The 55,169-nt window shown below is 50.1% G+C and overlaps 6 protein-coding genes across 8 annotated transcripts; 3 read left to right on the top strand and 3 right to left on the bottom strand.

Annotated features, from left to right (window-relative positions):
- The first annotated feature begins 1,841 nt into the window (after positions 1-1,841).
- MYL11 (myosin light chain 11) lies at positions 1,842-4,361 on the top strand. The gene is made up of 7 exons (XM_045786268.2): positions 1,842-1,984; positions 2,617-2,712; positions 2,962-3,037; positions 3,235-3,339; positions 3,446-3,524; positions 4,027-4,075; positions 4,165-4,361. The coding sequence occupies exons 1-7, from the start codon at positions 1,982-1,984 to the stop codon at positions 4,267-4,269; spliced, it is 513 nt and encodes a 170-aa protein (XP_045642224.1). The 5' UTR covers positions 1,842-1,981; the 3' UTR covers positions 4,270-4,361.
- A 283-nt stretch (positions 4,362-4,644) lies between these two features.
- Positions 4,645-8,961, bottom strand: SEPTIN1 (septin 1). The gene is made up of 11 exons (XM_045786255.2): positions 8,887-8,961; positions 8,619-8,709; positions 8,426-8,512; positions 8,075-8,198; positions 7,628-7,762; positions 7,415-7,532; positions 6,216-6,317; positions 5,997-6,096; positions 5,595-5,760; positions 5,267-5,357; positions 4,645-5,161 (listed from the first exon to the last, which is right to left on the bottom strand). The coding sequence occupies exons 1-11, from the start codon at positions 8,887-8,889 to the stop codon at positions 5,075-5,077; spliced, it is 1,104 nt and encodes a 367-aa protein (XP_045642211.2). The 5' UTR covers positions 8,890-8,961; the 3' UTR covers positions 4,645-5,074.
- A 9,392-nt stretch (positions 8,962-18,353) lies between these two features.
- On the top strand, positions 18,354-22,558 carry ZNF48 (zinc finger protein 48). The gene is made up of 3 exons (XM_045785989.2): positions 18,354-18,563; positions 18,731-18,824; positions 19,963-22,558. The coding sequence occupies exons 2-3, from the start codon at positions 18,746-18,748 to the stop codon at positions 21,762-21,764; spliced, it is 1,881 nt and encodes a 626-aa protein (XP_045641945.2). The 5' UTR covers positions 18,354-18,563; positions 18,731-18,745; the 3' UTR covers positions 21,765-22,558.
- Positions 22,559-26,610: 4,052 nt separating this feature from the next.
- Positions 26,611-35,512, top strand: ZNF771 (zinc finger protein 771). 3 transcript variants are annotated; one of them, XM_045785995.2, is made up of 3 exons: positions 26,611-26,887; positions 27,529-27,691; positions 34,435-35,512. In XM_045785995.2, exons 2-3 carry the CDS (start codon positions 27,551-27,553, stop codon positions 35,245-35,247), a joined length of 954 nt encoding a protein of 317 aa, XP_045641951.1. In that variant the 5' UTR covers positions 26,611-26,887; positions 27,529-27,550; the 3' UTR covers positions 35,248-35,512. The 3 variants fall into 3 exon arrangements, with proteins under 3 accessions (XP_045641951.1, XP_045641949.1, XP_045641950.1); XM_045785993.2 differs by having other exon boundaries at positions 26,624-26,887; positions 27,542-27,691; XM_045785994.2 differs by lacking the exon at positions 26,611-26,887 and adding an exon at positions 27,007-27,187 and having other exon boundaries at positions 27,542-27,691.
- Positions 35,513-37,444: 1,932 nt separating this feature from the next.
- On the bottom strand, positions 37,445-41,066 carry DCTPP1 (dCTP pyrophosphatase 1). Its single transcript, XM_045785997.2, has 3 exons — positions 40,906-41,066; positions 40,065-40,175; positions 37,445-37,944 (listed from the first exon to the last, which is right to left on the bottom strand). Exons 1-3 carry the CDS (start codon positions 41,004-41,006, stop codon positions 37,644-37,646), a joined length of 513 nt encoding a protein of 170 aa, XP_045641953.1. The 5' UTR covers positions 41,007-41,066; the 3' UTR covers positions 37,445-37,643.
- Positions 41,067-48,771: 7,705 nt separating this feature from the next.
- SEPHS2 (selenophosphate synthetase 2) lies at positions 48,772-54,618 on the bottom strand. Its single transcript, XM_045785991.2, has 2 exons — positions 54,403-54,618; positions 48,772-51,135 (listed from the first exon to the last, which is right to left on the bottom strand). Exon 2 carries the CDS (start codon positions 50,872-50,874, stop codon positions 49,531-49,533), a length of 1,344 nt encoding a protein of 447 aa, XP_045641947.1. The 5' UTR covers positions 50,875-51,135; positions 54,403-54,618; the 3' UTR covers positions 48,772-49,530.
- Between the last annotated feature and the right edge of the window lie 551 nt (positions 54,619-55,169).

The raw sequence follows: 55,169 nt of genomic DNA, 5'->3' as shown, positions 1-55,169 counted from the left end.
AGGCTGGAGGAGGGCAAAAGGAGGAGGCACCTTCCTCAGGACACCGGGTCCTAGAGGGAGCAAGAGAAGGAGGAGATGGGTGTCCTTGCCAACCTTGGCCTCCTGGGGCTTCCTCAGCCACTATTTCCCCAGGAGAGGGTACCTCAAAATCACACAGTCAGCCAAGCTGGTTCTTGCCCAGAATGGAAAAAGGGGCCACTGGCACCATCTCATCCACCTGGGAGGAGGTGACCCACTAGCGTCCCCCTTGGTGCTTTGATACCAAGATTGCAAGACCCTCCAATCTCTGGTCTCCGGCCTGCACCCTCTGCTCCAGCCCCATCACCATTCTGGCAACCCGATTTTTCACTTCTCCAGGACTTTGTCCATCTGTGCTCTCTGAACAGCATGCCTGCCCCTCCACTTTCACCAGACTCACTTCTCCTGGCCTTCATAAAGTCATCTCCATACCCCCACACGGGGCTGCTATGCCCTCTACTTTTGCGCTCTTTTTTTTTTTTTAAAGATTTTATTTATTTATTTTGACAGAGAGAGACAGCCAGCGAGAGAGGGAACACAAGCAGGGGGTGTGGGAGAGGAAGAAGCAGGCTCCCAGCGGAGGAGCCCGTTGTGGGACTCGATCCTGGAACGCCAGGATCAGGCCCTGAGCCGAAGGCAGCCGCCTAACGACTGCGCTACCCAGGCGCCCCTCTACTTTTGCGCTCTTGATCAGCTGTTATGTCATTTCCTGCCTTTATCTTGTCTCCACAGCTAAGCTGTAAGTCCACCAAGGCAAGGCATAAATATTAATTGTAGTGATTATATTTCACTAAACTGTTTCCAAATAGTGTTCATATCCACAAGTTTTGTGGGATGGGGAAAACAAGTCCCAGGGAGTTGAAGCACACAGCCCAAGATCTGCTCCAGGCTGTCTAGCCTCTTTCTACCTGGTCATTCCATCCTTGGCATCTTTTCTTGAAACCTCCTCCCTGCCCCCACCAAAGGGGATGGAGAAGACCTTCTTGATTCTTCGGCTTCCCTAGACAGCTGTCTGTCTCCCTTTCAACTCTGCCACCACCCCACACACATACATACACTTGACTGTGAACTTCACAATAGGAGTGGGGGACTGTGCTTGCCAAGGGACACCCATGAAGCATAGCCCAGTGCCTGGCATACTTAAGTGCTCAGTCATTTTACTGGCTTTAAATCTGGAGGGGCGCCTGGCTGGCTTAGTTGGTAGAGCCTGCAGTTCTTGATTTCTGGGTTGTAAGTTTGAGCCCCACGTTGGGTGTAGAGATTACTTAAAAATAAAAAAATCTTTTTTAAAAAATACAAATAAATAGAAACATAAAAATGTTAATTTCAAAATAAGGGATGTGTTTTAGGGGCGCCTGGGTGGCACAGCGGTTGACCGTTTGCCTTCGGCTCAGGGCGTGATCCCGGCGTTGTGGGATCGAGCCCCACATCAGGCTCCTCCGCTATGAGCCTGCTTCTTCCTCTCCCACTCCCCCTGTTTGTGTTCCCTCTCTCGCTGCCTGTCTCTGTCTCTGTCAAATAGATAAATAATAAAAAAAAATAATAAGGGATGTGTTTTAAATAAATAACTAAATCTGGACCCACCCCACTTAGGGGTACAGGGGCCTGGTTAATTTTTTTCCCAGTACTATGCCTCTGTCTGGGTCCTCTCTGAACTCTGGCACATTCGAACCCCCTTTCGGGAAAGAGAACATCCCTTCCTGCCCAGGTCCTAGTGAGACATGCATCCCAAGACCCACTCCCTCCTCCCTCCCTGGGCTCCAGCTGCTGCTGGCCCTCCAAGAAAGGAGAGGCCCTGAGCCGGGCTATTTTGGTATCTGGGGTGGGCCCCCACAGGGCTAAGGTTACCCTGGTATGTTGAGGGCTCCCTGGGGCAGGACTATATAACCCCAGAGGGACCGCCACAGGCTGACTCTGCTCCTTTCCAGCCAGAGCCACTGCTTGCCCCCAGGAGACTGAAGACATGGTGAGTGGGAATCCCCCAGCCCCTACCCAGATCCCTCAGACCTCAAAGCAGACTCACTTTTTAAAAGAAAGTAGCTGATTCCCAGTCCAGTAAGAGTAAACAGATGAATCCTCCTTTTCATGGCATTGCTAATGAGGAGCGTACAGAACGATGGCCTAAATGACCCAACCAAGGATCATCTGCCCAGACTCTCCACTCGCAGGAGACCCATCCCTCTCAAAGCATGCTCCATACCTTCCTGCACTCCCTCTTCCTAAAACCCTCTGGGACCAGTCAGGCAAGGATTCCAACTCCCATTTTATAAACAAGAAAGCAGAGGTTCAGACAGGGTGAATGAGTAGATCAGGGTCCCACTGCAAGTCTGGGACTCAGAAGAGGCAAGCTCTGGGCACTGAGAAAGGGACTTGTTGAGGAGTCCCACTTGTTGGGAAGGATGGAGGATAGAAATTTGAGGATGCAACCAAAGCAAGGCCCCCCAGCAAAGAGGTTATAAGGAGGGAAAAGCCTAGAACCAGAAGAGTTGCTTTAGAAAAATGACTCAAAAGACCCTGAATCTAATCAATTGCCTCCAGAGTGGAGGAGGGATTGGCCCATGGACCCCTTTGCCCATCCCTCCTCCTCCCTCCCCCCAGGCACCCAAGAAGGCCAAGAGAAGGGCAGTGGCAGAGGGCGGAAGCTCCAATGTCTTCTCCATGTTTGACCAGACTCAGATCCAGGAGTTCAAGGAGGTGAGTAAGGGGAGAAGGGAGACTGAAGACTGACCAAAGACACCCCCCTGCCGCCCTTCCCCCCAACACCCCCTCCCTGGAATGTGCACCTGTTTGGGGGGAGGGGAAGGGCTTAGAACTCCTTGCTCCCCTCCCCATTTGGCATGCAAGAGAACAGCTGGCTGGGGGCCAGAATCTGATCTGCTGGGGTAGGGATGATGAAGCCTGGCCATGGGGGACCCAACCCCTCCCTGCCCCTGCCTTCCACAGGCCTTCACCGTCATTGACCAGAACCGTGATGGCATTATCGACAAGGAAGATCTGCGGGACACCTTCGCAGCCATGGGTGAGCCCCTTATCCCACCCATAAAGATTCAAGGCTGCAGAGTACTGGGAATTCAGAAGCCTTGGGTTTCAGCCCTGTTGGCTCCACCCTGGGCCTCAGTCCGCCCCGACAACAAATGGGTGGGAGGATCTGAATTTATGGGAAGGATCCACCCTTGGCCACAGGACCCCACTCCAGCTTCCCCCACCCTACTCTAGGGCGTCTCAATGTGAAGAATGAGGAGCTAGATGCCATGATGAAGGAAGCCAGCGGTCCCATCAACTTCACCGTCTTCCTGACCATGTTTGGAGAGAAGCTCAAAGGTGAATGAAGTGTCCTGGGTCTAAGCCCCCAGCTGCCCTTCCCCAGACCTTTCAGGGACAGACCCTTCAGGGATCCTTCAGCTTCATGGGCCTTCTGATCTTCCAGGTGCCGACCCTGAGGACGTGATCACTGGAGCCTTCAAGGTCCTGGACCCTGAGGGGAAGGGCACCATCAAGAAGCAGTTGTAAGTGACCCTCTCCAGCTGCTCACATGCAGAAAGCCTCCTTAAATTCTTCTTTTTTTAAGTTTTGTGTTTTTTTTTTAAGATTTTATTTTGGGGGCGGACAGAGGGAAAGGGAGAAGCAGCCTCCCCACTGAACAGGGAGCCCGATGCGGGGCTCAATCCCAGGACCCCGGGATCATGACTTGGGCTGAAGGCGGCTGATTAACCGACTTAACCCTGGTCCCCAAGCCTCCTTAAATTCTTACCAAGGCTTAGGTATAAGGGAGGGGATAAGGGAAAAATTGGGACTGTGGAAATGGGCGATAGGATTACATTTTCACAGCACATATGGGAGGGGAAGAGCAAAAGCGGGGAGGCCAGACTGTTTGGGCGACCAGTGAGGGATCTAGAGTGACTTCGGTTTTCAAGTTGATACTAGGAATGGCAACCAGGATGAGGTGGGAGGGAGTGGAAAGGAACCACGAAGCCCAATCTCAACTCCCCATATGTCACCTCTCTCCAGCCTGGAGGAGCTGCTTACCACGCAGTGTGACCGCTTCTCCCAGGAAGAGGTGAGCGGGGGGAAGGTCTGGGAGAAGCAGAGGGAGGGGGCAGGGGAGCATAGTGAACCTGTAGGAGACGCCCCTGAATCTTTCCCCAGATCAGGAACATGTGGGCAGCCTTCCCCCCTGACGTGGGAGGCAACGTAGACTACAAGAACATCTGCTACGTCATCACGCATGGCGACGCCAAGGACCAGGAGTAAGGGACCCTCTTAGGCCTCTGCTGGCCAACGCCTTGCTGCCAGTCCGACCCCCACCCCGACTCTAATAAAATTAAACTGGTCTTTGTTTCTTAGCGGTGGCACCTTCAGTGCGTTTGTGGGAGGGGTACTTAGGTGGGACGCGGGGCCGAAGCGCTGGCTGGCAGGAAGCCAGCGCCCAACAAATGAGTGAGTAATTAATAACCGAAGGTCTGGGTGGGGCGGTTCCGTTCCACCCGCTACACCCCCCACTTATTCCCGCTGGGAAAGGAAGACTCGCGTGCCCTCAGGAAAACTGTTTATTATTATTATTATTATTATTATTATTATTATTATTATTATTATTATTTAAGATTTACCCATTTATTTATTTGAGAGAGCGCGCGAGCAAGGAGAGGGACAGAGGGAGGGGGAGAGAGAAAATCTCTAGCGGACTCCCCGCTGAGCAGGCAGCCCAAGGCCGCTAGATCCCAAACCCTGAGATCGTGACCTGCGCCGAAATCAAGAGTCCCACACTGTAACCGACTGAGCCACCTAGGAGCTCTGGAACTGTTTTTATTGAAGTCACAACTTGGGTGAAGAGCGGCGGGGTGGGGGCAAGGGGCGGGGTGGGGGCAGGGGGCGGGGCTGGAGGCTGGGGCGGGGTCGGGGTGGGGCGGGGCCGAAGGCGGGGCTACAGACTGGGGACTGGGAGAACCTGTGAGCCCCTGAGCCCCTTGCGGGGCGGGCCTCTCAGGCTGGGGCTCCAGGATTGGACAGGAGACCGACTGAAGGCGGAGCCGAAGTAAAGCAGGGCGAGGCGGGGTCCTCAGAGAGCTTCCAACTGCTCTCCTTGAGTCTGGCTCTGCTGCATCTGGGCCTGCATCTTCTCCAGCATCTCTTGCATGCGGCGCAGCTGTAAGGGACAAGATTGTAGGCGTGGGATCGGGGAGGCCAGAGAGGGACTTCGAAGAGGACTTGGGGCTTTGTGGGGAGGACGAGGAGCGAGGCAGTGGCTCACCTCTTCATCTTTCTCGCGGATCAACTTCTCGGTCTCGGCCAGAGGCAGCATGGGCAGCGGGATCTCTGTGGCGCTCTGGCGGGAGAGCTTACTAGGAGGCGGGGGAAGAGGGACAGGAATCAAGGGCGGGACCCTCGGTTGTGGGTCGCAGAAGCGGAGCAGGGCGTGGGGCGAGGCTGGGGTCTAGCAGGCAGGGCCATGTCCTTTCAATGCCATAAGCAAAGTGGATGGGGAAAGATTCTGGGAGAGTGGTCTGGATAGTGAAGGCCGGGTCGGGACAGTGAGGGTCCGGCCTTGGGAGCCCCTGGGACTCAGGTCGGGCTCTCACCTACGGCTGGCTCGATCACGAGCCCCAGGACGGGCCAGGCTCTGTAGGCAGCGGGCCCGGTAGCCCTCGTAGAGCAGATCGTGGGTCACCTCCTTCAGGTCCTGCAGGTGTGTCTGCACCAGCATCCGTCGCAGGTTCAGGAAGTCGCAGTGATGTGGGTTCTCCACTGAGGGGCGTACCGGCGAGCGTCAGGGAGCTTTGGGTCCAGCCCTACCGGCCAGCTCGGGTCTGCCTGGAGTCCTGCCCCCGCTTTAGGTGAGGGTCTGCAGTCCAAGGACCCCTCTTTTGGCCCTTAGGACCCCCGGGACCAGAGATCTCCCTGATTTCATATATTGGGTGCGGTTGACTCAGAGGCGTTCTGGGCTCCCTGTTGGCCTCAGAACGCGTGCCCAACTTACTCACCCTCCACGGTACCCCAGGAGTAGCGGCGTCCCCTCACGGGACGGGTCCCGCCATCCCTCACGACCTCGCAGGAACCAACGACTGCGAAAGGGATGCTTTCCTGGAGGACAGGAGTCAGGGATCACCATTGGACCCCCCTTGGCAGAAACCTCCTCCTCAGCCTCCCCCTCCACATCCGCCTCCCCTGCTTCTTTGCCCCTTCCTCCTTCGCCTCTGCACCTTCATCTCCGCATCCTGCCTCTTGAAGTCTTCATCTTCATCAGAGTCACAGTCGGGGAACTGGTAGATGTTGATTTCCTCCTCTTTCAACTGCTCGCGGATCTGGGAACAGACATGCACAGAGGGAGAGAAACACAGAGGCTGTGAGTAGCAGACATCGCGTGGCTGGACACAGTGAGATGCAGGTTCCAGGTGGCCAGAGACAAAAAGGAAGAGGTGAAAGACAGAGATGGTAACATACAGGAGGCCCCAAACCAAAATCTCAGAGGGGCGCCTGGCTGGCTCAATCAGTAGAGCATGTGACTCTTGATCTGGGGGTTGTGAGTTTGAGCCCCACATTGGGTGTAAGATTACTTAAAACCCTGGGGCACCTGGGTGGCTCAGTGGATTTAGCATTCAACTTGATTTCAGCTCACATCTTGATTTCAGGATCATGAGTTCAAGCCCCTTGTTGGACTCCGAGCTGGGTGTGGAGCCTACTTAAAAAATAAATAGAAATTTGGGGCACTTGGGTGGCTCAGTTGGTAAGCGTCTGCCTTTGGCTCAGGTCATGATCCCAGGGTCCTGGGATCGAGTCCCACATCCAGCTCCCTGCTCAGCGGGGAGCCTGCTTCTCCCTCCCACTCCCCCGCTTGTGTTCCCTCTCTTGCTGTCTCTCTCTCTGTCAAATAAATAAATGAAATCTTTAAAAAAATAAATAGAAATTAAAAATAAATAAATAAAAATAAAATCTTTTAAAAAATATCTCTGACAATGAGAGAGATATAGATGGTAAAAAAGAGACAAAGACACCCTAACAGGGACGGCCAAGGCCTGGAAAGATAGTAAGATGAGGCAGAAACCAAAGGCCCAGGAGAGGAAAACCTAAGCAGAAACAGTAGGAGAAGCCTCTGAGGTTACCAGACGGGTCATTATCCTGGGGCTGCAGGGATATCAAGAGTCATCATGTCTTTGCCGCCACCCTCAGACAGGCCTTAGCCAAGCATCCAGTCCAGGGATTTTATTCCGAGCCTCCGGGGACATGGCTCCTTCGGCCAGCTTACTGCCCACCTTCCTCGGAAACTTTCTCCCACAGTGTAGCTTGACACATTATGCTTCCGAAAGGTGATCCCAGGATCAAAGAAGTCAAAGCTGAGTTCAGGTTTGATACCGACTTCTGGCTTCATGTAGGACCAAAGATCAGAGGTCACCAGACATACCTTCTGCTTGAGGGCCTGGGTTTCCTTAGGCATCAGGGCGTCTGCTTTGCCAATGACTGGGATGATGTTGACTTTTTCGTGCACTGCCCGGAGGAAGGCCACATCTAGGGGCCGGAGCCTGCACGGAGTGCTAGGTCAGGGCTCAGCCTGAGGCCACAGAAACCCTCCCCACCCCTCCTCAAAGACCCCCACCCCCCAGGGAGTCCCCCAGACCCTCGGCCGAAGGGGGAGATGAAGTAGAGGCAGCAGTGGACACGGGAATCCTGAATGTTCTTCCGGTTCAGGCCACTCTCATCCCTGAGATACTGCTCAAATTGCTCCTCAATGAAACGCACCACGGGCAGCCAGCTGGGGCGTGGGGCAAGAGAGTAGGGTCAGAGATGAGGGGCCACAGGGCGGGGGAGGGGCCAAGGCTAGCCAGGACTGTGGGCATGGGAACTAGTTTCTGGGGCTCCCACCAAAGTCATCAAAGGCGATTGGCAGGGTGTTGGTCAGGTGTTGGAAAGCACGGGGCACGCTGGGCCACATGGCCACCAGAAATGGGTCCCACCTTCTGGGCAGGGCAGGGGCAGAGAAGACCAGCCCTGGAGCTGACCCCTCAGTCTTCACAGAGTAGCCACATCGGGAAGCTTAGTCCCCGCTCCTTCCCCTGCTCCTCACCAGTCCGAGCAATCCACGGAGTCCCCAAAGCCAGGTGTGTCCACCAGGGTCAGCTTCACCTTAATGCCCCCCTCCTCGATCTCCACTCCCCGGCGCTCAATGGTCAGCGTTTGTGTCAAGCGAGCTGTGGGGACGGGGAGAGGTCAGGGAGCTGAGTAGGGGTCTGAGCCAGGACTATTTGCTTCTCAGAATCACAGTTGCCCCCACCCATTTTTCAGGGGAGTCTCAGAGGAAAACAGTGAGCTGCCCAGAAAGTCCCCCAGAAAGTCAGGAGAGACCCAGATGAAAAGAAAAGAGTGCAGTGTGGGGATGGGAGAGACAGAGTCCCTGGAGAGGACAGGAGGGTCTCACCACTGGCCTCTGGCAGTTGCCGGTCCTCATAGAGATTGGTGAGGAACAGGCTGTTGATGAGGGTAGATTTTCCCAGGCCTGACTCCCCTGTAGACAGGACAGACCCACCCCACTTGGTCAGGTGAGGAGACAGCCAGGGTCTCTGGAGGAAGCCTCCCCCTCCAACCAGTCCCCTGTCCAAAACCCATCAGACCTGCGACCATGAGTGTGAAGTCAAAGCCCTTCTTGACGGACTTGCGGTGCAGCTGGTTGGGGAGGGCGGCGAAACCCACATACTCCTTGTCCTGTTGGTGGGGGGCAGACAGTATGAGGCCGCTGGGAGCAGGAGGCAGGGCCCCCAAGATAACCTGACCGTGTGGGCGAGGGGAAGTCAGCCTACTGTGGGTTGACCTGGGCCTGGCTACTCTGGGGGTTGGGGGCTGAGGACAGAGACGCCTGTGTTCTGGGGCAGAAGAACTCACCATGGCCCTGCTAGCTGTCGCTGCACCTGCTGTCTCTACCCACTTCCTCTGGTGGGACAGGAAGTTGAGTGTGGCAAATAAGGGGGCGGGCAATGTAGGAAGCTGAGATGCTCGAACTGGTGGGGAAAGCCAAGACCAAGAATACCTGGAGTTCTCACTTCCTGGATCCCTTTGGCTATCCCCCCCATGGGAAGCTTCAACACCTCAGTTCTCTGCACACCTTTTTTTTTTTTTTTAAGATTTTATTTATTTATGTGACAGAGAGACAGCCAGCGAGAGAGGGAACACAGCAGGGGAGTGGGAGAGGAAGAAGGAGGCTCCCAGCGGAGGAGCCTGATGTGGGACTTGATCCCGGAACGCTAGGATCACGCCCTGAGCCGAAGGCAGACGCTTAACAACTGCGTGACCCAGGCGCCCCTCTGCACACCTTTATTCCAAGCCCCCACTGTAGCCCCATCACCCTGGTGGGAGATGGGGTGTAGGCAGAGAGAAAGGAAGCAGATTGGTGTCTCTTGCAAGTGAGATGAAGGCTTTGACTGGGATGGTTTAAAAAAAAAAAAGTTCCCAGGGTCTAAGTGGACCACAAGTCATAATAGGATTAGGGGTGGAAAGGGCCATCAATTTTCCTTACCAGCTCATGCAACTGATTCTTTTTCTTTTTGTCATGCAATTAATTCTTTTTTTTTTTTTTTAGGATTTTATTTGTTCATTTGGGAGAGAGAGTGAGCACATTCGCTCAGCACATGAGTAGGGGAGGAGGGGGAAAATGGAGGGGTAGAGGGAGAGAGAGAAGCAGACTCCCAGCTGATCAGGGAGCCCACCTTGGGGCTCGATCCCAGGACCCAAAGATCATGACCTGAGCTGTAGGTAGATGCTTAAACAACTGAGCCACCCAGACGTCCCTACATGCAATTGATTCTTAAAAGGACTTCAAGTCTTTGGACACCACTGTCAGTGAGAACTTCCTTTAGAATCCTGACCAGAGGGCACCTGGGTGGCTCAGTCGTTAAGCATCTGCCTTCAGCTCAGGGCGTGATCCTGGAGTTCTGGGATCGAGTCCCACATCGGGCTCCCTGTCCCGCTGGGAGCCTACTTCTTCCTCTCCCACTTCCCCTGCTTGTGTTCCCTCTCTCGCTGGCTGTCTCTCTCTCTGTCAAATAAATAAATAAAATCTTTAAAAAAAAAAAAAAAAAAGAAAGAATCCTGACCAAGGCAGTCCCCTGCTCTAGCCCCTTCAGCGGCTTCCCAGTAACTTCAGAATTAAGTCTGAGTTCTGGCCTGGCAGCCAGAGCCTTCCACATCTGGCCTCATCACCCATCCCTCACTCATCCTTGGAGAGTGCCCACATCCTTCACTCTGCCCACATTGAGCTTTTCCTTCTGTTCTTCCAGATCCTTCAAGGGTTTGATTCAAAGATCTCTTCTTTCTCCTCTAGGAAATCTTGCCCAACGACCCCAGGCACCGTCATTTTCCCTCCTCCAAACTCTCTAACACCTTCCACAGATCTCTCCCCAATGTTTGCATTTGTCTATCTGTCCATCTTTTCTACTGGCTGATCTGAGGTCATGGACCACGTCCTCTTCATTTCTATATCCTCAGCGTCTTGCCCAGGGCCTGCCACAAAGCAGGGGCCAATCAATAATATGCTAGAGGAATGTGAGCATGACGTGATGAGTGAATGAAGTTGGTCAGGGCCCAAGGCTAGCAGAACACGTGAAAGGAGCCTTGCTTTAAAGCAGAAAGCTGGGGCGCCTGGGTGGCACAGCGGTTGGGCGTCTGCCTTCGGCTCAGGGCGTGATCCTGGCGTTCTGGGATCGAGCCCCACATCAGGCTCCTCTGCTGGGAGCCTGCTTCTTCCTCTCCCACTCCCCCTGCTGTGTTCCCTCTCTCGCTGGCTGTCTCTCTCTCTGTCCAATAAATAAATAAAATCTTAAAAAAAAAAAAGCAGAAAGCTCTGCAAACCTCAGTTCTCCCACTTACTACGGGACCTTGGGCGAGTCATTTGACCTCTCTAAACTCCACTTTCCTCATGGTAAAATGAAATACACACATTTCCACTTGATTATCAGGACTCCGAGTCGTTTCAGATGAAATGACCTTTGCAGTCAAGCAGCCGTATACACAAACCCTGGCTTTAGCCTGTATGAACTGAATCACTCCAACCTCGTTTTCTTTCTCCACTCCTTGTGATTCTATTTATTATTGCCCTGTTAGCCCCTGTTGTGGACTCAACTGTATTCCCCCCGCCTCCCCGCCAAAATTCATGCACTGGAGCTCTAACCATCCATGTGACTGTATTTGGAAATAGGGCCTTTAAGAAGGTAACTGAGGTGAAAGGAAGTCATAAGGGTGGAACTCTGATCCAATAGTCTGGTGTGAAGGGACACCTGTGATCTCTGCACAGGCCCAGAGGAAAGGCCATGTGATCCCATGAGGACACAGCGAGAAGGTGGCTGTCTGCGACCCAAGGAGTCTGGAAACCAACCCTGCTGGCACCGTGAGCTTGGACTTCCAGTCTCCAGAACTATGAGAAAATCAATGTCTGTTGTTCAAGACTCCCAGCCTGTGGAAGTTTTTTTTTTAAAGATTTTATTTATTTATTTGACAGAGAGAGAGACAGCCAGCGAGAGAGGGAACACAAGCAAGGGGAGTGGGAGAGGAAGAAGCAGGCTCATAGCGGAAGAGCCTGATGTGGGGCTCGATCCCATCACGCCTGGATCACGCCCGGATCACGCCCTGAGCTGAAGGCAGACGCTTAACCGCTGTGCCACCCAGGCGCCCCCAGCCTGTGGAATTTTGTTACTGCAGCCGGAGCAGACTAGTACAGCCTCGTAGCTCACTCCCATCCCCCACCCCTCAGGCGACCACCGTAATGTGCTTTGTATGTAATATTTTGGTTTGTACACATTTTGGAAAATGTGTAGCATACAGGGCATGTTTAAACAAATGGTTATATATATTTGAGCATGTATTTGTTAACTTTTTCATCCAGCTTCTGTTTCTTAAAAACTTTTTTGGGAACGCCCTGGGGGCTCAGTCGGTTAAGCGGTTAAGCATCCGTCTTCAGCTCAGGTCCTGACCCCCGGGTCCTGGGATGGCGTCCTGCATCCGGCTCCTGGCTCAGCAGAGTCTGCTTCTCCCTCTGTCTGCCGCTCCCCCTGCTTGTGCACTCTCTCTCTCTCACACAAATAAATAAATAAAATCTTTAAAAAATTAAAATTTAAATTTAAAAAACTTATAAAAAGCTTAAAAAAAAATAATCTGTACCCCCAACGTGGGGCTCGAACCCATGACTGTGAAATCAAGTGCGGCACGCTCCTCTGACTGAGCCTGCTGGGCGCCCCGTTCAGCACTCGTTTTAAGATCCCTCTATGTGGCCCCGTGTATATCTTGTCATTACTCAAACTCATTTCTATAACTGTCCCCTTCACGTAACCTTGGACCTGAAGTCCAGGACCTCTCTGGGCTTTACTTTCTTTATCTATCAAATGGCATTGGAATCTCCTGCCACCTGAGACTCCGAAGTTGGGCAAGAGTCAGAGGATTATAGAGACATCGTGATTAAGAGATGTGTGATCTGGGGGGGGCATCTTTTACTTCTGTGACTTCATTTCTTTATCTGTTAAATGTTAAATTAATTCTATCTCTCAGGGTCACAATGGGGATAACATGGTCTAATACACATAAAGCGCTTCGTTCAGTATCTAGCGTATGAGATGAGCTCCCACAGAACGCTAGTTGTTGCTCGAGTCCCTTGAGCGGAGAGCCGTGACAGTGCCACCATCGCAAACCTAGTGACGGCTCCTTGCTGAGGACCCAGACGGTGAATCAGTCAGGATTTTGGCGCTCTGGGGACACAGAGACAGCCACCAGTTAAGTGTGCCAGAGAGCACTGGTGCTAAAAATGTCGTGCAGCAAGGAGATAAACAGAGGACTTCAAGACGCCGAGGGAAGGGATAATTATACCCCTCCTCACTCCACCGCAGCCCTTCCTCCTACATTTCTTATCAAGCTGAGCAGGCCTAAGGTCTTAATTAAAACTCTGAGCTCCTCCTCCCTTGCGCTGCCCAAGTACGTTTGACCCATGACCAACAGGGGTTTAAATTGTGCAGGGAGGGGGGGTGTTGGGGTGGGGGGACACTTATATGGAGATTTTTTTCAATAAATACAGTACTATAAAGGTATTTTCTCTTATGATTTTCTTTCTTTAATTACTTATTTATTATTTTAAAAATTTTGTTTATTCTTTAAAAGATTTCATTTATTATTTATTTGAGAGGGAGAGAGAAGAGCACGAGCGGGGGAGGGGCAGAGGGAAAGAGAAGCAGACTCCCCATTGAGCAGGGAGCCAGATGTGGGGCTCAATTCCAGGACCCCAGGATCATGATTTGAGCCACCCAGATGCACCTTTTTTTTTGTTTTTTTTTTTTTAAGATTTTATTTATTCATTTGAGAGAGAGAGAGAGAGAAAATGAGCAGGGGGAGGGGCAGAGGGAACCGGGCAAGCCGACTCTGGGCTGATGGGGGAGCAGAACCCAGGATTGGATCCCAGGATCCCAAGATCATGACCTGAGCCAAAGCCAGATGCTTAACCAGCTAAGCCACCCAGGCAACCCTCTCTCATCATTTTCTTTTTCTTTTTTTTTTTTTTAAGATTTTATTTATTTATTTGACAGAGAGCCAGTGAGAGAGGGAACACAAGCAGGGGGAGTGGGAGAAGAAGAAGCAGGCTCCCAGCACTCCCGGTGGAGCAGGGAGCCTGATGCGGGGCTCGATCCCAGGACCCTGGGATCACGCCCTGAGCCGAAGGCAGACGCTTAACAACTGCGCCACCCAGGCACCCCTCTCTCATGATTTTCTTAACAACATTTTCTTTTCTCCAGATTACTTTGTTCTAAGAACACAGTATGTAATACATGTAAGATACAAAATATGGGTTAATCAACTGTGTATGTTGTTGTTGAGGCTTCTAGTCTAGTAGTCAAGTTTCTGGGCAGTCAAAAGTTATACGTGAATTTCCGACTGCAGTGACGGTTGGCACCCCTAACCCCTGCATTGTTCAAGAGTCAACTGTGTATCCAACTGGTTTCCAAGACCTTCCTATCAGAAAAATTGGTCCCCTTCTCTCTATACCCCCTACCCCCTTGCACCTGTCCTGGCTTCAGACTGATGAGGTCTTCCCTGAGTTATTCAACAGCCTTTAGGAAAAGAACATGTATAATCATTTAGCTGCTACAAAATCAACATATTCCCACAGAAAAAACAGAAAATGCAAATGGATTAGAGATATATGCATCTAATATCACTACCACGATATAACCCCATTTTGATTTTTATCCTTCTAGATTTTCTCCCATCCCTACTAATATGAATACACATATTTACAAAACTAGGATCATACTATAACTTTGGAATCCTATTTTTGTCACTTCATGTGTTCTATACATCTTTCTACAATAAATACACATCTGTATTATAATTTTTAACACATGTTCATTTATTTTTATGAGAATGATCTTTAACAATTTGATGAGTGCTTTTTCTTTTCTTAAAGTTGTATTTTAGGGGCGCCTGGGTGGCTCAGTCATTGGGCGTCTGCCCTCGGCTCAGGTCATGATCCCAGAGTCCTGGGATCGAGCCCCGCATCAGGCTCCCTCCTTCTCTGGGATCCTGCTTCTCTCTCTCCCACTTCCCCTGCTTGTGTTCCCTCTCTCGCTGGCTGTCTCTCTCTGTCAAATAAATAAATAAAATCTTTAAAAAAAAATAAAGTTGTATTTTAATTCCAGTTTACAGTGTTATATTGTGTACAGTATGATCCAACAATTCTATACAGCACCTGATGCTGAATACAGGTGCACTCCTTAATCCCCATCACCTATTTAGTCACCCCCCCCAACCATCAGTTTGTTCTATAATCAAGAATCTGTCTCTTGGCTTAGTCTCTTTTTTCCCCCTTTGCTTGATTTTGTTTCTTAAACTCCATGAGTGAAATCATATGGTATTTGTCCTTCACTGGTTGACTTATTCCCTTAGCATTCTACTCTGGCTCCATCCATGCGGTTGCTAACGGCAAGATTTCATTTTTTATGGCTGAATAATATCCCATTGTATATACACACTACATCTTCTTTATCCATTCATTTATCAGTGGACATGGGCTGCTTCCATAATTTGGCTATTACTGTAGATAATGCTATGAACATCGGGGTGCATGTATTCCTTTGAATGAATGTTTTTGTATTCTTTGGGTAATTACCCAGTAGTGCGATTGCTGGATTGTAGGGTGGTTCTATTTTTAACCTTTTGAGGAAACTCAATACTGTTTTCCACAGTGACAGCCCCAGTCTGCGTTCCCACCAACAGTGCATGAGGGTTCCTTCTTCTCTACATCCTTGTCAACACCTGTTTCTTGTACAGTTGACTTTGGCCATTCTGACAGGTGTGAGGTGAAATCTCATTATAGTTTTGATTTGCATTTCCCTGATGATTGGTGATGTTGAGCATCTTTTCACGTATCTGTTGGCCGTCTGTACTGTGATTTTTATAGATGTTTAGTAGTCAGATTGATTTCCATTTTTCTCAGTGATGACCAATGCTGAGCTGGGATGGACATGCTTATGGCGCTATCATTGTGTATTTGTCCAACCATTTCCTTAGGCTCTTCTATAAGGGGAATTACTGAGTCAAAGGAAGTCACATCTTAAGGCATTTTGCATATTAACGAGTTGCCCTACAGAAAAGGCTCTTGGCTTGTAGAGATGACATGAATTTCTGGTGACACAATATTTCATTTACATGCTTATTACTCCAACAAATTATGTCTAATCATTCATGCAATAAGATTTGGGGCCTGTTCAGAGAAAGGGAGATCCTACCTTGAGATTCCTATGGGGCAGTGTATAGTAGTTCTTTTTCATCTTGCCATCAAACCTGCATAGCTACCTATGGCCCCAGCAGGCATCCCTGGAGGGGCTTCTCTATCTTTAGGCCTGAATTCAGTTGCAGACCTAATAAGCCAGGCTTTCTCTTCCCAAAGTCAAAGTTAGCTCCGTGAATGAGTAGGGGGTGCAGGCTGGCCACCTTTCAGGGGAAGGTTCCTCCAAGAAGGGCTAGCTCTCTGCCATTTGGCACCCTCTTACCTCTCTGTTTTCCAGCACAAGTGCCTGGCACATGTGGGTCCCCAGGAAACGTTTGTGGAACAAATGAATAAACGTACCATTCTATCTTCAGCTTCCACTGCTTTCCTATTATGTAAACTCATGACACAACAAAACACAACTATTTTGAGGCGCCTGGGTGGCTCAGATGGTTGGGTGTCTGCCTTCAGCTCAGGTCATGATCTCCAGGTCCTGGGATCAAGCCCCGCTCAGCAGGGAGTCTGCTTCTCCCTCTCCCTCAGCCTCTCCCCCAGCTCATGCTCTCTTTCTGTATCTCTCTGTCTCAAATGAATAAATAAAATCTTAAAACACACACACACAACCATTCTGTTTTCCTCTTGCAGGTTAGGTCTTAACCATCTTTGGATCTCAAACTTCTAGGACATAGTAGGTTTTCAGTTAGCGTGTAGGCAGCTGTTCATTTCATTCTTTCTGCCTGGAATTCTTCATTCAGCCCCCACTTCAGCCCGCTCTGGGTTTTGCAGAAACCTTAGCTGCTCTGAAAGGATTAGCTCAAAAATGCCACTTTCCTTCTTGGTTGCTCCAGCCAAAAGAGTAAAGTGCTTTTGGCTAAGCACTTTACCCATATAACACATATGAATTCTCAACCATTCAAATTAGCTATTATCATCCCCATTTTACAGTTTAGGAAACAGAAGTCATTTCCCCAGGGTCAAACAATAGTACATGACAAGGTCAGGAATCAGACTGCAGCAATGGCCTTGAAGACAGTCCACAGCCACTAAACTCAACGGATCTCTCTCCGCACTACACTCCTATCGTATCTTGTTCATCAGGTTGGTATAGAATCCGTCTCATCACCCGCACATCTTCATATTCTACTGGACCAAGAGCTCCCTGGGTTCCTTTGTATTTTCAGGGCCCAGACAGTGTCTAGATATTGGTTGGTGATTCCTACGTATGTGCTGATTGATTTGTGGTCCTGGTTTCTGTCCTTGTCTAACATCCCTGCATACCAGGCACCCAGAACCATGCAGACTCCTTCCCACACCTTAGAATTCTTCTTGCTCTCCCACACTATCTTGTAGTGGTACGTGGAACTCTCTCATGCCCTCCCAATTCTCTCTTTTTCATGATTTGTGTGCTTGCCCCTGTACACTGGTAGCATTCAAGGACAAATCTTACATGTGTTTCATCTCTATCCCAAACTCTTGGCTCAGTATTAAGGTGCTAACTAAGTGTGAATTAATATACAAACCTCAGTCACCCCTCCCTATCATCAGATCATCAAGGCACACTTCCAGGCACTCCCTTCTTCCCCAAAGGCAATCTTGCTCAGAGAACAGATACCTGGGGTCATGCCCCCGGTCCACTGGAACACAGACCCAGCCATGGTGGTACCGAGCTGGGAATCAGGGTTTAACGTTTAAGGTTCTCCCTGGGTCTGGCCTTTGTAGGTCTGTCGACCTGTCCGCTAGTCTCCTCATGGGCTCTTTCTTTGTGTCTCTATCTCTTTGTCTCTGCCTGTTTCACTGTCCTTTGTTCCTCTGCTTCGGGGCCTGCTTCTCTCCAGATTCCCTTCCTTTTCTTACAGCTCCTCCGTGTGCTTCAATGACTTTCTAACTATCTCTTATGTTTCTACATCTCTTGTCTCTGGCAGCCAATCTCTTGCTCCTGCATTTTTGGGCCGCCGCAGTCTCTCGGTCTCTCTCTCTCTGCCTTTGTGTCCTCTCTGAGTCGGGGCTCTTAGGTTACGACTTTGTGAGTCTCTGGCTCAGGGTCTCCGCTCCGCGCCTCGGGCCTGATTTCAACTGGCCGCCTCTCCCCATCATTTCTCTGGAGTCTGCCTCTGTCCTCTAGCTGCTGCCCCGGCCTCGGTCTCCCCCAGCCCAGCCCCCCTCCCCACCCCACCCCCGACCCTAGGCCTCTCGGACCGGCCCCGCTTTGTTTCCTGTGTCTCGGCGCCCCGCCCCCGCCCCGTCTGGGGTCTCCGCCGCCCTCCGCCGCCCTTTGTTTGCCTGGGTCTCTCCCCCACCCCTTTCCCTGGGTCAGTCCTCGGATCTCTCTTTGTGTCTCCGGGCCGGGGTGGCTGGCGCAGTCGGCCAGCCCCGGAGGTCGGCGCGGGTGGCCCGACACAGCGACAATTAAGAAGAGTCTTCGGCCCTCATCACCCTACTCCAGCCCAGGAGGTACACGGTTAATACCACCGAGTTCGGGCAACTGTCCTCGGCTTAGAGTAGCCCTGTCCGCGGCACGCGGCCTCCCGCCGGCCACCGAGCTCCGGAGGACGCCGGTGGCCCCACAGGCTTGCAGCTCCTCCCAGGTCCTAGAGCGGCTCGGTGAGGACCAGCGCTTCCGCTTCCCGTCCCCGCCCCCGGCGGCCGCCCCCGGGACGCCTGGGTCCGAGCCCCCTCCCCATTTGGCGCGGAGCCCGCATCCCGGGGCCGCCGGCGGCTCGGGTAGCGGAGCCCCGCCGAGGAGCTCGCGAGGGCGCCGGGGTGACATAGCCGGAGGCGGCCAGGAGGAGAAGGGGGCGCTGCGGGCCGGAAGGAGCAGCAGGTGCAGGGGCGAGCGGCGGCGCGGGCGGGGGTCACCGGGAGCCGCGCCCCGCACCTCGGACCCGGCCGCTGCCCGGTGCCCGCGCTGGCCGGCAGAGGGCAGCGGCAGGGCGCCGCGGGCCGCACATGGCTGTGTGACCGTGGGATTGTGTCTGTCCCCTTGCTCAGGGCGGCGTGCGGGCGATGGAGCGCGCGGTGGAGCCCTGGGGCCCGGATCTCCAGGGCGCAGAGGAGAGGGAGCAGCTGAGAGGCGCCCGCACAGGTGAGGGCCGGGGCGGTGCGCCGCCAGGGGCAGGTAAAGGCCGGGTGGGGACTCTGGTGCTGGGCTCTGTCTGGCCGAGACCCAGAAAAATCGGACGTGAACTGTGCTTCCAGGGGAAGGGGGGAGGGGAGCAAAAACCGAGGTTAAGGAGCGAACGTTTCTGAGCACCTACTGTGCGTCAGGCCGTGAGGCGCGTCATCTCAAGGACTCTCCCGGCTCCTCGACAGTCATCACCGGCCTCACTGCCTCTGCCCTACTTCAGGCCTCGTTTTATCTCATCCTGACAATTGCAACAGCCTCCCCTCATCCCTTTTCTCTTCAGTGATGCACTCAGCAGCCACACTGATCCAAGTCCAGGTTTAATCCTGTTTCTCTTCTCAAAAACCTTCCCTAGCTCCCTTCTGCCTACTACTCAAAAGCCTAGTGTTCCATCTAGGCCTTACATGCTTGATCTAGTTCCAGCATCCCTCTCCAGCGTTACCTTCCATTCCTCTCCATGGTTTACTCTTCTCTTTTGCTGTGAAAGCTTGGCCCTATCTCCTTATTTCTTTTCTGTCTTGCGACAGCAGTTATTCTAAGCCCACAGTTACAATTATTTGTGCTTGATCTTCTCTCTCCTACGCATTTTAAGGGACAGGTGTGCGTCTGGGTCCTCTCAGGTACACGCAAGATGACTGAAGTAATAAATTACAGAATGGGCTAATATAAGAAGATATAATAGACATAGCAAATACTAGGTTTTCCAAATAGAGACAGTATAATGTGGTTAACACAGGCTTGGGAATCAGACAGATCTGAGTTAGAAACGTGGCTTTGCTACTTTCTAACCTTTATAACCTTGAGCAAGTGACTTAAATTCTTTGAGTCCTTATGTGTATAAAATGGGAGTAGTAATAGCAGTTATCTCATAGCATTGTTTGCAAGGATTCAGTGATGCCTAGTTCAGTGACTGACACATATTAAGGGCCTGTTATAAGGAAGTTACCCTTGTCAGCAATAATAAGTGTGTCAGAAGTTCAGAGAGAGGGAGAGCATCCTTGTGACCACAGACTGTCAAGGAAGCCTTCCCGGGGAAGTTGCTATCAAAGACAGGGCTGAGCCAAAGGGCAGCGTCTGCTACTCCCTTTTCTTTCCCCAGGTATAGGGAGTGAGAATGTGGAGATTTCTCAGCCGGATGAGTTTGAACATACCCCACAGGAGGATGACTTGGGGTTCAAGGAAGAGGAACATTTGGCCCCAGGTCATGAAGTAGGAAATGCCTCTCTCAAACCTGGAGGCATCCAGACCTGGGATGACTTATGGGTCCAGAGAGAGGGCCCAGGAAAACCTCAGGCTCGGGACAGAGGTCCCCGGCTCCTGGGAGAGCCACGCTGGGGCCAGGCTAGCGATCGGGCTGCCGTGTGTGGTGAGTGCGGCAAGAGTTTTCGGCAGATGTCAGATCTGGTGAAACACCAGCGGACCCATACGGGGGAGAAACCCTACAAGTGTGGGGTCTGCGGCAAGGGCTTTGGGGATAGCTCTGCCCGTATTAAACACCAGCGAACTCATAGTGGTGAAAAGCCCTACAGAGCCCGCCCACCAGCCCAAGGCCCCCCAAAGATTCCTCGGTCCAGGATCCCGGCTGGCGAGCGCCCCACTATCTGCGGCGAATGCGGCAAGAGCTTCCGGCAGAGTTCTGACCTGGTGAAACACCAGCGGACACACACGGGTGAGAAGCCCTACAAGTGTGGCATCTGTGGCAAGGGCTTCGGGGACAGTTCTGCTCGCATAAAGCACCAGCGGACACACCGAGGGGAGCAGCCTCCCCGGCCCGTGGTGCCCAGACGGCAGCCTTCTCGAGCAGCTGTGGCAGCCACGCAGGGCCCCAAGGCCCAGGACAAGCCATATATCTGCACCGATTGTGGCAAAAGATTCGTGCTCAGCTGCAGCCTTCTGAGCCACCAGCGCAGTCACTTGGGGCCCAAACCTTTTGGCTGTGATGTGTGTGGAAAGGAGTTTGCCCGGGGCTCAGACCTGGTGAAGCACCTGCGGGTGCACACGGGAGAGAAGCCCTACCTATGCCCTGAGTGTGGCAAGGGCTTCGCCGACAGCTCTGCCCGGGTCAAACACCTCCGCACCCACAGCGGGGAGAGGCCTCACGCCTGCCCAGAATGTGACCGCACCTTCAGCCTCAGCTCCACCCTTCTCCGCCACCGCCTCACTCACATGGAGCCCCAGGACTTCAGCTTCCCAGGCTACCCCTTGGCCCCGCTGATCCCCAGCCCACCCCCCAGCTCAAGCCCACCCCCACCTCCTCTTGGCACGAGCCCCCCACTGACACCTCGAAGCCCTTCACACTCAGGTGATGGGCCTTTTGGCCTGCCTGGCTTGGAGCCAGAGCCCGGGGGCCCACAGGCTGGGGAGCCACCCCCACCCCTGGCAGGTGACAAGCCCCACAAGTGCCCTGAGTGTGGCAAGGGCTTCCGCCGAAGCTCGGACCTGGTGAAACACCATCGCGTGCACACAGGGGAAAAACCCTACCTCTGCCCTGAATGCGGCAAGGGTTTCGCTGACAGCTCTGCCCGAGTCAAGCATCTCCGCACCCACCGGGGTGAACGGGCTCGGCCACCACCACCGTCCACTCTTCTGAGGCCACATAACCCCCCTGGCCCAGCGCCCACAGCCCCTCGACCCCGAGTCCGAGCGCAGCCCTCTGGACCCAGCCAGCCCCATGTGTGTGGCTTCTGTGGGAAGGAATTCCCCCGGAGCTCAGATCTGGTCAAACACAGGCGAACACACACTGGGGAGAAGCCATATAAGTGTGCAGAGTGTGGCAAAGGTTTTGGTGACAGTTCTGCCCGCATCAAGCACCAGCGTGGGCACTTAGTCCTGAGGCCCTTTGGGACAGGGGATGGTCGGGCAAGGCCCCTTAAGGAGGAGCCACCAAAAGGACTGGAATGATGGGGTCCAGGGAAAATGGAAGCCCAGGAGACCAAAGGGAGGGTATCTGCTGCTTAAGCAGAGAATAAAGGGCCGGGGAGGTGGTGGGAGGGAGAAGGAGGGGAAGAAATGGGAGAAAGGAGTGAATAGATAGAAATAGAAATTGGAGATAATGACCTTGAAGCTCAGGAAACTCCTGGCTGGGCTCAGTCAGGACCTTTACAGTGTGGTCTATACCCCCAGCTTCTAGAACACTGCCTCGTATTCTGAATAGTGTAGGCACTCAATACTTAATGAATAAACTGGCCTTAGCCTGAGGGCCCTTAAACAACTCTAAATTCTGCTGCCTCTTAATCTGTTAAGAATTGATCCCACCCAACCTTGCCCCTAGGAGACCAGCACCCTGGCCAGCACCAAACAGGGTTTATTTGACCTTATGAGCCGCGACAGTGAGACTTCAGTTTTGGGTGGTATAGAGGCAGGGGCATCTTGAACCTTCTGGTGGGAAGAGTACTGCTGTGTGGATTGCTGGACATGGTCTTAGCCAGGAAGGGTGCTGTTGGACAGCCCAGACCTATCTGCCCTGTTGAACCCCAACCCACCCTGACACCTGGACGCTGACAGACTAGACCAGAGACAGCAGAAGGAGCAGTCATACACTCGATGCCAAGCCCAGGTCCTGGTGGACGTCAGCAGAGAAACTGGCTGGGAGAAGGGCAGGACTGGAGTGAGGAGAGGCCAGGGAAGCTCCAAGGCAGGACAGCCACATCTCCGTGTATCTCCTCGCCAATAAACTTTCTTGTCTGAAACTTGGACTCTGCTTGTGTATGTGTGCAGGGTGATGGGGGCGGGGGGAGTGTCAAAGCCTCACCACAGGTGAAGCCATGTGTACACTTGGGAAGGTCCCTTGCCCTTTTCGAGCCCGTCAAATAAAGAAGTTGGAATAGTCAGCCGCTTTCCAGCTGTGACATCTGGTTGGAAAAACGGCCACCGGGTCTGTCGGCTGATGGCCCAGACCTGAGTTCTGGCTGCCCACAGGCGCCACCTACGCCACAAAGTCGAGCGCGACCCCTAAAGGGAAAAACGGGGCGCCACGGGCCGGGGAGGGCGTGGGCGTAGGACGGTGAGCGCCGTTGCTATGGCGACAGGTTGGCGGGGGGCGGGGGAAGGTGGCCGTCTGTCTAGTACAGGCGCAGAGGTCCCCGACACTGAGGCTCTGCCTACTGGGAAACCCCACCTCCCTGAGACCCTTTTTTTATTTGTTGAGAGGTCATTTGACTGCATAGTCCAAAGGGAGGGCAAAGGGGATGCCTTTTTATCCCCCGGAAAAAGCAACCATATTTTCCCAGCGACCCATGCGTCATTAGGAGCAAGACTCCAATTCCTAGCTTTTTCCGAGGAGGGCGCCAGTAGGGAGGAAGGGAGAGAGGAACTGACCTGATTGGCCAGGGATAAAAAAGACGAGGGCAGTTCACCCATCTAAGAAATGAAGTACAAGACCACTTTGCAACTTCGCGGGTTGGGCGTCTCTGCTAGTCTCGGTGGGGGAATGGTCCCTGGATGGAGACTCTCGCGAGATCTTAACCATCGGCCGGGCTTCCCTAGAAACCAACGAAAGCTGGCTGCGGCGCCCTTCCTCCGGATCTTCCCACCTCTGCCAAGTTCTTATATGTACTCGAAATGTTGCGTTTGGGCCTGGGGTTTTTGGCCGCTTCGGTCCTTAGGTGCACCCACACCCGTAGGCCTGAACGGAGGCCTTTGGGGGCTTTTGGAAGATCGCCCCTGCTGGTTTCCGTGTTTCCCCTCCCTACCAGTCGGCCTCCAAGCCGGCCTGCAATGATCTTTGTAAAATTCCATCTGCTTGTGTCGCTCCCCATTAAAAACCCTGCCGTAGCTCCATATGTCGCCTCTGTAAAAAGTAACTCCTTGACATTTAGGTTGGCATTCAAGGTCTTCCGTTTGTGTGGTTTCAGCCCTATGCTTCTTAAATATTGCTTCGTTTACTTGGAATGCTCATGACCACCCCCCCCCCCACTTGTTAACCTCTCCAAGTCAGAACACTTCAAGCATTACTTTCTCCCAGAAGCCTGCCCTGAACCTCCAGCCTGAGTTAGAATCTACTTCTTCTGAGCACTTGAAATATGGAGAGCTTCTTGATGATGACAAGTCACTCAACAGCATTACCTACCGTGTGCTGGGTATGGGGGACAGGAGGATGAAGAAAACCAGGTCTCCGCCCTCAGTTTCTATGCAGAAGACAGAGGTTGGACAAATAATTACAAGTGTAGGAAGCACTGTGCAGGAAGCATGCCTACAGAAGAGAATCCTACCTGATTCAAAGGCCTCTCCAAAGAAGTGAAAACTACGTTGAGACCTAAGGACTGACTTGGAGTAAGCTGAGAAAGGAGGTGTGAGGGCTGGTATAGGAGCTGGAGTCTTCTGGGCAGAGAGTAGACTGTGTTCCCAAGTCCTTGGGCATTGAAGAACTGAAGTAAAGTTCTAGTGAGTCTGAAGGCAAACAGTGAAATGCAGAGTAATGAGGTGTACGATGAAGACTTTTCCAAATTCAACTTTCTACCTCCCAGTCCCAGCAGGAGCCTGGCACACAATAGGCCTCACTAAATACTTTGGTGAGCAGTGCCCTTGGAACATGATGTGCTCTTCGCAAGAGTTTACAGGCCCACAAGCTGCTACCTCCTTGTCAATATTGCAAACTCCCACTCATCTTTGAAGGTCCTTCACATTTATCTCCTCAGCGAGGCCTGCACCCAATAACTGCTTCCTTCCCAGGGGGTTACTATTATTCACTCATCTTACTATCCTGCCAGAACACTTATACACCTACTGCTTTCCCTTTCATATATATATATATATATATATATATATATATATATATATATATATATATTTATTTATTTATTTATTTATATTTATATTTATTCATATATATTTATATATATTTATTTTTTATCACAATCTTTTTCGCTAGACTACGAGATTCTCAAGAACAGAAACTAGATCTGAGTTCAGCTATATACGAGTACATGTTTGTAGAGCAAATGGACAGAAGTCCTTTCCCTCCTCTTGCAAGCATCTGTTCCAGAGCCCTTCCACAGCAGGAGCCCTTTCCAGTGGCGACTTTTCACTGTTGCCAGGTGAGTCTCCTCACAGATTGCAGGTCTTGCCTTTTGCTAGAAGTGGGGTTCCAGCCATAACCTGGCCCCTCCTTACCTCGCCTCCATCTCTCATATTACACTTCCCCTTGCTAACTCACTTGGCTCCAGCCAAACAAACCTTTCTGTTCCTCAAATGTGCCAAAGTTATTCTCACCTTAGGCCTTTGCAGTTCTGTCTAGAACACTTTTCCTCCAGATTTTTAAATGGCTAATCCTTTCTCATCATTCAAGATTCATCCCAAGTATTATTTCCTGAGATGCCCTCCCTATCCACGTGAAAGAATCCCCCAGACGGCACCTGGGTGACTCGGTTAAGCGTCCGACTCTTGATTTCAGCTCAGATCGTGATCTCAGGGTCATGAAATCGAGCCCAGCATCGATGAGGCTCCATGCTCAGCAGGGAGGCTGCTTGGGATTCTCTCTCTCCCTATCCCTCTGCTCTTCCTCCCCCCCACCGCTTAAATAAATAAATAAATAAGAGAAAGCCCCAACCATAGCCACTCTATTGCATCATCTTGCCCTATTAATTTCATTATCTGCAGTTATCTTGTTGACTTGTTTACATTTTTTACACCCTTAAAAGTGCCATAGCAGCCAAGATTTTTGTCTGTTTTGTTCACTATGGCATCTCTGGTGCCTAGAATGGCGCCAGGCACGTATCAGGGCCCACACAACCAAAGCGGAGATCTTGAGTGTGAGTATCCAGGCATTTGCCCCCTTTTCCTTGCTCTGAGGAAGAGCAAAAGTTTGACCTGATGTAATCCTAACATCCAAATTTTGTCCTGGCCTCTGAAGGCTAAGACTCAGGTTTGAGTACTGGCTCTGCCACAAATTTCCTCGTGTAATTTCATTTCTGAAAGATAGTTTGGTGTAATAGAAAGAGCATGAGCTTTGGAATCTTCTACTTACCAGCTTTGTGACTTTGAGCAAATCACTTAAATTCTCTAAGCGTTGGTTCATTTGTCAGAGAGAGACAATATTATTGATCCCCACAGGGCTGTTATAAAGAGACATAAGGACTGCAAGCACTTACTGAATGTTATTTCTCTTTCCTTTCTTTTTCTTTTTTTTTTTTTAAAGATTTTATTTATTTATTTGACAGAGATAGAGACAGCCAGTGAGAGAAGGAACTCAAGCAGGGGAAGTGGGAGAGGAAGAAGCAGGCTCCCAGCGGGGGAGCCCGATGTGGGGCTCGATCCCAGAACACTGGGATCACAACCTGAGCCGAAGGCAGATGCTTAACAACTGCGCTACCCAGGTGCCCCTCTTTCCTTTCTGAATCTGAGGTGCCTCTTTCATAAAATGGGAGAATTGAGTATCTTTTTCAAGACAAGTGGGAAATACCGATCTTTAGGCAAAATAGCCCAATTTTTAAATTTGGCAATTTTAAACGTGTAAAAGACCTCTATTTTTTAAAACTAATTTTTAAAAGTAAAAGTACCCTGAGGGCCAAACAAGATAGTTCCGTGGACTGGATTTGAGCCACTGGATTTGGGCTACTAATTTTCCACTTAGGCTATTGGTTGTCCGGGGTGCCATGACAACCCTTACTGTATAACTTAGGCAAATCAGTTTTTATCTCCCTCAAGTTCCATTAGCTCATCTGTAAAATGGACCCACCCTGGTGTGTAAAACGCTTAGCACAATGCTGGCGCGTAGTAGGCACACCACACAGTAAGTGGTAGCGGTAGCTGGGGTGGCTGTTGATTTGAAAACTACGTATTCAAAAGGGGCAAGACATCCCAGAGACAAGGACACTGCGAAGGCGACGCTGGGAAAGGAGAAAAAATGGGAGAGGAAAAAAGAGGGAAGGGAAGAGGTGAGCAGGCAACAGGGTCCGCCCTCCAGGCGGGGCGCCAGCGAGAGGCCCAGGCCGGGGCGGGAGCGCACGTGGCCTATTTTGGGCGGAGCAGACGCGCCTGGCCGCAGCGGAGACCTCCGAGGCGGCCACAGGAGACGAGGCTTGAAGGTAGGTTACAGCTGGTCTGCGAGGACCTTGGACGCCGGAATGGGGTAGCCCGGGGGTCTCTGGGAGTTGGGGTACAGCGGAGGGCGCCAGATGTGGGCTCGCCACCCTCCCGGGGCAGTTCTGGCCGGACGCCTGGGTCCTCTGGGCCCCTCCCCCTAGGGGGCGGGGTTAGGTGATCTGACCAATGAGCGGCAGTTCGCGAGGCCCCGCCCCGCCCCGCCCCCGGAGCCGCGGCCTCGCAGAGTGCCCAACCGCCCGGCGCCCTGGCCAGGGGCTGTGCGAGCGCCGAATCTGCGGCGGGTGAGTGCGCACCCCCCAGGGTCTCCGCCCCGATCCCGCCCCCAGCCCGTGCCCTAGTGCTCTGGACCGCTGGCCCGGGAGCCGGGGAGTGACTCAGCGTGGGGAGGGTGGCGACTTGCTGGGGCTGGAGATTCGAACTGTTCAGGGCCTTGAATGCCGAGATGAGTGGGGAGAACGAGTGTCTTCGGAGCTGGTCCTGGGGCCTGGGGCCGGCCTGGGGTGGAGGGAAGAGGGCACCGCAGGGCGGGAGAAGCCAAGGCTACATCGCCTTGCTGGGGTCAGGGCCATGGGGTGGGGGGCGAGGGGTGGAAGGGGGTGCGAATCCTGAGCTTTTGACCCAGCGCCTTGCCCTAGGACACCAAGATGCCTGGGGAACAGCAGACAGAGGAGGAGGAAGAGGAAGAGATGCAAGAGGAGATGGTACTGCTGGTGAAGGGTGAGGAAGATGAGGGTGAGGAGAAGTATGAGGTGGTGAAACTCAAGATCCCCATGGACAACAAGGAGGTACGTGTCCCACACCAGGGGGCTTGGTTACCTTAAATATGGTTAGGTCCAGCCTTCCTCAGACAAACCAGCCATCCAGCCCCTACTTTCCTCTCAGTCTTAGACATAGCATCTCAGGCTTGGTGGCCCATCCTTCTGCCTTACTGCCCATGCTGCCATCATACAGATGTCACACCTACTGTGCTGGCTAGCCTCGGTTCCCCATGGAGCTTAATGTCTAGCGGGATTGGACTGACAAGTAACCATGCAGCTACAGCCCCGGGTGATGGGTGCAGGCACCAGAGGCATGGAAGCCCAGAGCTGGGAACTGCACACTTCGGGTTGGGCAGAGGGGTGGTTAGGTAGGCAACAGCAACAGTAACAGCTGACTCTTAGTAGCATTTGCTATGCACCAGGCACTTTCTAAGTACTGCAGATCTGTAATGTAGGTAGTTTTTGTTCCATTTTACAGGTGAGGAAACTGAGGCCCAGGAAACTGGACAGTTTGGTGACTAGCCCAAGGTCTCAAAGTTAGGAAAGGGATGGCTTAGCTGAGACCACTGGGGATCTGAGGTTTAGAAGGAATGGCCCGATTCATTGCTCAGGGAAGTGGGTGGGGCACTGGGAGAAGTGAAGGCAGGTGGTACAGTCGTGTTGTAGCATGGATGAGAGTAAGGTGGTTGGCAGGCTGGGTGGGACCTCTCCTCTGGGTTTTACCCTAAGGGTTTTGAGGGTTTAAAGAGAGGAGTTTTAAGGAGATCTGAATATGAGTTAAATTTCCCTATGAGAGATCCTAAGTGCCACTAGGAATGTTTCCACTTCCCAGAACCCTATAGAACTCTCACCCCCAGTCAAAGGAGCCCTGAGTCCGTCTGGAGGACTCCTGTTGGGCCGCGTTTCTGGGCTCAGGCTCCCTCTGATTTCTTCCTGCAAGGAGCCAGTTCTCTGGGAAAGACAGTTCTGCTGCCCCCTAGTGGGTGTGGTGGGCCCTAGGGGGAGGGGGCCGGCTGCTTTGGCAACCGATTCCAGTCAAAATAACTGTTTAGTTCCGTTTTCCTCCGGCCTCCTTGGCCTGTCATCCTAGCTCAGCCTGCCTCTCCTGGCTCTGTGGATCTTCTGATCTCCACCTTTGTCCTATAAGCTAAGAACCCAGACTCTGGGGGCATGTGGCTGGCTCAGTCAGTAGAGCATGAGACTCATGATCTTGGGGTTGTGGGTTTGAGCCCCATGGTGAGTGTAGAGATTACTTAAAAAAATAAAATCTTAAAAAAAAAAAAAGAACCCAGACTCCAGAGCTTAGATGGACTTCCAACCCTATCACCTTCCAGCTGTGTGACCTTGGGTAAGTTTCTTAACTTCTTTGTGGCTCAGTTTCCTCTTTGTAAAAGGGAAATCATAACAGCATCTACTTCTTGAGGTTGTGAGGACTAAGTGAGTTAGTGCTGGAGAAGAGATAGAACTGTGTCTGGTGCCTAATAAACACTATGTAAATATTTGCTCCTGATAGTTGTTCTTCTCCCTACAGTTCAGGACCTTGGACTAGGTCATCCTTCTGGAGATTTTTCAACTCCTTTTTATCAGTGAACTTTCTGGGCTGAATCACGGGGCTGGGAGTGAATAGGGAAAACAACCTTGGGGCCTAGACAGAGGACCGAGGGCAGACAACTCAAGGCGATGGTGAAGGCTTCATGGAGGTGGGGGTTGACTTGGTGCTTGAAGACGCAAGTGGTGATCTGGCAAATGGAGGAGGAGAAAGGGCCTTCCAGGTGGTGGAACAGCAAACGTAGAGGCTCAGAGGACATGAGGCCAGGGGGCCAGAGAGTAAAATGGCGTTGGAAGCCAGCATAGGAATTTAGACAGAGCGTCAGATCGGAGGAGGGACATGACTGAATTTTCTATTTAGAAGAATCATTGGCTGCTACGGGGAGACCAGGCCAGAAGGGCTGATAGCCTGATCTAAGGTTGTGACAGCAGTGGAGAAAAGATGGAGAGAAGGGGATATTTGGGAACCCTGATTGGACTGGGTGGAGGTAAGGATGAGAAAGTGGAGAGTAGGCATGTCTAATCATCAAAGGTATGTAGGGCTAGACTCTACATGGTATCACGTAGCGGTGAAAAGCATCGGTTCAAATCCTAATTCTACCATTCACCAGCCTGGCCTTGGCTTTGTCATCTGTAAAGAGGGGTAATGAAAGTTAAGGTCCTCGAATGCCAGCCTGAGAAGTGTCATCTGGGTTACTGGGTCTGGGGGAGGAGGTTGGAATTGAGGATCGCACACAGACACCCTACGAACATTTAGCACTGTGCCCACAGCATAGCTCATTAACTTCCCGTGTGGTCTCCCTGAGCCTCAGCTCCTAAAAATGGTGATCTCAAAATCTCTTTCCAATGCTGACATTCTGTGACTTCTTGCTATCACCCACTCCTGTGGCCAGTTGTTGTCCAGAATAGGCTTTAATTATGCCGCACTCAGGGGCTGGAGTATCCTCTCACTGCCTATCAAAATCTGGTCTCTCTTTAATGAGTAGAAAAGATTTTCTAGAAGGGTCTATGCACATCCAGTCCTGTCTCTCTTTGCTTAAACCCTTGAATGGTTTCCTGTTTCCTTCAGGATAAAGTCTCAGCTCCTAAGCCTGGCATTCAAAGCTCCCCACCATCTGACCTCACATCCTGGCTTATCTCTAATCACTGAGTACCCATCCCATGCCCTGACTTCAAACACACCCGACCCTTTCTCATCTCTAAGACTTTGCCCGTGTGGTCTTTCAGCCTGTACAGTCCTCTTCACCTTTTCCACCTGCTTTCTCCAGGAGAGGCTCCTGTCTCTTGTAGATCAGGTTTCTTGACTTTTAACTTTTCAAACAAACTTTTAACAAATCACCTGGTGATCTTCTTAAAATGAAGATTTGCTTCTGCAGGTCTGGGGTCAGCCTTGAGATTCTGCATTTCTAACGAGTTCCTAGCGATGCTGATATTGCTCGTCTGTGGACCACAATTCCTGTAGCTAGGAGCAAGAGAATAGGGTCATTATTTTATCCTTTGTACCAAAAAGGGGAGATTCTGACTGCTAAAAGAGCCTCGGGGAGGAAGACAAACTGTGTAGGCGATCTCCACCTTGTCAACGAGAGAGAATTGCGTCACGGCTAAGAGAATAGGTATTTCGGACAAGGACAGACTCTCAGTTCCAACCCTGGCTCTGCCATTGATGAGCTGTAGGGTCCCTTATTTCCTTGCTCAAAAATGGAGCAGATAGTACCTAACCCAAAGGGTGATGAGACTTTAACACGAGAACATGGGTGGAAAGCACTTAGCACAGTTCCTGGCACATAGTGAGTCTTCAATGAATGGTAGCTGTTGTTCTTAAGGAAAGTAATGGCCAGGGGGAAACAGACATGTTTGCCCTGATTTAAAAAAAAAAAAAAAAAAAAACTAAGCAGGAAGACAAAATCACAAACTTCAAATATTTGGATTTTTCCTATTAACGCTATTACATTGATTGTAAACTCCTAGTACCTCTTGTTATGGTGCAAATACCGTTCTAATGTTTAAGTCTGCTAGCTGTAGAATTTAAGACATAGAAGGGCCTTTGATGATCACCTAGCCTGGTATTTGCCAAGCTTCAGTGACGTGTATATCGCCCACCTGTTGTGCTCTTTTATTTACTGCTTTTCTTCAGATAGGTTCACATCGCTTTGTTTAATTAAACCCGCCTTCATCTACACAGTGATATTGATGGGATTGTGGATTTCATGTGATCTGTTGTTTTTCTAATGTCCGTGAAAATAAATACATGATGATTATAATAAGAGACTTTCCCCGTAACACCTAGAGTCCTCTTGCATCTTGCGTGTGCATGCTTCAGGTTGGGAAATTTTGATCTCACCTAGCCTACCTCGCCTTCCTTGGGACACGGAGGCAAAGGGAAGAGAGTGACTTGCCTGGGGTCTTAACGAGCTAGACTCTGCCTGTCTTACCAAGATTCTTCCTGGTGGGTTCCTGGCTGGCTTAGTTGGTAGAGCGTGCGACTCTTGATCTCATGTGTTTGAGGGTCACGTGTTTGAGCCCCACGTTCAGTGCAGAGGTTACTAAAAAAAAAATTTTTTTTTTAATTCTTCCTGGGGCATCCAAGGCCCCTTGTCTTGAAGCTGGAGATACTAAGGCTACTCGTATGAAGAATTCCTTTCTCATAAGTCAGTGAACCCAATATAAGGAAGCCCCAGGCACATCAAGCCCTTTTACAGAAGGGTGCCAAGGAAAAATGGGCCAGAAAAATGTAAATGTAATGAGAAAAATCCTCTCCACAATGGCTGACATGTTGAAATAAAGCCAATAGGTGTCAAAACCAAGGCAAGATCGAAAAGTATGACCTTGAATTCAGACTGTGCCAAACTTGCTGTGGGGAGTTTCTTGATTTAAAGTATCAAGTTGTATTTTAAGCTTGAATCCCTCTTGGAGAGCACCAGGGACTTGGAGTCCAGCCTCTGTCACATCTTGGCTGTTCTAGTGAGGGGAAGCAGTGTAGCCTTCTGGGTAGGGAGTGAGTGCTCTCGTGTCTGTCCCAACTCCGCCCGGCTTTGTGAATCTAATCCCAATGAGCCTCTGTTTTCTCAGCTATCAAAAGATAACACCCGATTCAAGGGGGGTGACAGGAAGCTTTAATACGATAATGTACATAAAATAGCATTGTCAAAGCCTTACACTGTAATGTTATCACTGTTATCATTATATATACTGTTTAAACCAGAGTTCCCATGGCTGGCCACTAATTTCCCAAACTGTCTTGTTTTCCAGTTTCTGAGTTGGTTACCTAAAAGCTGCCTTTTTTACAAAGAATCTTGAAGGACTTGAAGTTGCCCTCCTGGCAACTTCAGAAAGAAAAGAGCCTTCTGTTCCTTGTCACTCCCCTCTCTTAACAGTTTCTTTTTAAAATGAGAATAGTAGTAACTACTTTGTGGAGATTGAATATGGGGAGAAGCTAACACTTTCTTGTCCTGAATATGTGCAAGGTATTTCATTTGGTCTTCAATTAATTTGCCTGTCTGGTTCATGGTAGGTTCTCAGTATATCCGTTTTACTGGGATGAGCGTTCTCTTTTCTAAGAAGTGGGCAACGTGCCCCCAACATTCCTCTTCACTCTGCTGTTAGCACAAAATGTTTTCTCTTCCCTCCCTCTTACAAAGCATTTCTTTTCTTTCTTTCTTTTTTTTTTTATTTTATCTCTAGAGGCTCAGACCTCATGAAACCGGCTCTTTTTCAGAATTTTCCATTTCAGGCCTTGCTTTCTTCACAACTTAAAAAATGATAGGTACTTGGGGCGCCTGGGTGGCGCAGTTGTTAAGCGTCTGCCTTCGGCTCAGGGCGTGATCCCAGCGTTCTGGGATCGAGCCCCACATCAGGCTTCTCCGCTAGGAGCCTGCTTCTTCCTCTCCCACTCCCCCTGCTGTGTTCCCTCTCTCGCTGGCTGTCTCTCTCTGTCAAATAAATAAATAAAATCTTTTAAAAAAAATGATAGGTACTTGCTCTGAAAAGTTTATTAAAGAGCCTGGACTCGGTGCCGGCCTGGCTTCTAAGACACCATGCCCTCCTGGATCTCCTGCCTCACTGACTGCTCCCGCTCAGTCTTCTTGCTGGCTGCCCATCTTGCTGCCCCAGGTTCTCTCTGCCCATTCCTGGGGTGATTTCTTCCGGACTCCGCTTTAAAAACCATCAATAGGCCGACAGCTTCCCAATGAACATCTCGAAGCATAGGCCTCTTTCAGCTCCAGATGTGTCCAGGAGAACTGCATATGTGCTCCGAACCAAATTTCACCTACCACCTTGCTTCTCCCGCTGCCCTCATCTCTGCAGACGGCCACTCCACCTTTGCAGCAGCCAAACTCAAAATCCTTGGAGTCATTTCGACTCCTCTCTTTCATTACACCTCCTATCCAGTCTATTATCCACTCTGTTGTCTCAAACTGCAAAATATATCCAGAAGCCGACCACCTTCACTTTCCACCTGTCACCTGCGTCTGAGCCACTGTCTGCTCTTTGGAGATGGCTGCAGTACAAGTAGCCTCCTCACTGGGCTCTGCTTCTGCTCTCTCCCCTCCTTCCTGTTCTCAACTCAGAAACCTGAGCGTGACTTTTAAAACGAGTCTGATCTGTTCAGATCCCTGCTCCAAACCATCTGCCATCTCTATTGGCTCCCCATCTCGTTCATATTACTTGCCCCTAAGCCAAGAGATCCCCTGCAAGACCACCCCATCCATCACTCTCCCCCTCAAGCATTCTGCCTTAGGCACTTTTCCAGGCCATTCCTGGAACGCAACAGGCAAACTCCCCGCAGGGCCTTGCTGGTCCCTCTGTAGCCTGCTCTCTCACCTGCATTAGGTCTTTGCTAACGTTACATAAGTAAGGTTTCTAAACACTCCTATTTAAATGTGCAGCACTCCCATCCCCGCCCCAATACCAGCACTCTTTATCCATTTTTTTTTTTAAATTAATGTCGAATCCCCAGTGCCTAAACAGAGTCCGGCACATTGTACACGCTCAATAAATGTATGTCGAATTAATAACGAATTGCTAGAATGAGCCTAGGCCTTGTGATACGTGCGTTAACAGACTATCTCACTTAAAGCGCACAACCGCCCTGAGGCGGGCACCGCCGCGTTGTCTGTTGTACAGCGGGGAACTGAGAGGCTGCAGCTTGCGGACACCCAGGCCCCCGGCTCCTGCGCCCGGCAGTCAGGGCTGACGTGTCCCCCCTCCCCCTCTCCCCGCAGGTCCCGAGCGAGGCGCCAGCGCCGTCGGCCGACCCGGCGCGCCCACACGCGTGCCCGGACTGCGGCCGCGCCTTCGCGCGCCGCTCCACGCTGGCCAAGCACGCACGCACGCACACGGGCGAGCGGCCCTTCGCGTGCACCGAGTGCGGCCGGCGCTTCTCGCAGAAGTCGGCGCTGACCAAACACGGCCGCACGCACACGGGCGAGCGGCCCTACGAGTGCCCCGAGTGCGACAAGCGCTTCTCGGCCGCCTCGAACCTGCGGCAGCACCGGCGGCGCCACACGGGCGAGAAGCCGTACGCATGCGCGCACTGCGGCCGGCGCTTCGCGCAGAGCTCCAACTACGCACAGCATCTGCGCGTGCACACGGGCGAGAAGCCGTACGCGTGCCCGGACTGCGGACGCGCCTTCGGCGGCAGCTCGTGCCTGGCGCGCCACCGACGCACGCACACGGGCGAGAGGCCGTACGCATGCGCCGACTGCGGCACGCGCTTCGCGCAGAGTTCGGCGCTGGCCAAGCACCGACGCGTGCACACGGGCGAGAAGCCGCACCGCTGCGCCGTGTGCGGTCGCCGCTTCGGCCACCGCTCCAACCTGGCGGAGCATGCGCGCACGCACACTGGCGAGCGACCCTACCCGTGCGCCGAGTGCGGCCGGCGCTTCCGTCTCAGTTCGCACTTCATCCGCCACCGTCGCGCGCACATGAGACGCAGGCTGTATATCTGCGCCGGCTGCGGCCGGGACTTCAAGCTACCCCCTGGCGCCACGGCCGCCACTGCCACCGAGCGCTGCCCAGAGTGCGAGGGCAGCTGAGCCGCCTTTCTTGTCGCCGCGGGGCTGCGAGCGTCCGGCTTGGGGGGGCGGACACGCTGGGACCCCTCACCTGGGGCTACATTAACCAGGACCTCCCCGGCTCACGACCCGGGGCTGGGAAAGGGTGGGATGGCAGGCCTGGCTGCCTTGGAACTGGGAGGCAGGGAGAATCCCCTAACTGGGAACCCTGGAAACAGTGCCCACTCCCCGCTCACTACAATCCCTTGACCCGTGTTAGTGAATAAAGTATTATATCCTCGCCCCACCCGTGCCTGTGAGTGAGGTGGGGGGAAAGGAGGAAAGTTGGCGTTTTACCCAGGCTTAAGTAACTTGAATGAGTTATGGAGCCAAGTGGGGCTACAGGCCCAAAGGGGTTCCCTGAACTGGCTTTATGTGTGGGGAGTCCTCGTAACTTCAGGTCTGGAAGGGTCCACAAATACAGCACATTCTGGCCAAACAGCCACTGCACTGTTTGGTGAACAGACACGAACTTCCTTCTAGGAGAGATGGGCTGACTTCATTTCCTAACTTGGATGACTGTGGGCGATGTCCGGAGGGCACAGGATGAGCAGGACAGGAGTTGAAGTGGTGGCAATTGTTACAACCCAATCTGGACACATTGAGTGTAAGGTAAACGCAGAGGAGTCAGAGAGGTGACTGGAAATATTGGCTTGGGGATATCAGGCCTGGAGTGCACGATACCACCTCTAGAAGAGGTACCCAAGCAAAGTCCGAAAGAACAGCCAGAGCTGTTTCGGCCAAAGCTGAAAACGGAAGCTTCCTGTCCGGGAAATCTAAACGAAAGTGTTCTGTGGAGGGAGTGGTCAGCTCTGTGAGATGCTATATGTGTAGCTCAGGGAAAGTGGTGAGAGGAGTGAGGGTGAAAGCCATCCTTGAGTGGGCGAGAACATAAACAGGAGAATGAGGAAGCCCAGTGGATGGGTGTAGACAACCCACTTTCAGAGGCTTGGCTGTGAAAAGCAAGAGGGGAATGGCTGGGGGTTTGTTGGGTTTGTTTTGTCGATAGGGAAGAAACGCGATTATACTTTATGCTGGTGGCAGAGCTGATAGAAAGGAAGAGAAGCTGGTTATATAGAGGAGAGAGCAGATAACTCATCATGGAGAGGATACACAGTAAGAGACCAATAAGGATAAGGTTCCTGCTGTCACTAGTAGGGAGAGGAAAGGTGCGTTTGGGAATACAAACCCGAAGTAGTTCTAATCCGGATTGTGTTTTACGTGGGAAGTAAGAGGTCACTGGTTAAAAGGGAGTGAGGTCAGTAGTAAAAGGAATGAGACCAGTAAAGAGAAATGCCTCATTTTACTGATGTGGAAATAGGCTCCTAGGGGCAGCAAAAGTAGTTCAAAGGCTTTTTTTCCAGCATTACTCCACACTGTGAGGGAGGCAGGCCATGGGTATCCCCAAAAGGGAAGTGATGTGCCTGAGATCTTCACACGAGGGGTAAATCATATACACCCGACACTGTCTTTAGGTGTATAGGTGGAAATAGGCCTTGGGAGGCCAGGGGAGGAGGCAGGAGGCCCTCTCCAAGATGAGAGGAATCTCTGTTCTCCACATCGGACACTTGACCCTGATTTGTGATGAGGGCCCAAGGGAGAGGGACATTAGGCTCTCACAGGGTTCAGCGTTGGGGTCTTGATGGACAAGGATGGGTTTTAGGCCCAGGCCCCTCTTCACTGTGGACATTTCCTGCTCTGGGCCCCTGAAAGTCTTGAGTTGAAAAAGCAAACAGATAACTGCAAACTTAGAAAGTCCCTCCTATGTGCCAGGCACTGCCCTAAGCACTCTACTTAAACTAACTCAAACCTTACAACCCTATAAGGGAGATACCATTATTTTCATTTTAGATGAGGAAACCAAGGCGCAGAAAGATGAAGTAATTTGATGAACGTCATCCAGCTTGTATCAAAGATGGCATTTGAACCCAGATAGCCTGGCTCCGGAATCTGGGCCCTTAACCAACACTACATAGAGCCTCCAGTCCCTTTAGAGGTCCAGAAGGGCTAAGGGAATTGCATGACCTCAGACAGGGATCTTGCTAGAAATCCAATCTCCCTGCCCTGTCGGTGGGAGTTGCACTAGAGAAACATGGCAGCTGGGCTCAGAGGCATCCCTGGTGCCCTTCTCCAGTACCTGCTATGATAGAGCCTCCCTAGTCACTCCAGGAAGAATCTAGAAGTTGCTAACCAAAACTTTTATTGGGAGGGAAAAATACCAGGAGGCTGTCTTCTGGAGGTTCTTGGGCCTCAGACCTTAGGAAGTAGGGCCCCCAGGCCCCTGATCTGTTAGGAAAGGACTAGAACAAAGTTCCATGGCCAGGCCACTCTTTGCTTCTCAGATGCCATGCTGAGTTGCAAGTCCTGTGCCCATGTTTCTAGGTTGAGGCCTGGCCTGTGGACTCACAGTCAAGGTCTGCAGGCCCCACAGCTTGGTCTTCAGAGGTGGCCCCATGGGGCAAGTCTGTATACTTGAGGGCAGAGCCTCGGGACAGATGTGCTGGGTAGCGCTGGCGGTTGAGGTCCATCTTCGAGAGCACCGCTTGGGGCAGATCCACACGGCATCGGGCTGCTAGCGCTACCAGGTAGATGAGGACGTCACTAAGCTCCTCTTGAAGGGCTGCCCGTTCCTTGGGGGGCCAGGCTTGGGGGCCAGGCTCTTCATCGGGCTTCCACTGACTGGGGGCAGAACACACAGGTAGGCACAAACACAGATGCTAGCTATAGACCATGGGCTCCGCCTCTCTCAGGAGCACCCCAGTCCTTGCAGCAATGCGCTCCTATCTCTTAGGGAGTTCCTTCAAGAACAACTCAACCCACCTGGGCCCTCAGCAGAGTCGGGGTGGGGAAGAGACCCCAGCAGATGATTCATACAGACCTCTGTGTCCCAACATGCGCCGAGGACTGGCCAAGAGAACCTTTCACTTGTTAAGTCCCAATTCTACTTCTCTCCAGCCGTAGCCACTGCGACTCCAGATTAATCCCCAGACCTGGACCACTGGGAAAGCTTGTTAACTCACTTCTACTCTTTCCCAGTACCATCTTTTAAAACCACAAATTATGTTTTGTCCTTCTGCTGCTAAAATTCCCCCAACTGGGGGCGCCTGGGTGGCTCAGCCGTTAAGTGTCTGCCTTCGGCTCAGGTCATGATCCCAGGGTCCTGGGATCAAGCCCCGCATCGGGCTCCCTGCTTGGCGGGAAGCCTGCTTCTCCCTCTCCCACTCCCCTTGCTGGTGTTCCCTCTCTCGCTGTCTCTGTCAAGTAAATAAATAAAATCTTCAAAAAAAAAAAAAAATTCCCCCAACTGTACTTGGAATAAAATCCAGACTCCCGACCATGCCCTTCAGGTTCTGCATGAGCTGTCTGTCTCCTGCCCCTTCCGGAGTCATCGTCCACCCCACTTCCCCTCTCTCCACGCCTAAAGCCACTCTGGCTTGTTCTGTCTGGCAAACAGGCCAAACTATCACAGGGCCTTTACACTTAACTGCTCCCTCTGCTTTAAATGCTCTTCTCTCTGCTCCCCCCAGATCCTTCCCATGGCTGCTCTCTCCTCTTCTTCGGGTCTCAGCATAGACGTCCCCTCCTCAGAAAAGCCTTCTCCTTCTGTTACTTTCTTTCTCATCACCTTGTGTTATTTTCCTCACAGAACTTATTGCAATTCCTGATCTTTTAAAATTAGCTTAGGGGCGCCTGGGTGGCTCAGTCAATTAAACGTCGACTCTGATTTCTGCTCGGGTCATGATCTCAGGGTTGGGAGATCGAGCCCCACATCAAACTCTGTATTGGGCGTGGAGCCTGCTTCAGATTCTCTCTCCTTCTGCCCCTTCCCCTGCTCGCTCTCTCTAATAAATAAATCTTAAAAAAAAAAATTGGTTTATTTATTGTTAGTCTCCTTGCACTGTGAAGGCAAGAACCATGTTTTTTGGGTTTTTTTTTCCAAAGCTTTTATTTTTAAGTCATCTCTACACCCAACGTGGGGCTTGAACTCACAACCCTGGGATCAAGAGTTGCACGCTCTACCGACTGGGCCAGCGAGGCGCCTCGGGAACCATGTCTATGTTGTTCAGGGCTTCCTTCTAGAAGCCCTAGACACAGTTGACGCTCATATACCTGTAATGAGTGAATGGCTTGCCCTCACCCATATCTCTGTGCTCTCATTTCTCCATCCCCACAGTGACTGCCCTGGTTTAGGCCTGCCTTACCACCTCTTGCCTGGTCTTCAGCCTCCTCATAGGTCTCCCCTGCCCCAAGTCTCTTGGTGACCCAATCCACCCTGCAGAAAGGCCTTCTGTCCAAACTCCATCGCTTCCTAACTCCAGCTCTGTCACTCTGGGTTCCTATTGCCACCCCTCTCTTCCACAGCCCCATCACTCACTGTGTAGGTCACTACTGCCTGTGGGGCACCAGGCACATGGGACAGGCCAGACGACAACACAGATACAAAATCCTTGCTCTCCCTTGAAAAGCTCACCCTGACGGAGTCTCAGAATCTCCCCGAATTTAACTTGCCCTTTCCCACTTCACTACCTTCACAAATGATTCTCAAGTCTGGAATGCCGCTGGGGGATCTTCTAAAGAACACCCTCCTGTCCACCCCAGAGGCTGCCACCATCCCTTATGACCTGGACCTGCCCTGCTGTTTTCACACCTTTCTTTTTCCCAGAAGACTGGATGCCCCAAGAGGGCAGGGACAGGAAAGCCATCTCTATCCCCAGGTACAGCAGGATATTTAATGATCAGATAAATGTTCCCCGCTCCCATAACACACAGACTATTCCAAGAAGACTTCATCTACTCACAAGAGCTCTGCCAGCTCCCCCACTTCCCCCACCAAGGCCAGTAGGAGGTTCCTAGGCTGGTGGAATTGGCCCCAGTCTCGTTCAGCAGCAAACTCAGCATGGAGGCGGCGGCTGGAAGAGAAGAAAGGGGTGGAAGTCCTGGTCCCAGGGTTAGAGAACCCAAGAGAAGACGCGGAGCCCAGGCGGGCATCTCGGTGATATGCAATGGGGGCATAAATATCAGGGGTTCTGCAAGGAATTCCTTGGATGGCCTTAAGCAAATCATTTCTTCTCTCTGGGACTTGGACTCCTGGTCTACAAAGTGGGTGCGCCCTACACAGACCCTCAACTCTATCGAAAACTAACAAAACCCTCTTTTCCATTATTCCACCTCCTACTGCTGCTTCTGCAGTTTCCTCCACCTGGAATATTCCTCTCTCTGCATATCGAAATCCTACCGATTTTACAAAGTGCAGCTCCAGGGACACTTCCCCTAAGAAGCCCTCCTTGATTTCCTCCAGCAAAAATAATATCACCCACCTCTCAGCACCGCATTTGCCCCCGTCCTGCCACTCACTCCCGGAGGGCAGAGGCCGGGCAGAAGCAGCATCTTAAGTAGCAGCCCAATTTCCCCAGGGCTGGTTCTAATATTACTCACCGGGCGTCACCATTTCCCCTGCCTCTGGTGTGCATCACTAAGCCCATTTTGCAGACAAGGAGGTTAGATGACTCGCCCGAGATCAGCCAGTCGAGCTGGGACCCCAGCATAGCTGCTAGCCTTCTTCCAGACCACGTGGAGGGACCCTCCCCAATAGGAGAGAGTAAGGGGGCGACCTCCCCAGGTTGGGCAGGGACGGCTTACATGTCCTCGAGCGTGGGCTCCGGGCTGAAGCTGAAGGGACTGGCAGCAGCAGTGCCGTCTCCCCCCATGTCCCCACGCGCGTCCCCATTCGCCCGAGACATGCCGCCCACCAAGCAGCAGTCAGGACGCGCTGAACAACACCGCGCGAAGCTCGGAACCCGCCTCCAGGGCCCCTGACCAATCACAGGCGTTCACGACTGCTTCCCGGGGCGGAGCCGCAGGAAAGACCAATTACTTCTGTGGACTTTACTGCAGCCCGCCCTTTACCCCCCGGCCTTGGATTCTTCGGTCTTGGCCGAGCATCTTAAAGGTATAGAGGCCAGATTCGACCGCGAAGACACAATGGACGGAGGGCGAAGAGGGCGCAGGCGCGTCGCCTCGTTTGTGGGCACCAGATGGCGCCAAAGAGAAATGACGAAGCAGGGAAGGGGGTGGGATGCTCCCTGGAAAACCCCAGAAATGGAGGCTTTAAGCAAGAAAGGGAAATTTATTACAAGGATACAAGAATGTCTCCAGGATATAGAAACTAGGGTAACCGTTCTAAGCATCTTACATATTTAATCCTCACACCAACCCTAGGAGGTAGGTAATATCATCGTCATCCCCATTTTACAGGTAAGGAAACGGAGAGATCGAGTAGTTTAACTCAACAGCTAATAAGGTGGTAGCCAGGTTTCAATTCTAGGCAATTTGGTTTCGGAGTCTGTTTTATTAACCCCTACACTATATTGCCTCAAACGATGATAAGTACCTTGGGAAAAAAAATATTTAAACACTTTGAAAAGTGGGGGCAACGTTAGCTTGCATGGTCCAGAGAAGAAGGGGTAAGCCCTTTGGTTGCCATCACAACCGCCTTTTCCCCTCCTGCATTCTTGCACGACCGTGATTTTATTCTGGTGTTCGTCCTCGATCGGTTTACGGGTGAGCATATGGCCTAGTTCTTGACAATGCGAAGTTAGGAAGTCTGTTGGAGACTTCCGGGAAGGGTTCTCAGTTGTTTGTTTTTCTCAGTTCTTTTGTTTAAAAAGCACAGGATGTTTCTACCTTTAGATGTTAGTATGTGAAGGAATCTTTATGTGGAGGGCTAGCCCACAAACTGGGATTGGCAGATGGGAAGATAGAAAGGACCTGGATCCTTGATAACATTGTTGGGACACTTATTTTCCAGAAAGGTCCTAATTTAAGACTCTGGTTATATAAGAAAATAAATCCCTTTATTGGTTAAACCACTTTTAGTTGGGTTTTCTGTTACTTGTCTCTGAGAAAGTGACATTTAATCTGAGCAAAAATCAAAGGGAATAGAGCTCTAGGTAGAAGGAGCACCAGTGCTTGAAGCAGGAAAGCCTTGGCATGTTCTAAAGACGAAAAGAATTCCAGTGTGGCTGGAATATAGCGAGCAAAGGGGAGAGTGGTTGGACAAGAGGCAAGATCAGATTGATCAACTGTGGATTTTATTTTCTATTTTATTTTATTTTGGATTTTAAGTACTATGGAAACCCTTTGGAGGGCTTTGGCAGGGGAGTTATATGATCATATTTTGTATTTATGAGCCCTCTGGCTGCTGTGTTAAGAATGAATTAGAGGAAGGTAAGGGTAGAAGCAGGGAGATGAGTTACGGCCGTTGTCCAAGCAAAGGATGATGCTGACTCTGGGCCAGGTTGATGGTGAGTGAAGATGGAGAGAAGTGGATGTATTGGGGAGATATTTCTGGAGGTAAGCTATAGGCTTTGCTGATTTTGAATTAGAGGTATGGGAGAAAGGATAGAATCAAGTATGGCTTACAGGTTTTGAGTGTTGAGCAACATGGTGGATGGTGGTGACTCATCAGGGGATGAGGATTGAACACACATGGTATCAGGAGTTTGGTTTAGAACAAAGCTAACTGAAGCTACATATCAATTTGGCAGGTGGATTTATGAGACTACGGTTTAGAGAAGAGATCGGGGCTAGAGATTCACATTTGGTAATCTCAGTCATTAGACAGTACTTAAAGCCACGGACTTGGAGAAGAATGACTAGTACAAGAATCTAGATAGACAAGACTAAGATTTGGGGTACTCCAATATTTAGCAGGTGAGCAGAAGAGAAGAGGCAGGGGAGATAACAGGAAAATCGAGAATGTGGTGTTATAGAGGCTAAGAGAGGAAAGTGTTCCAAAATGAGTGGACGTCTGATTTGGGTACTACTGAGCTGCAGGGTAAGAAGAGAAGAGAGCACAGAAATTGCTGCTGGATAAGGCAGCATGGAAGTTGGATACGGGAGTTGGGAGAAAAGAGGGAGTCCCGGGTAGCTCCTGGGTTTCTGGCTTGAGTAAATGGATAGATAATTTTGTCATTGGCTGAAATGAGGACACAGAAGCCCCAGGAGTTGGGGTGGAAGGGAAGATAATGAATTCAGTTCGGGGCCTGTTGAGTCTAAGATGGTTCTAGAACATCTAGATGATGTCCAGTAGGCAGGTGGACATACAGGTCTGAAGTTCAGAACATTGATCTGCCTACAGATCTGGGAACTGAAAGTACCTTCCATAGCACCTACCCTGATGTTTGCTTAGTTTCTCCAGACAAGAATCCAGTCTTTTACTGGAATGTAAAATACAGCTTTCTTAGGAGTCCTCTGCATCTCAGATTTTTGAGGAGTCAGGGACCAGGACTTCTAGAGCTCACAGGTCAGATGGTCCTTGGTGATTGACAGGAAGGAGGAGACACTCTTTGTAGGTCTGCCTCTGCCCTCCTCCTAGGAGCTTCTGACCGAGCTTGCGAGGCTTTTGCCAAGCATCCTGCAGAACATCCCAGTTCCTTGCTCCATGGCATTGTCCTTGGAAGACCAAGCAAACCCAGCTCCAGCACAGCACAGAGTTGGAGGGGTGGCGAAGGCCCTCGGGGCGGGGGGGGAACAGACCTGAACATATAATGGTCTCATGATCTGGACCCTTCATCCAGACTCTTTCTGTACCCTCACCCCCACATCCATTCGCTTTTCTCCATTCTCCTCAGACACATCTTAGCAACCCAACCTCCCTGCTTTAGTCAGGGAGTCAATGTGCTTGGTCTTGGCTTTTGGTTCACATTCGTGATTAGCCTTTATGGGCCTATCCCTTTAGGGACTGGGTGCCCTAGTCTTTTGGACCAAAGGTGTTTTCCCAGTGTAAGCTAATAAATGTTTAATGACAAGATGGGCAGGCTGGGACAAGCAAACATGAGCGTGCACGCACAGCCCTTCTGCTACGCAAGAGTTTGGCTGCCGTTGCCACTGGAGCCAACCATGTGCAACTGGCCCCAGCACGGCTTTTGGAAAACCCTGGAGTGGAGGAGGTGGTGGTGATTGGAGCACAAAGTAGCAGAGACCCATGAGCTGGGTGGGTGGTGTTGGGGTAGGGGAACCTGGGCTGCTAAGGTCCTAGAGGCAATAGAGTATGATGACAAACGAAGAGTCAGGTGGTTAGGAACCCAAGCACCAATGCCCTTGGGAAGATTGTTTCTTTTCTCTGAGCCACGATTTCCCTCTCTATGTAATGGGGCTCTGGCCTAGGCGGCTTCCAGGGACCCTCCATGTGTGTGCTGGCAGGGCCGGGACAATGTGCATTTTGTTCGTATCACAGTGCTGTTCTTATTGGAGGCAGAGCCATTGACCTTGTTGGTTTTGAACTGGGGGATGGCGGAAATGATGCTGTTCTAATTAAAAGTGTTTGTTCTTACTAAGTTTTTCAGGGGGAGTCATGACAGAGGCTTTGAGAAATCTCTAGACAAGCCCATTCAGGCCAGGGAGTCCCCAACACCTTTGGAAACCCTTCCTAGGGCGCCTGGCTGGCTCAGTCAGTAGAACATGTGACTCCTGATCTCAGGGTCATGAGTTCAAGCCCCACACTGGGTGTAGAGCTTACTTTTAAAAAAGAGAGAGAGAGAAAGAAGTCCTTCCCCAATCTATGTATCCAGCCTTATTCCCCTACACCCATGCTGAAATCCAGCCAGATGATCCCCACTCTCCTCCTCCCTAATTTTGCTCATATCTGGAATGCCCATTCCCCCTTCTCTGCATATCCAAACCCAAATTCTACTCATTCTGCAGAGCCCTGCTTCAAAGCCACCTCCTCTGGGAAGCCTTCCTAAACTTCCTCCAAAAAGGAAGTAATGTGACCTTCTATAGCACTTAATCCACTCTAGTCCATATGGCACTTACCATTCTTCGTCTCGATTTTGGGGTGATGGGTGTCCCTGTCCTTGATGTCCTTTTGGATTGAGTCTCCTGGAGAACAGAAGCAGTGTCAGGCTTTTGTCTCCCCAGGGCCTAGCACTTGAATAGATTTAATAAATACTAATTTATAGGAGCATGTCTCATGGGATCCCCTCCATGACTCCCCTGCGGTAGGTGGGTATGACTGTGCCTATTTTACAGATGAAGAAACTGAGGCCCAGAGGCTTATCTGAGATCACCCAGAAAGGTGAATGCTGAAGCTCACCAGCAGCCCCCAGTGCTCCTCAGCAAGTGGAAGAAATCTCCCTACCCCCACAAGGGAGTAAAAGAGGCAGCTCAGTATTTTTCGTATGTGCTGAGGTCACCTTGCGACTCCCTTTTCTTCTGTCCTTCTGTCTTATCCCTTCATCTTCTTTCTCTTCCTCTGTCTTCAACTTCCCCTCCTTTTCCTTTTCTTTCTCTTTTCTTCCGTCACCTTCCTTACCTCTGTATCTGTGATTCTGTTCTGATTTCTACCCGAGGCCCTGCCCCTCCACCACCTGCTGCCTCTGTTTCGCTGCCCAGCTCCTCCCCAAGGAAAAATGGTTGCCTATCTTGCTCTCAACCCCCAACCCGTTCTAGGTTACCTAAGAGGACACAGGCCAGGGACGCATCCCATCATTTCCCTCCCCCTTTGTACCGCCCGCTCCAACCAGTGAGAGAGCTGTGTATGTGAATAAACAGAACCAAGGCCTGAATTTCTTCTCCAAACCCTTGTCGTAAGAGATTGGTGATACCAGCCTCCACCACTAGGAGACGCCAAGAGCAAGGAAAGTGTGGACATTGAGGGTGCTAGGGTCCCCGGTGTGTACCCTACTCACTCACTCATTTATTCAATATATTCTGAGCACTAACTATGGACCCGACAGTGTTCTAGGTCCTGGGGATACGGACCATCCCCTGCCATTTTGGAGCTTACATACTAGCAGAAAGGGACACTTACAAAGTAAACGAACACATTCTCCAGATAATTACAGATTAGGGTTAGAGCTATGAAGCCAATAAATGATGTGACGAGTTGGAGATTCCGTAGGCGCTGGCTGATGTCAGAGAAGGCTTTGACAAGGTTTAATTTGGGCTGAGACAGGGTTGAGGGTGAGCCTGCCAGGTAGAGAGCCTGGAGGCGAGGCTCCACATAGAGGGAACTACAAGTAGGAAGGATCTTGGTTTGTTTGCAGCGCCACAGGAAGGCTAAAGGGCTCGAGTTTAGCGAGAGAGGGAGGGCGAGTGGCATGAAATGAGGTCGGAGATAGCTAAGCAGGGGTTGTACGGAAAATGATTTAAAAGCTTTGAGTAGGAGTAAAGCTGGTTGAATTTTTAAAATCGATTCATTGTTATAGTTAGATAGTATGTACATTACAACTATGTAAATACTCATTGCTGAATACTGTATATGATTACATTGCATTTGTCACACAAGGTTTTATTTTTTGTGGGAGTTGATAACTGCCTCATTTTTTTTATTTGCTCGTTTTCGATATAATTATCACTAATTCTCTTTACACCTTCCATTAACCTTCCAATGTAATTTTTCACAAAATCAAATGTATCAGTACTCAAACAGGTCCATTTTCCTTTTCCTGGGAGCCTTCAGGCTCCTCTTCCCGAGTGATGTGCCTGTTCCAGGCTGCTGGCTTTCTAGGCCCGCTGTACAACTGTTAACCTTGAAACCTCCCTTCACTTTCTCCTGTGCTGGCTTGGGTTCCCGAACCCCATGCTTTTCTCTTTCCCAGTTTGCCCCCCTATTTTCCTAGAGCACATCTTCCAGTAGTTTCTTGAGAAAGAGTGCATGGGATGAATCCACTTTGATACTTTGCATGTCGAAAAATATCTTTATTCTCCTTGTTTGTAAAATGTGGCTAGGTATAGAATTATACAGAGAAAATCATTTACCCTCAGGATTTTGAAGGCGTTACTTCATTGTCTTTTAGCTTCCAATTCTCTGTTGAGAAGTCTGATACCATTCTTATTGCCAGACCTTTCTACACGCTCTTGCCCTCCCTCAGAAGGTTTGGGGAGAGCATAATGATTTAGAAGCATGGACTCTGGGGCATCTGGCCGGCTCAGTCAGGGGAGCATGCAACTCTTGATCTTGCCATTGTAAATTTGAGCCCCACATGGGGTATAGAGATTACTTAAAAATAAAATCCTAAAAAAAAAAAAAAAAAAAATGGACTCTGGACTCACACTGCCTAGCAGTTGGCCTGCGCAACTTTCGACAAATTTCTTAATCTCTTTGCACCTCAGCTTCCTCATTTGCAAAATGGGGTTGTTGGCAGTTCAAGTGAATTAATATCTATGCAACACTTTATCGCTGGTATTTTAAAATTTAATAAAATTAGTGTAGGTCGTTTTTCATTTGCTATGCTGGGAAGTCAAGAGATGTGTGATATTTACAACGTTTTAAATTTTAGAAAACTTTCTTGTATCATTTCATGTGTTTTTTTTCTTCCATTTACTTTATTACCTCTTTTTGGAATTCCTCCTAGGTGTGAAACCTCTGGGCTTACCTCTCGTTTCCATACTTTTTTTTCCCTATTGTGCATCTTGTTACTGTTCTACTTTCTGATAAATTTCTTCGACTTTATCTTCTATCTTCTAAGTATTCTACTGAATTTTAAAAACCTTAGGTATATTTTATATTCTAAATGCTTTGTTCTCTTACTATCTTTTTATGAACACTTTTATCTTCTTAACCGCTTTTTCTTTCCTTCTGCTCCCTGTTTTCTCTTCACTGAGTTTTTTGTTTTCTTTGACTTCTTTTCACATTAGAGGCTTACCTCAAATGTCTGGTGATCCTTGACTGCTTATATTTAAGAATGAGGCATTGAAAAGAATGTGCTTGAGTGAAACTTTTCAACTGGCAGGCTTCCTGGTACAGGGATTTTCACTGGGGGCTCCCTAAATGTTTATAGGTCTTTTTTCTGGGCGTATTCTTTTTCTCCAGAGGAGCAAAGGTGGTATAAGCTTCCTGGACAGTGTTTTTAATAGTTAAGGTGAGGAAGGGGGCTGGGGCAGTCTCGTTTTTCAGCCTTTATTCTCGTTTTTGGTCAGGCCCCCCGTCCTTTACTGTGGTGTCCCCAGCTTTGCAGTAGTTTTAAAAATTTTCCAGACTGTAAACCTCCCTTTACCTACAGAGGTGAGAGGCAGTCATCTGGCTATGTGACATGGGGGAGAGGTTTGTGAACCTCAAAGATCTAATTGTAATTACCCTGTACAGAAGCTTTCAAACAGTGTCTGTTTTTATCCCCACCCTTGACCCCTTAGTACCTCCAGAGCACACCTCCTTGCTTCCTGTTAGTATTCCCCAATTCTAAAGGCATTTACTTGGGCTTCCTCTATTCTGCTAAGTCAGTTACCCTTCTTCCACCTACTTTAAATCTTCCAAGTGTTAACCCCTTTCTTTTGCTGTTTCCTCTCCCACCTGCTTGTCCTTGGGTTTATGCTTGTTTTGAGTCCTTTGCTATCAACACAGAGGGAGGGTGCAAACAGAAATCTAGGTGTTAAATCCTCTGGTCCAGAATCAGGGAAAACATTCTCACACTCTACCTGCCAGACTCTAAAATGTATCAATTGATTCATTTTATAAGACTGTAAAAGATTCAGAATTCCAAGAATCCAAACATTAGCCAGAAGAATTTTTCCACAAAGTCCTTTTTATTTATTTCACTAGAAATTACTCTTCATTGATTAAATCTCCAGGAATTTTCAGCACAAGATCGAACATCTTAATGACCACCAAGGTTTGGGCTCTGGGGTTTGTTCTGCCTCTCCCAGTCCTTAAAGGGGTTTAGAGGGAGAGACGTCATTAACAGAGACCAAATCAGATGGTTGCAGGTCCTCCTTTCCCAGTCATTGGACAAGCTGCTCAATTCTTGTCCAGAGCAGGAAAGAGCCAGTACTTCAGAAAAATCTAATAAAGAATTTGACAATGCAATGTAAGATCTCTCTTAACAATTTAGATTTATCAACAGTATTGGTCCAAACTTATTTGCTTCTGATCTAAATCATTTTGCAATTTACCTTTTTTTTTTATGTGTATGTAATTCTTATTAAATAACCTCACTCCCTGAGCAGACATGAATCAACCCAGTGCCAAGAAAAAATCCCTCAAACCAGAATAGCCTCATCTTGCTCTTGGAGAGAAGTAACAGAGGTTTTTCTGCTCCTCCTCCACATACTAGATGAACAAACCTGCCCCTAAAGTCCAAAATGTTACTTCTGGCCTTGGAATGTGCAGCCTGTGAGGGGCCGATTCAAATCACCTTGAAAGGGCCACTGGAACTACAATGCAGGCAGCCTTCTTTGGAAATTTCTTCTTAAAATAAAGTTCTGAGAATCGTTCATGATTGTGTACAAAGGCTCTAAGGTCCAAACAACTTCTGCTATTCCATCTCACGAACTAGGCTCAGAGGAGGCATTGGAACTGTCAGGAGCGAGAGCAGGAGCAGTGGCCCCACGAGGTAGGACCTCAATAACTCGAGGCTTGTCAATGATCCGGGCTGTCCGGTTTCCCTTTTCCACAATACCGACGATCCATGCTTGGTGACCCTCTCCATACTTGGAAGATTTTATTTCAGAACAAAAGCGAGCTGCTTGTTCTCTTGGCAGACAAATCAGTAACCCCCCAGAAGTTTCCGCTGAGGTTCCTTGAAGGAGCCCAAAGCGCCCACTGGCCTTGCTGATGGCAGCCATCTTGGCAATAATTGGCAGATTATGAATCACAAAGGACACCTCATTTCTTTGTTGTTTCGCAAGGTTCTGAGAGTGTCCTAGAATGCCAAAGCCTGTGATATCTGTGGCTGCGTGTGCGTTAAACGTGTGCATTAATCCAGCAGCAGTCCTGTTTAGGGTAGCCATATTGAACATGGCTTCCTGATAAGCCAGCTCTACCTCTTCTCTGGAGACCACCATATTTATTTTATTCCATCTCTCAGCATTATCCAGCCATTGGTGGGCATTGACAGCAACTTGGGTTCCTAAGGGTTTGGTTAACACGAGCACATCGCCAACAACTGCACTGTCAGGCATGATGAATTCATTTGGCTGACATACCACAGTGGCAACCCCACCGACGATAATCCAAGGGTTTACCACCGTCTGTCCACCAGTCACTGCAGTCCCTCCTTCCTCAGCAGCATCGCGAAAGCCTTTGATCATGAGTGGTGTTATCTTTTCTCGTTCCTCCTCGGTCATACTCTGGCTGACGCTGAGTAACATCAACATGTTGTCACATTCAGTAATGCCCATGGCGTAGAGGTCACTCAGCACGTTGGCACACGCTATGCGCCCCATCATGTAGGGATCTTCCACCAAGGGGTAAAAGAAATCCGTGGTCTGCACCAGTGACAGGCCCCCGTGTCTCAGGGGTATGACGCAGGAGTCCATCCCAATGCCCAGGGCTGGAAAGGTGGGGTTGGGTTCGGCCCCGGCCGCCAGGCCGCCTTCCTGGGCCGCCTCTTCATGGCCTCCGACCAGGCCCAGGCCCAACGGGGGCCGCACGTCTGGCCGCGTCAGTCCCGCCAGGAGTTTGAGCAGCGTCTCCTGCGGGACTTTGCAGCCTCAGCCCTTCATGCCGGAGAAGCCCGTCAGCCGCCAGCTCGGGCTGAGGCCCAGCGCCTGGGGCTCGAAGGGCCGGTAGCTCGAGAAGCCCCGGCCCAGAGACAAGCCCGCGGAGCCCGAGCCTTCCGCCGCCGCCACCACCTCTCCGCCGGCGCCCGTCACCGCGGCTTCCGCCATCGCGCCCGCCGGGCAGGGAGGGAAAAGAGGAGAGGCGAGCTCCCTTCTCTTCTCTACTCCAGTGACTACGGACTAACAGTCAGATATTACCGCAGAGATTCTCCCCGGCACGACTCGCGCCACCGGACTCACGCCGCCGCACCGCGCGCTCCTGGCCTTCCTGAGGGAGGAGCCGCCGGCCTCCTATACTTATAGTCACAGTGATTGACAGCCGTACCATCCAATGACGACCTCGCTACCGAGAGGCGGGCTTCCTTTCGTCTAAAAGATAAATTACAAATCAACCAGCAGCTTGCGAAATTGGTCCCGGCGAGATGACCGGCGAGTGTTGTGGTTCGCTCCCCTAGTTGTGATTTAAACGATCTCTTGGGAGTGGCTGGCGGAACTTTGCTCCCCTAGAGGCAGTTTACCAAGGGCAGAATTTTCGAAGATGAGGAAGATCGGTCACTGGGCAGATTTCATGCAGGTCAGAATTGTCCGAGGGTCATTTGACAGCGCTCGTGACCAATCCAGGATAGGAAAATAGCCCAGGGAAAAAATTCGGAAAGAATGATGAGAAATTAGATATTAAGTTACTACCATTAAGCTAGCAAATCCTCGCATCCAAATCATGAAATGTTAAAATGGGCTTCAAAGAATTTTAAGACTCAGGGGGGGCCTACCTGCCTCAGTCGGAAGAGTATGCGACTCTTGATCTCCGGTCGTAAGTTCCAGCCTCACATTGGGGGTAGAGATTACATTTAAAGAATAAGATCTTAAAGTCTTTTAAGACTCTTAAATCCACCACTAACTGTGTGAGTCACTTTTCCTCTCCCAGCATCAGTTGACTCATCTGGACAAAAAAGTGGCTTATCTTGTTCTGTTCTAAAGTTTCTATATATCTTTAAGTGAGTATATATGAGAATCTGTGATGTATCCATTAAGAGCAATTTGCCAATATCTATTAAGCATATAACTGCACATAATATCTTTGACTCAGCAGTTCCAATTCTCGGACTTTATCCTACAGATGTACTCACAAGCTGTGAGTGGGAAATGACAGAGTTGTTTTATTTTTTAATTTTTTTTCTGTGCTGTTTGTAATATCGACCTACTGGAAACAACTTTAATGTTTATGAACTGTGATTAAAATAAATCGTGGAATAAATAAAATCTTTTTAAAAAATAAACTAAATCATGGTACGTTTATATAATAGACTACCCAAGCAACTCTAAAACAATGAGAAAACGTTGATGTAATTATATTGATAATAGTTACAATCCTAAGAGGCACAGTTCTAAATGCTTTAGTATATTAACTACTTAGCCCTTACAATAACCTTTGAATTAGGATTCTTTCCACATTTTACAGATAAGGAATATAAAGCACAGAGAGATAAAATGACCCACTCAAGGTCATAGCCAGTTTAGAAAGGAGCTGGATATGAATCCAAGCATTCTGTTCCAAAGAGCACCAGGCGATATTGCCTATGATGTTTGTTAAGAGAAACAAGCAAACTTCAGAGCAGTATTTATATAATACTATTATTTGTTGTAAAGGGGGGAAATATATGCAATGGCGATATTTCTGGGAGGAGAATCACCAGAAACCGGTGAATTGATTGCCTCTGGGGAGGGAATGAAGTGGTTGGGATGGGAGATTCTTCATTGTATTGTCTTTTTGTTCTTTTAACATTTGGAACTTAAATTTTTTTAAAAAATATTTGAGTGTATTACATACTTTAAAAAAAGAAGAACAACCTGCCTATGGGACTGTAAATTGGTGTAACCATTTTGTAAAGGAGTTTGGCCTTAACTGATTGAATCAAGCATGTGCAAACCCATGCATTCCACCCATAGGTGGAACTCCCCAGCAATTCTACCCATAAAACATGCCCTAGCCTGGGTGGCTCAGTCGTTAAACGTCTGCCTTCGGCTCAAGTCATCATCCCAGAGTTCTGGGATCGAGCCCTGCATTGGGAAGCCTGCTTCTCCCTCTCCCACTCCCCTTGCTTGTGTTCCCTCTCTCGCTGCCTCTCTCTCTAATAAATAAATAAAATCTTAAAAATAAATAAATAAAACATGCCCTGGAGAAACTCTTGCAAAGGTGCCCCAGGAAACACATGCAAGAATGTAGGAGCTCTGGAGACTGATTACACAGCGATGTGAAGGTACTTAACACTACTGAACTATCCACCTAAAAAAAGGTAAGATGGTAAATTTCATGTTACCACAATCAAAAATTTTACCACAATTAAAAATATAAAAACATAGGAGTACCTATAGCTCTTACAGCAAGTCATTACATTTGGTGTTTATTATTCTGCAATAAGTATTAAGTATTAAGGAGTAAATTGGAAGAAACTCGAACGTTAAAATTAGACTGAGCTGCAGTCTTGGCTCTCCTAATGACCTTGGGCAAATTATCTAGCCTCTAGGAACCCCAGTCTCACTCCCTAAAAAGTAGTCCTTTCACCTGAAGGTAATGATAGACACCAGATGGAGTTTTTTCTGAGAATTAAATTTTAAAATGTGTGTGAAGCTCCTAACACAGGTCCTGGCTGATGGTAAGCTTCACATAAATGATAGAACCTAGCATTCTACACTACTGTTAACGTGGATGTAGGGGCTGGAATTTAAATTCACAACACTTAGAACATCTTGGAATTTTTAAAAATAAAAACAAGTCCAGGGCGCCTGGGTGGCACAGCGGTTGGGCGTCTGCCTTTGGCTCAGGGCGTGGTCCCGGCGTTATGGGATCGAGCCCCACATCAGGCTCCTCCGCTATGAGCCTGCTTCTTCCTCTCCCACTCCCCCTGCTGTGTTCCCTCTCTCGCTGGCTGTCTCTCTCTCTGTCAAATAAATAAATAAAATCTTTAAAAAAATAAAAAATAAAAAAAATAAAAACAAGTCCATTTGTCTTCGTAAAGAAAAGGCAGACTGTAACGCCAGAACCCTGGAAACAACCCATGGGTCTGTCAACAGGGAATGCATAAATGAATCGTGGTATAACTACACAATGGAATATTGTGTCTCTGTGAAAGTGAATGATAGGTCTAGGCATCATCAGTACGGGTAATCTCAAAAACAAAATGTTAGGAGCAAGAGGCCAGTTACAGAAGAATACATCAGCTATTTATATAGAGTTCAACACCAGGCAAAACAATAATATATTGATAAGATATGCAAAACAAAAAAAAAAAGTTTTTAAAAGTAAGAGAGTGGATGATGAACAAAATTTAGCGTAGGGATCACTTCTGGGGAAGAGGGCCTAGGGCACCCGTACGTTAAGTTCTGTTCCTTGGGCTGGGCTGTAGAGACATGATGTTCTTTAAACCGTACACATCTATTTTCCCACTCTCTTTTTGTAAGCTGTGTGTCAACATTAAAAAAAGAAAAGAAAAGAAAAGAAAATGTGCTATATTTCAGAATTTAAAATTAATACTAAAGGATTAAAAATAAATCCCCGAATGAAAAATACTAAAGGAAAAACGAGATAATGAAAAAGCAAGAGATGTGGAAGCAAAAGACCTCTGGATTTTGTCTGACCTTGGGATTCACGGTCTGCGACCTGTCTGCCCTTGAAGAAGTGATACGCCTCTGTACACCTTAGTTTCCACTTCGGTGAAATGAGGGCCATCATCTCTGCTTAGGATCTGGTATAAGGATCGTATGAAAATCTCAACTGTGAAAGTTCCTTTGCAAAATGTCCAGTGTGCTGTACTTGTGAACGATCTTCCTGTCACTAAGGCAAACATGAAAACGCCCTAGCACGTCTGTAGTCAGCTCACCTGGGTTAAAAAGTGACAAGATCAGGTGCCCCTGTTTATAAGCTCTCTTTGTTCTTTGGACTTTCTCCTCTCAGCTTTTAGGACAGTTTGTAGTTTTTTTTTTTTTTAAGATTTTATTTATTTATTTTACAGAGAGAGAGAGTGAAGGAAAGTACAAGCAGGGGGAGGTGCAGGGGGAGAGGGAGAAGCAGACTCCCTGCTGAGCAGGGAGCCCCATGCCATGTGGGGCTCGATCCCAGGACCCCAAGATCATGACCCGAGCTGAAGGCAGATGCTTAACTGACTGAGCCACCCAGGCATTCCCCCCTCCTTTTTTTTTTAAGATTTTATTTATCGGCGCGTGGGTGGTTCAGTTGGTTAAGCAACTGCCTTCGGCTCAGGTCATGATCCCAGGGTCCTGGGATCGAGTCCCACATCTGGCTCTCCCTGCTCTGTGGGGAGCCTGCTTCTCCCTCTCCCTCTGCCTGCCACTCTCCCTTCTTGTGCTCTCTCTCTGTCAAATAAATAAAATCTTTTAAAAAATAA

This window comes from Ursus americanus, chromosome 2 (assembly GCF_024610735.1).
Source record: "Ursus americanus isolate L20-20 chromosome 2, mUrsAme1.1.p, whole genome shotgun sequence".
NCBI classification, from domain to species: Eukaryota; Metazoa; Chordata; class Mammalia; order Carnivora; family Ursidae; genus Ursus; species Ursus americanus.
Note: the sequence above shows the minus strand (reverse complement) of the source record. Positions and strands in the feature narration are given on the sequence as shown.

Bases quoted from the DNA above. Each gene is read 5' to 3' on its own strand.
- MYL11 (XM_045786268.2), top strand. The intron at 2,713-2,961 runs GTGAGTAAGGGG...TGCCTTCCACAG, and splicing joins AGATCCAGGAGTTCAAGGAG to GCCTTCACCGTCATTGACCA. The intron at 4,076-4,164 runs GTGAGCGGGGGG...ATCTTTCCCCAG, and splicing joins ACCGCTTCTCCCAGGAAGAG to ATCAGGAACATGTGGGCAGC.
- DCTPP1 (XM_045785997.2), bottom strand. From the start codon at position 41,006: ATGTCTCGGGCGAATGGGGACGCGCGTGGGGACATGGGGGGAGACGGC. The intron at 40,176-40,905 runs GTAAGCCGTCCC...CTTCTCTTCCAG, and splicing joins GAGCCCACGCTCGAGGACAT to CCGCCGCCTCCATGCTGAGT. The intron at 37,945-40,064 runs GTGAGTAGATGA...TTCTGCCCCCAG, and splicing joins GGGGAGCTGGCAGAGCTCTT to TCAGTGGAAGCCCGATGAAG.
- SEPTIN1 (XM_045786255.2), bottom strand. The intron at 8,199-8,425 runs GTGAGACCCTCC...CCGTCCCCACAG, and splicing joins GCAACTGCCAGAGGCCAGTG to CTCGCTTGACACAAACGCTG. The intron at 5,358-5,594 runs GTGAGAGCCCGA...CCCGCCTCCTAG, and splicing joins CGTGATCGAGCCAGCCGTAG to TAAGCTCTCCCGCCAGAGCG.
- ZNF48 (XM_045785989.2), top strand. From the start codon at position 18,746: ATGGAGCGCGCGGTGGAGCCCTGGGGCCCGGATCTCCAGGGCGCAGAG. The intron at 18,825-19,962 runs GTGAGGGCCGGG...TTCTTTCCCCAG, and splicing joins GCTGAGAGGCGCCCGCACAG to GTATAGGGAGTGAGAATGTG.
- ZNF771 (XM_045785995.2), top strand. From the start codon at position 27,551: ATGCCTGGGGAACAGCAGACAGAGGAGGAGGAAGAGGAAGAGATGCAA. The intron at 27,692-34,434 runs GTACGTGTCCCA...CTCTCCCCGCAG, and splicing joins TCCCCATGGACAACAAGGAG to GTCCCGAGCGAGGCGCCAGC.